Source organism: Salmo salar, chromosome ssa02, assembly GCF_905237065.1.
Source record: "Salmo salar chromosome ssa02, Ssal_v3.1, whole genome shotgun sequence".
NCBI classification, from domain to species: Eukaryota; Metazoa; Chordata; class Actinopteri; order Salmoniformes; family Salmonidae; genus Salmo; species Salmo salar.
The window spans coordinates 46,032,301-46,104,389 of NC_059443.1; the positions used below are offsets into that span (position 1 = coordinate 46,032,301).

The window sequence follows — 72,089 nt, forward strand, 5'->3', positions numbered from 1 at the left end:
GAGAACAGACACAGCATAATGCCTCTCCTCCTGGAAGCCCAGAGGCAACAGCTCTGCTCTGTCTATTGGGTCCTCAGATCAAAGAGAGGAGAGCTAAAGCTGCAAACACTTTTTACATAGGACCTGCCTCCCTGTTCTGAATTTGGTCTCACGGCACAGAGGATATATTCAAAGCACAGAAAGAGGAAAGGTCAAAGGTTAAATGGAGAGGTCAGGGCAGGACATCAGGTAGCCAGAGTGTGTGTAGTTAAAGACATGATAAAGGGTAATAAAAAAAACAACTCTGGTTTGAAACTAAAAACCTCAATGGGACTTGCTCTGGGATAAAGAGCGCCCATAAAGCAGGGGTTGGAACTGGTTTTGGGAACAGAACCAAAAAATGAAAATAACAAGGAACAGAAATGGAACCGGGAACGAAAATGATTCATACTGTTCCGGAACAGAACCGTTATTGTAAAAGCATGGGAACCGGTTAATAACTTTATTTTACGTTCCAGGCATTTTTTTCTAGCCACACACAAAAATGCAGCAAAGCCCAAATGCAAAGCCCGCACTCTGTCACTCAGAAATGTATTCCAGTGTCTGCCTGCAAGCTGAAAATCTTTACCAGTGTGTGTGCGTTTAGGCTACCTGTCCCTTCCCCCTCCGAAGCATAGGCTACTGTACTGACGTTACAAACATGATTCAGAAGATCGGGAGAGAGATTCTTTATTAGTTAGAGAAGAATGTATTAACTTTTCCAATGCTAGTTATTTTATTTCACCTTTATTTAACCAGGTAGGCTAGTTGAGAACAAGTTCTCATTTGCAACTGCGACCTGGCCAAGATAAAGCGTAGCAATTCGACACATACAACAACACAGTTACACATGGAATAAACAAAACATACAGTCAATAATACAGTAGAACAAAAGAAAACAAAAAGTCTATATACAGTGAGTGCAAATGAGGTAAGTTAATGCAATAAATAGGCCATGGTGGCGAAGTAATTACAATATAGCAATTAAACACTGGAATAGTAGATGTGCAGAAGATGAATGTGCAAGTAGAGATACTGGGGTCAAAGGAGCAAGATAAATAAATAAATACAGTATGGGGGTGAGGTAGGTAGATAGATGGGCTATGTACAGGTGCAGTGATCTGTGAGCTGCTCTGACAGCTGTGCTTAAAGCTAGTGAGGGAGATATGAGTCTCCAGCTTCAGAGATTTTTGCAGTTCGTTACAGTCATTGGCAGCAGAGAACTGGAAGGAAAGGCGGCCAAAGGAGGAATAGGCTTTGGGGGTGACCAGTGAGATATACCTGCTGGAGCGCATGCTACGAGTGGGTGCTGCTATGGTGACCAGTGAGCTAAGGCTGGGCTTTACCTAGCAGAGACTTGTAGATAACCTGTAGCCAGTGGGTTTGGCGACGAGTATGAAGCGAGGGCCAACCAATGACAGCGTACAGGTCGCAATGGTGGGTAGTGTATGGGGCTTTGGTGACAAAACGGATGGTACTGTGATAGACTGCATCCAGTTTGTTGAGTAGAGTGTTGGAGGCTATTTTATAGATGAATCACCGAAGTCGAGGATCGGTAGGGTGGTCAGTTTTACGAAGGTGTGTTTGCCAGCATGAGTGAAGGATGCTTTGTTGTGATATAGGAAGCCGATTCTAGATTTAATTTTGGATTGGAGATGCTTAATATGAGTCTGGAAGGAGAGTTTACAGTCTAACCAGACACCCAGGTATTTGTAGTTGTCCACGTATTCTAAGTCAGAGCCGTCCAGAGTAGTGATGCTGGACGGGCGAGCAGGTGCGGGCAGTGATCGATTGAAAAGCATGCATTTAGTTTTACCTGCGTTTAAGAGTAGTTGGAGGCCACGGAAGGAGAGTTGTATGGCATTGAAGCTCGTCTGGAGGTTAGTTAACACAGTGTCCAAAGAGGGGCCAGAAGTATACAGAATGGTGTCGTCTGCGTAGAGGTGGATCAGAGAATCACCAGCAGCAAGAGCAACATCATTGATGTATACAGAGAAGAGAGTCGGCCCGAGAATTTAACCCTGTGGCACACCCATAGAGACTGCCAGAGGTCCGGACAACAGGCCCACCGATTTGACACACTGAACTCTATCAGAGAAGTAGTTGGTAAACCAGGCGAAGCAATCATTTGAGAAACCAAGGCTGTCGAGTCTGCCAATAAGAATGTGGTGATTGACAGAGTCGAAAGCCTTGGCCAGGTCGATGAATACGGCTGCACAGTAATGTCTCTTATCGATGGCGGTTATGATGTCGTTTAGGACCTTGAGCGTGGCTGAGGTGCACCCATGACCAGCTCTGAAACCTGATTGCATAGCGGAGAAGGTACGGTGGGATTCGAAATGGTCGGTAATCTGTTTAACTTGGCTTTCGAAGACCTTAGAAAAACAGGGTAGGATAGATATAGGTCTGTAGCAGTTTGGGTCTAGAGTGTCACCCCTTTTGAAGAGGGGGATGACCGCGGCAGCTTTCCAATCTTTGGGAATCTCAGACGATACAAAAGAGAGGTTGAACAGGCTAGTAATAGGGGTTGCAACAATTTCGTTAGATCATTTTAGAAAGAGAGGGTCCAGATTGTCTAGCCCGGCTGATTTGTATGGGTCCAGATTTTGCCGCTCTTTCAGAACATCATCTATCTGGATTTGGGTGAAGGAGAAATGGTGGGGGCTTTGGCGGGTTGATGTGGAGGGTGCCGGGCAGTTGACCGGGGTAGGGGTAGCCAGGTGGAAAGCATGGCCAGCCGTAGAGAAATGCTCATTGAAATTCTCAATTATAGTGGATTTATCGGTGGTAACAGTGTTTCCTAGCCTCAGAGCAGTGGGCAGCTGGGAGGAGGTGCCCTTATTCTCCATGGACTTTACAGTGTCCCAGAACTTTTTTGAGTTAGTACTACGGGATGCAAATTTCTGTTTGAAAAAGCTAGCCTTAGCTTTTCTAACTGCCTGTGTATATTTCTTACTAACTTCCCTGAAAAGTTGCATATCAGGGGGGCTATTCGATGCTAATGCAGAACGCCACAGGATGTTTTTGTGCTGGTCAAGGGCAGACAGGTCTGGAGTGAACCAAGGACTATATCTATTCCTAGTTCTAATTTTTTTGAGTGTGGCATGCTTATTTAAGATGGTGAAGAAGGCACTTTTAAAGAATAGCCAGGCATCATCTACTGACGGGATGAGGTCAATGTCATTACAGGATACCCCGGCCAGGTCGATTAGAAAGGCCTGCTCGCAGAAGTGTTTTAGGGAGCGTTTGACAGTGATGAGGGGTGGTCGTTTGGTCGCAGACCCATTACGGATGCAGGCAATGATCAGAGATCTTGATTGAAAACAGCAGAGGTGTATTTGGAGGGCGAGTTAGGATGACATCTATGAGGGTGCCCGTGTTTACAGATTTGGGGTTGTACCTGGTAGGTTCATTGATAATTTGTGTGAGATTGAGGGCATCAAGCTTAGATTGTAGGATGGCCGGGGTGTTAAGCATGTCCCAGTTTAGGTCACCTAGTAGCACGAGCTCAGAAGATAGATGGGGGGCAATCAATTCACATATGGTATCGAGGGCACAGTTAAGGATACTATAGGCCTAGTTATCACGTTTCAAGTTGGATTTATTAACTACAAAAAGGTAAGACGTTTTTAATTCTGGTGCCGCTTTGCACACACAAGCTTGTTAGCTCAAAGGAAATTCAAAGTTTCTCCATAGAAGCCGCCCCTCCTAGGTACAGTATAATTCTGTGGACCTAATTCAGATGGTGCATGTCATAACAAGATGCCCAGCGCTTCAAGCCTCCTCAACCCTCTGCAAAATGTCAGTTGCATCTTGCGTCATAGGCTACACGTCAGTCCATCATGCATGTAAACAACTAGCTTGCCTGCTCTACCCACACTGATTGGTGAAGTAATTTCATGTGCTAAATGTAAAAAACTGTTTATTTCACAGGTTAAAAAAAGGAACAGAAAGGAACCAGCAGTTTTCTGGGGGTCAAACCGGTTCAGAACTTATTTTTGCTGGTCGGAACAGTTTTTCTATAAAGTAACATTAACTCAAGTTAGACCCTATTCTTGAATTCAGACTATTTATAAATCCTAATCTGCAATAAATGGGCTATTGGAATAAAATGAGTATGCAATCAGATTTTGGCACTCTTGCTTACACACTATACTGGCACACTGTACAAAACAAATGTTACAAGAATATATTAGACACTACAACAATAATCTAATCCCTAGTCCACAAATCATTTAATACTGGATTGGAATCCATAGCATCTAATTATAAATCAGCGACGGACGGTCAAGCGTTGCGATAGACCAATTGAGCGGTGACCTCTAATTGGGGGGTGGGGGGTGACCAGATGAGTGATCTGGAATCTTTCAACATCTCGGCTCCCTAAGCCGGGAATTCCTCCTGCTGTAGCCTGGCCACTCTGGAGCAGGTCCACATGGAAAGTAGTGCACAGTGGAAACTGGCAGCCAAAAAAGCTTCGCAGTCCGCAACTCTTCCAGATTAGCATTCCTTCCCCCTGACACATGCACCGTGAAGCAGATTATCATCTGAGGCGACAGGGGACGCACTTTAGAGGAGGAGGAGGGGAGGAGAGGAAGGGGGAATACCTCAGTAAAAGAGAGAACAAGAAAGCAAAGAGAAGGGTGAAGTTAAAAATGCCAGTGAGAGAGGAGTGAGGCAGGCTAAGGCTTAAGGGGCAAGTTACAAGTTAGGGTGGCTATGTAATTACGACCCGCTAGTATTGTACTAGCCTCAGAAACAGTGACGGGAGTTGTAGTGGCATATCATACGCCAATTAGTGGTGAAAAGTAGGGTATTGGATAAGGAGTGTTGAGAGGACATAAAGTCTAGTGTAAAAGGGTTGTTAAGGTGAAGGCTGTATCCTCCTTGTTTTGAAATGCAGCGTTTTTAGAGCCGTCGATAAACACTTGTTTCTTCACCTCATTTCACCTAGAGGAGTAGACCGCTCATGGCCTCCTTCATTACCTACATCTATTCCCGCCATTAAATCATAAAACGCCTGGATGGCAATAGGCTACAGCCCGGGCCTCTCACTGGCCAGGGGAAGAGAGGTAGAAAAGGAGAGAAAGTGTGGGGGTGTGGAGGGAGGGAGCGATGGCTAAGGAGGCATACAAGAGAAGGGGAGTGTGCCAGTCGGTGTAGGGGAGAACTGCTGGCCGCTCAACAGTAGCATTCTTTCACACATAGCTGGAAGTAATCAGCGATCAGGGCCAGAGAAAAATTCAGAGCTCAATCTGTTTGCTTTGGCCGCACCTCCCACCCTCTCATCTCTTCTTTCTGTGGCCCTGAGCGCACCCCCATCTTCCACCTCCCCATTCTCTTCTCCCTTTCTCAGCCCCCCATCCCAGCCCCACCAAACCACTAACAATGATCTCAACATTGTTGCCTAATCCGAGTTCACCTGATACTCACGTTTCCATCCTCTCCAGTTAAAGGAGACAGAGAAAGAATAGAAACCTAGAGCTAGAAAAAGGGGGAGAGAGCATGATTGACAAATAAACGTTGCACATGATTTGTTGGGTGATTAGAGAGTGGAGAGAGTATAGTGGGAGCACAGACTTTGATCAGTGCTGAGTTCAACACACGTTGATGAAACAGATGCTGGAGGTGAACGCTTCCTAAATGGTGGATGGTGTCGATGCCAACTTCCAACTGAATTTGAATAGCCTTACTGCTACTGTAAAAACAGCTGCTAACACTGCCAAAGCATTTTGGACATACGGTTTATATGTTGGAATGAAAGCATGCACGGATGTGAAGTAATAAACGTGCATTTTCCTTTGCAGTGAGATACATTTTGGTTTGGTGTTGTGTGTTGTTACATTCTCTAGCTGGTTCAACTTAGCAGCCATCATTTTTCATACCTTATTCATGTCTAAGAAGTTGCTGATTTGTTATAGCCTATATCATGTAAACCACAAATATATAATAAACTCATTAAAGTGATGTTCATTTTAAAGGTTTGTGGTTACAATTTCAAAAATCATAATTCAAAGTATTTTCGAAAGGGTGACTGCTGATGTTGACAGATGTTTAATTTATAACCAGGGATATACAAAAAACGTTAATCATTCCCATAACTTATTATGTTTGGCACCTAAGTATTACTACTGCTTAATCATCATCTTCCTGTGTTTTTACCCTGGCCTGCAGCCCTATACTAGTGAAGGCAGCCCAACATCCGGACTACCTTAAGCACAACGCCGAGAGAGAAGCTGCAGGTAGGAAGAAGGGAAGAATAGCTAACTGCTTCCTCCCAATAACCATCAATGAGGCGATGAACTACTGAGCAAACAGAACAGACCTCCACTCCCTCCATCCCCAACCATGTCCAACACATTTCCCAGCGCAAAACGATAATGGTGTATAAAAAAACAGAGCGAGCAAGAGAAAGATTGACTAAACAATTCCTGTTCTCTCTACAGCAACGGTACTAATCTGACTCTAGTGTTAGTTAGACTATAGAGGTGGAGGCAGAGCATGCTCCCATATCCTATCACAGATAGACAGATGAGGCTGAAGCGTTAAGAGTGGAGACTGTACTAGTGCAGAGGGAGTGGTTATAAGCACACTCAACTATCACACGTTCTCTTTTGAAGGGAACCACACAGCTGTTGAGTACACTAAGCAAGCACAACGGACAATGTCCAAGCAACAACAAAAAAAATGTATTGACACTTATTTATTTTTTAAACAGTATTGTGACCAACAGAGGTTGTGAGGTGGTCCACAGCCCACTCAGCACATTAATATCCTTTTCACATTATAGTACCGACCTGAACCGTGCTGGCTCGATTTTCCAGCTTTGTTCCAGAAACTATGGGCAATGCTTTACCAGGCCAGCTCAATAGTGTGAACGTGTTATTAACGTGTTAATAGCGTGTTGTTAATGTGTCTGTTTAGTGGTGTGGGGCTGACTGGTCACTGCCCACTGGCATCTAGACTGTCCGGGAGCAGCTTGGTGAGGATCCAGGAGCGCAGTAGCTCAATCTCTGGCCGGGAGAGCTGGTGCTGGAGGCCTGGGAACGAGTGGAAGGTGGTCGTCATCCCAGCCTTCTTCAGCACGGCCGTAGTTTCTTCTCCCCACTTATGGAACACCAACTCGTCTCCTGTCCCATGGCCCTGGAATAGCTCTGGGAGGGGGCTCCCCGCCCTTGCCCGCTCCTCCACAGCCTAGCAGGGAGAGAAGAGTCAGTCAAGACACTTCTAGACTGCTTACTAGCACACTCTATAGGCCCAATATCTCTGTCAGAACCAAGTGCAGCCAACTCCTGATAAATGCAAGATCTTGGGACTGACATGGAGCATCTTTGAATTGGGACACTGTATATCAACACATCAATATTTCTCCACCACTATCTGTCAGTCAAAGGACAGTTTAGTAGGTAGCTGTAGTTTTCTGGCGCTCTAATCAATAATTAGAATATTGTCTGGAGTTTATTAGACATTATACCAGTGACAGCCTGCCTTACCTGATATACTACAGAGTCCTTGTTGAGAAAGCTGGACAGAGCAAAGACTCCTGCTACGTCAGGGTGATAACGGCACGCTAGGTGGAGGGCCATAGCTCCGCCCATAGAGAAACCCCCTTTGGACGAGGAACAAGACAAAACAGAACATGTCATTGTACTGGGTCCATTAGGTCTCTTTCTGCAGGTATTCACTGAAAATGTGTATTGAATATTGTATCCAATGTGCTTTTCCCAGGAAAATCTAACTTTTCAACTGTGCATACTGGGAATAATATAAAGGTAGGAACATAATAATAAATATATTCATTTATTATTATGTATGAGTAACAGTAGTTTAAGCCATCCTGGCAGTTTAAGCTGTCCGAAGTGGAAAATACTCTGCCTTTAACTGAGAAAGAAAAGAAAAAACATTAAAATGAAACAGACTCCTTAGTTCCACATCATCAGCTTTTTGCTCCTCAGGAGTCGGCATCCGTTCACGAGCCTGTCCTTAATCTCACACATCTGGGTACATCTGGGAAAGTGTGAAAGTACCCATCATCCTGTCAGAGGGGGAAGGGAAGAATGGAGGTATGGAGGGAAGGGGGAGTTCACACGCTTTGCCCAACAAATAAAACATTTGTCCATTTTTTTCTTTACTTCACCGGCTATAGTCTGAAAAAAAAGGTGTTATCTACAACCTAAAAGGGTTCTTCAGCTGTCCCCATAGGATAACCCTTTGTAGAAGCCTTTTTGGTACTAGATAGAGCCCTTTTTGGTTCTACCTGGAACCAAAAAGGGTTCTCCTATGGGGACAGCTGAAGAACCTTCTTTTCTAAGAGTGTATACTTTGAGACCGTCTTTCTGGTATACTCTCAGTCTCTCATTCCAATCCACGATAACAAACCTCAATCATACATTCACATTCTAATGTCTCCTTTCGTATACCCCTCCGCTGTGCTGTTTGGTACAGTGCTGCTATGTGTTTTCAGTGTGTGTGTGCGTGAGCCTATATGTGTGAAATCATGACTGTGGCGATAGCTTCTCTTTTCTGAGATTTCCCAACGGATCCGTGCTTTTTTAAAGAGTGAAAAACATGAACACAAAAGCCTGCGGCGGCGGCTTTTACTTGAAAAACTTTTTTCCATGGAAAGTTCTGCCGCTTGTCAGTCCGTCAGCCCTGCAAGTGGACTATGGGTACAGACCACTCCGTTTCTCCAGTATGCCGAGTGACTCCAATGGGTATTTATAGTTAATGACAAAATGTTATGATTTAGGAAGATAATATTTCAGCAGTCTCCCAGGAACATGTGTTTTTTGAATCACTTTCTCGAGGGGAGTTCAGGGGCTTTTCTGGCGTTCCACACTGGGCCTTTCACACAAACGCTCAGCTCTTTTTTTTCTACTCACAACTATTTCTGTATATTTATATATTTCAGGGCTTGTAGGTTAACCCGTTTCACAATGTTCCCATCGGTTTCCCCTTTCATGGACGCTATCATTTGTTCTCTTACAGAGACATAAAACTTGCGATGGCCCCCCACATATTTCCTGTGGGAACTCTTACCTAGGTTCTAAAATGGTGTTTATGGCGCTTGATCCGAGCGGTTTTATGTCATTGTTATTTACACGCGAACCTGATAACCAAAATATTTGGGAAAAAGGATTTGCTGAACCCGAGAATCCCTCCAGAAATACTTTACGGTTCATAATTGGCAGCGTATAAAAGAATAAAGAAACCTGATAACTTGCATTCTTCATTTTATATCATGACAGAGGGAGTTGAGAACACCAAGGCCAAGAGAGAGAGAGTGGTGTGTGTGCAGAGAGAAAGAGCAAGATCAAGCAAATGGGCAAGTGGATGGGTGCATAATACACATTCAGGAGGAGGTCATGGAGTTAGGAAGTCATGAGGAAGGTAATGAGTGAAGGAGAGACCATACAGCCAAATCTGACATACAGCCAGGAAAAAGACAGGGAAATAAAACAGACAGCTCTAGTAGCAGCAGAATTAGTGTGTGTGTATGTGTGAGACAGTACCTATGATCATCCTGTGTTTTGGTACTCCTGCCCTGATCTCCTCCTGTATAACCGCTCCCAAGGAGTTGGCCATGGAGTCTATAGACTCCAAGTGCTCCAGACAGTCATGTGAGATCTTGTAGCGGTCAAACCACACATTGGACAGAGCCCCCCGCATGGGTGTGTATGGCCTGAGGGGTCAACAGAAGACAGAACAAGATTCAAAGTTTAGCTATGTAATGAGGAAAGGTTTGGGCAGTGAGGGTCACATGGGAGGATGAGATGAAGATTTACCCCTTTCAACAATATCGTGCAGACCCGAACCGCACTGGCTTGGAAATTATCTATTCACATGGTCCATTCATCTCGGTGCGGTAGTGTGAAAAGGGTATTAGGCTATTTAGCCTATTTAAATTGCTGTTCAGGGTCCATATTCATAAAGCACTGGCGTAGGAATGCTGACCTAGGATATATAATCGTGATCATTATTATCTAAAAGGCAAAACTGATCCTAGATCAAAACTCCAACTCTGAGATATTTTATGAATACATGCCCAGATGTTCTACCTGTCTGGGTTAGTTAAGTTATTTTAAAGACAACAGTTGAAGGGCTTTGTCTGTGTTGAGGGGTTTCAGCAGCTTGACTGTATATGGCATTTAGCGGCAGGTAGCCTAGTGGTTAGAGCATTGGACTAGTAACCGAAAGGTTGCAAGATCGAATCCCCAAGCTGACAAGGTAAAAATCTGACATTCTGCCCACTGTTCCTAGGCCATCATTGAAAATAAGAATTTGTTCTTAACTGACTTGCCTAGTTAAATAAAGGTAAAATAAAATAAATAAATAAAAATACCTGGCTGGAGCTGTGGGATATACCACTCTGATGTGGGGGAAAGCCAGGTCTGGTACCGAAACCTCTTTGACCCATGCTCGCACTCCCTGTCCAGTGTCTCCTGCATGGCAGAAGTGAACAGTTAGCCAATATAACTGACTCACTAGGCTTACAGAGCAGAACCTTGGTTTCACCAACATCCCTTTAACATGTTGCTGACTGTTTTTGGAATAAACTGTATATTGAATAATATTGGTGATGCCACAATTATATTTTTGTTGTTGTTGAGTTGCTCACATTTACTATAATATTTGTTTGAAAATATGATACATTTTTATTTTATTTGACATTTATTTTATCAGGGAGATATCAGATAAATACATAGCCTTCTGTTTTTTTCTCTTGTGATCAAGGCCAAATATTAAGTAATTCCCAATGCTGACCACTCAATTGAATGTATCGCTCTACGTAACTTCTGTTAGCTACATTATTCATTTGCCACAGTAGGCCATAGTATAACTCAGTTACAGTTGCGTGGAAGCCACATAGGTTTGCATAGTTAGACAGTTCAAAAGACAGTCCTGTCTGTCCATCACTGTACAAAAGCTTTCAGTATCTAAATTGAAGGTACTCTGGCAATGCTACAGGCTAGGCTATAGGTCGCTAACCTACCACAACTCCTAGTTATTATGAGGCTAGTTCAGCGCAGTTACCGTTGAAGAAATGTCACTAAACATCGAGAGCATTGTAAAACGTAACCACCTGAGCCGTGTAAGAAGATGACCGACGCAGAGTGTTTCCCCGTCGGAGATACAACACACTTGTGTAGAAGTTTGCTGCTCGGTACGGCAGCCATGACTTCTCTGTGTCGCGCGAGACTACCGAGCAGACAGACAGGCGTCTGTGATTGGATAGACGCAGTTTACAGATGACCAAAACCTAAACTCCTGATAGGTTGCTTCCGACTGCACATTTTGCTCAATCCGGATGACATAAAGATTAGGGAATTTACGATGCATGTACGCATGCTCCAAGGCTGCTATGAAGGCTACGTTTGGTAAATTATTACAATACATTTTCACTTCCCCTTTGTAGGCTAAGCATGTCAGAATTCATGGTCATGGACCAATTTCCCCCTGATGCTATTTAGAGCCAGTAAAGTATGAGTTTACGTAGCCCCACAAAAACTGATGTCAGTGTACTCACAGTACTCTATCATGTGTGCTGTGATTTAATGGAATGGCTGGATCTACAAATCAGTTTAAAACACATTCTAAGGTCTTATCTTTTATAAACATAGGCCTGTTTTACTCTGATTCTGGTCATTTTCACTTGCCTTGGACCACACAAACTGTATCCCAACCCTACCCTCAATAATGTTGCAGAGAGGGATCAGCTTGAAAGTGGGTGGCTATCTTGCTGTGCCAAATACCAAAACTATAAACCCACTCAGGGGTCATTCCCTCCATTTTGTGTAATAGAACAGACCATAAATATTTCATGAACCTTTCACTAACATGTTTTACATGGGAAGCTCCCCTCTTTAGAATAGGCTGTTGATGTGAAACTTGATATTAGGTCTACATGTCTGAGTCATGGTGTCTGTGCCATGTAACATTGTTGTCCTTTTATTCCTTATTTGACAGGGCACAATGGTTGTATGACAAAGGAATGCACAGGTCTTTTTGGAGGTTGATGTGGAATATGGGGTGAAACATGACACATTCACTCAATCATTAACAAACTTTTAAAATATATATATTTTTTTAAATCAGTGAGCACCACAAATTTGTGCTTTAATTGTTTGTATGATCATTTCTTGGTTTAAGTAGCTTCACTACGTAGACAGAGGTGAAATAAATATTCAATACATCTAATGTGGGTTTTGTGTGAGTTTTTCAAAAGAACAAAATGTATTTTACGTTTAATTGAAGCCCATTGTGTGGCCTTGTTATGGATGGCTCATGTTTTGGATGGCACGCTGGAATTAATTCCCTCTGAGTGATTCATGCTGCTGACTGATAAGTAAACTCACTGTTGTCTTTCAACCTGGACTCATGGGTAGATGTAACATAGTAAAGGTAAATCTGGGACACTCCAATAAGCATGATATGTCACGTTTCGTATGGTATGTATTAATTTGTGGATGTCCAGCATCTATTTTGTATGATATGTTACAAATTGCAATTTGTACAATATGTTACTAATTGCAATTTGTACAATATGTTACAAATTTGCAAAAAGTATGATATGTTACAATTTGTTATGGCTAACATTAGCTAGGTGGCTAACGTTTGCTAAACTAGGGGTTAAGGTTGGAGTTAGGTCAAAGGGTTAAGGTTACAGTTAGGGTTAGCTAACATGCTAAGTAGTAACTAGTTGCAAAGTTGCTAATTAGCTAAATTAGCTAAAATAATTAGCTAAAATAAAGTATCTAAAATAAAGTTGTCCATGATGAGATTCGAGCACGCAACCTTTGGGTTGCTAGACATTCACATTATATGCCTACCCATCCACCCTACTTTTGGCTTTGCCTTAAGTAACCTTGTGTTATGTAACCATACCAAACATAACATCACACTAATTTGAGTGTCCTGGATTTATGGTTACTATGTTGCTTCTAGTCTATGAGACCAGGCTGTGTCTTTAACCTGCATTGAGTGCTATGTGACAAGTATCTCACCTCACACTTTATCGTCAGTGTTGTACTCATGCATGCCATTCTTACACTCCAACATGCCCCTGTGCCTACCTTGCCCAGCTCTATCCTCACCTGCTTGTTATTGCCTATGATAGCATCTGGGTGTGCTTGTGTTGGTGTTAAAGTGTGCTACCTTGCTTCCGTGAGATACCCGTTGCAGCAGTGTCATAACAAATTTGTGAGTTTTTGCAGGTTTAAACCAGACAGTGAAAAATATGTTCTGAAGCACTCATACCCCTCCCCCTCACAAACAAGCACTCGCTCATTCAAATTCTAACTCAGGTTAACCTATGCACCCTATAAGTGGCTAAGTCATGTGGCTCATAGTAATAACTAATAGCAATAGCACATACAAGTCCAAAAGAGATTGAACAATCTGTTAAAACACTCTCTCACTCTGTCTGTCTGTCTGTCTGTCTGTCTGTCTGTCTGTCTGTGAGAGAGAGAGAGAGAGAGAGAGAGAGAGAGAGAGAGAGAGAGAGAGAGAGAGAGAGAGAGAGAGAGAGAGAGAGAGAGAGAGAGAAAGAAAGATTTAGAGTGGGGTCAGGTTGTAAGTAAAGCATTGCAGTGGGTTTGGCGCTCTCTCAGGCTCTCAGAGGTTGGTTGTTATAAACAGTAAACAGTAGAGGCTCTGGTGGCCCACCGACAGTAGCTGTGGAAGACGTAAATCAAACTGTGATTCTTTCAGAAGTGCTGTTATAGACTGAGTCAGAACTAAACATGCCACACACACACACACACACACACACACACACACACACACACACACACACACAGGTTTCTCAGGGAAAGAAATAGCTGATCTGTCTTCATTTAGAGACCCAAAACCCCAGAGCTTTACGCCAGATGCTGTCCTCTCCTAACTATATATATATATATATATTTTAAAGTGAAATAAAAATGGGAGACGTTAAGCTGTAGAGGACAATCCTTGCTTCTGTTAATTCCTGCTTCTGGTTTTATCATATTGGAAAGTTTGACTGGGGAGTTAGAGCACTTTGATCGCAGCAATTTTTCACCCTGCTGTTTTTCTTTTGCCTTTCATTTTTCACTTTTTTCTCTCTAAATGTGAGCTCACTGGTGAGCCTGTTGGGGGCTGCCGTGGAAAGGTAGCTTCTTCACATCGATCAGTGCTCCTAAAATAATCACCACTCAGATTGAGGGGAGCGATGAGTTAAACAACTCATCACTCTCCCTACTCAGAGGTCTTTCTGTGATTCAGGTCCATGAGGGCATTTTTATTTATAGAAGGAACTTAGTTAGCAAAAGGAAAAATGCCAGCAATGGAAACTTGTTCTCCCCTTTCCAGTTAGGCAGGCTAAAGAGGATTGGTTTGATCTTACATAGTACACTCATAACTCAAAGGGACTCAACATGGACTCACAACACAGCAGTCACATATGAATCATACTTTAGTCCACTTTGACATGATAGGAATGACATCACTGGACTCCCAGCTCTGGAACTATACATATCTACAGTATGGCCTTGTCTCATCTAGATATCAGTGTTTTATTACTGTAGTACTGCACAGGATTCCATACACAACCACCTGTATGGGCTCTGCCAAGGCTTCTGAACTGTGTGCAGTAACAATTTATTTATGCCTATGTGATCTGTGCCCTGGATGTACTACAGGTTAGTGTCCTCTTGGCAGAGGCTCCAGGTCTCTGTATGATCAGGACCTGTCCTCACTCCCTGTATAGTGCCGTTGCCGCTGACTCTATTGACCTGCGTGTCCTGCCTCAACCCACAATACAGTGTGCTGCCTTGGCTGCTCTCTCACCACGTTTTATGGCCTCACTTCAAAGGTCCCTGCTGCAGCCCTGCCAGAGAGCGCCACATAACTCAGCCAACATAAAAGTATGGCCGACCATAAATTTTTACAGAGAAAAACCTAAGTAAACACAATGGGCTCCTAACAAGCAAACTAATGGAGAAACAATGTCACCGCCTCTGCCCATGTTCATTTGGAACCAGCCAAGTCAGCTGTTGACGGTTTCGCTTTTATCTGTAAATGTATTTTCATTATGTACCCAATCCATAATTCCTCCTACCTACAGCGGTGCAGAGGTATTGGGTTTTCAGGAATGTGCACGGGAGGCCAAGGAATTTTTTGGCGATGTGATTTTATTTTCAGGGTTCACTTTGATGTGGATGGATGTATTCTCCATTCTCTCCCTTAACGAGAAAACCAGAAGCATACATGCCAGCACAAAGGTCAACTGGGAAAAGTGTACTCTTATGGAGAAGTTTTGGTTTACACAACCATTTTGATGTGATAGTTGTATCTAAGTTTAAGAGCAGGGTTTGGAAGTAATAATCTTTATGCTCTCCTTACCTTTTTATCAGAGCTATGAATATCCACTCTCTCTATCCTCTCTCAGATACCACTGCATCCATAGCTCCACATCATCAACCCCATTGGCCCTGCCATATTACTGTAGCCTCCCTTCTCTAACAGTGTTCCCTCTATGAAAGTCTGCTGTCAGTGCAGGAAAAACTTGGGGTAGAGAATTTGCCTCTAATTGCTGGTCCAGGGAATGTTTGCTTCATTAGCTAATAGTGGTTGAGGTCAGATGTGGGCTAGGGAAAGCTGATCCTAGACCAGCGCTCAGGGCCAGGGGCAACGTCTCCCCAGAGTATTGGGGAAGCACCTGCTCTCCCCGGGCCTATGATTTAACCATAACACAGAGCTTCTGTAGCTCTGACTTCAGAAAGGTTTCCATTACACAGGAAAAGGGGAAGCAGTGTTTTCTGAGCTGTGAGCGGTCACAGTTTGCGCTCATGCCAACTTCCAACTGTATTTTTGGAAAATAAAGGGCGAAGTGAGAGCATCGCCACAGCATTTTGCACAGCACAGGCTCCTCTCTGGGTTGATTTTGGATGGGGGAGGCCCTCTGGAATGGATCTTCCCTCTTTGTTTTGAAGGACCTGTCATGGAGAATGACTGGGAAGCAAAAATGTTGAGAGGCATGAAATGGAGAGAGAAATTCAGAGAGAAAGTGATGCAACACACAGTTCTGTATGACTCATTTGAACCCCCCCCCCCAACAAATTAGAATGACCTTTGTAATATTTTGGATGTGTCTGAGACCATATTGAATTTAATATTTCAAACAGATAAGACCCGACCGAGTCATTGGAATTACTGTCGTTTATCTGACTGGCTTAGGGAGATAGGGAGAGATGCAGGAGGAAATGTGAAATCCGACTCCTGATCTAATTTCCCCCTTTCCCCTCTACCCCACCCCAAACATTCTGTTCCCACATCATTAGATTCTGATGTCCCATCCCAGGGGCTCTAAGTGCCACATCCCGGCCCTTCCTCTCACCTTGCTTTGAAATCAGACACGGGAAGAAAATATTTAGTTATTTGTTATTCTCCCCCCCCCCCCCCAAAAAAAAAAAAAATTTGATCAAAATAAATGTCATGGTGGTGTTATGCAAATGTACCACACCCACCTGCTTAACAGGGTAGCCTTACTTTTTGTGCCTCTGTCTTGAGATACTCAACCCTGGCTAAACTCAATGCACAAGCTACTGTTCGACTGTTTATGTCTCTTTAAAAAGTCATAGTCTATCTAAAGCCCTGTTGGCACCATGGTCCATGCCCCCTTGAGACACTGACCTTGTGTGTGTCTTTGAAGTAGCGCCATGGTAGAGTGCTTGAAACCTCAGGTACAATGGCCATGAGCCTCCGCTGGGTCACTTTGACTATCGCTTTCATTCCGTGTCAGCTCACCTGCCACTGGCAATTTCAAAAATGACACTGTAGGGCTATTGCTAACCAATGTCCACTCTAGCATCCCCTCCCAGCTTCTATTCCTGTCACCACCGAGCAGCAGATGATGCTGGGAATCTGCCAGACGGAATATAAAAAGGGCCAGACGATGATGGTGCCCCCTCCAACAGGAATGACTTGATTTCAAAGAGAGAGAAGGATGAGAGAGAGAGAGAGAGAGAGAGAGAGAGAGAGAGAGAGAGAGAGAGAGAGAGAGAGAGAGAGAGAGAGAGAGAGAGAGAGAGAGAGAGAGAGAGAGAAAGAGAGAGAGAGAAAGATAGGTGGTATGGGGGCCAAGGTGCAATGGGGATCATCAACTTGGAGTCTTGAGTTACGGGCTCACATGCAACACTGAATGGGTTTCACTGACAGGTGGCAGGGATTTCCCCAGAGACAGAGGCAGAATTCCAAACATTTGGGCCTGAAGAACACAAGAAGTGGCCGTGGTGGAGAGAGAATAGTTGGGCGACCAGGTTTTAAGGTGAATGGTCATAAATCTCACTTATCAACACAGCAGTTACATATGAGGTCCTTGGAGACAGCCCCCCCCACACACTCTAAACCACCTGATCTGATTTTAGCTGTGTAGCCTGGGACTGGGTTTGGCACGTTCCCCGACAGTGGAAAGTTCAAGGGTGAAGGGTCAGAGGTCTTGCTAGTGATAGGGTGGATATTAGTGAGTAGAGGGAGGTGAGTGCGGCTTTGTCTGTCTCTCATACTTTATTTGAACTTTCTCTACTTAGATGCAGTCAGAAACCCAAGTTTTATTATGTTTGTTATAAAGAAATGCCAGGAAATACTGTTATGTTCAACATACAGTTGAAGTTGGAAGTTTACATACACCTTAGCCAAATACATTTAAACTCAGTTTTTCACAATTTCTGACATTTAATCCTAGTATCAATTCCGTCTTAGGGCAGTTAGGATCACCACTTTATTTTAAGAATGTGAAATGTCAGAATAATAGTAGAGATAATGATTTATTTCAGCTTTTATTTCTTTCATCAAATTCCCAGTGGGTCAGAAGTTTACATACACTCAATTAGTATTTGGTAGCACTGCCTTTAAATTGTTTAACTTGGGTCAAACGTGTCGGGTAGCCTTCCACAAGCTTCCCACAATGAGTTGGGTGAATTTTGGCCCGTTCCTCCTGACAGAGCTGGTGTAACTGAGTCAGGTTTGTAGGCCTCCTTGCTCGAACATGCTTTTTCAGTTCTGCCCACACATTTTCTATGGGATTGAGGTCAGGGCTTTGTGATGGCCACTCCAATACATTGACTTTGTTGTCCTTAAGCCATTTTGCCACAACTTTGGAAGTATGCTTGAGGCCATTTGGAAGACCCATTTGCGACCAAGCTTTATCTTCCTGACTGATGTCTTGAGATGTTGCTTCAATATATCCACATAATTTTTCATTCCTCATGATGCCATCTATTTTGTGAAGTGCACCAGTCCCTCCTGCAGCAAAGCACCCACACAACATGATGCTGCCACCTCCTCGCTTCACGGTTGGGATGGTGTTCTTTGGCTTGCAAGCTTCCCCCTTTTTCCTCCAAACATAACGATGGTCATTATGGCCAAAAAGTTATATTTTTGTTTCATCAGACCAGAGGGCATTTCTCCAAAAAGTACGATCTTTGTCCCCATGTGCAGTTGCAAACCGTAGTCTGGCTTTTTTAATGGCGGTTTTGGAGCAGTGGCTTCTTCCTTGCTGAGCGTCCGTTCAGGTTATGTTGATATAGGACTCGTTTTACTGTGGATATAGATACTTTTGTACCTGTTTCCTCCAGAATCTTCACAAGGGCCTTTGCTGTTGTTCTGGGATTGATTTGCACTTTTCGCACCAAAGTATGTTCATCTCTAGGAGACAGAACGCGTCTCCTTCCTGAGCGGTATGACAGCTGCGTGGTCCTATGGTGTTTATACTTGCGTACTATTGTTTGTACAGATGAACGTGGTGCCTTCAGGCGTTTGGAAATTGCTCCCAAAGATGAACCAGACTTGTGGAGGAGTACCGTTTTTTTTTCTGAGGTCTTGGCTGATTTATTTTGATTTTCCCATGATGTCAAGCAAAGAGGCACTGAGTTTGAAGGTAGGCCTTGAATTACATCAAATGATGTCAATTAGCCTATCAGAAGTTTCTAAAGCCATGACATCATTTTCTGGAATTTTCCAAGTGTCACGTCCTGACCAGTATAAGGGTTATTTGTTATTGTAGTTTGGTCAGGATGTGGCAGAGGGTATTTGTTTTATGTGGTTCGGGGTGGTGGTTTATTTAGTAGGGCGTTTGATTTATTATTTCCGGGTTTTTGGGTAATGTTCTATGTTTGTATTTCTATGTGGTCTCTAGTCGTTTGTATGTCTATGTTTAGGTTGATGGGGGGGAACAGGACGAGTCGTTTGGTTTGGTTTGGTGTTGTGGGAGATTGTTTCTTGTTTTGCGTGTGAGCCTGACAAGACTGTTTTGTTGATCGTTCGTTCGTTCATTCGTTCGTTCTTCTTTTGTTATTTTGGTGTTTTCTTGGTTAAAATAAAATACAAGATGAGCATCCACATTCCTGCTGCGTTTTGGTCCTCCATTCCCGACGACAACCGTTACAGAATCTCCCACCACAAATGGACCAAGCAGCGGAGTAAGGAGCAAGGGGAATTCAATATGGACTGGTGGGAGAAATGGACGTGGGAGCAGATTCTGGCCGGAGAGGGCCCATGGAGGAAGTCTAGTGAGGACCGGGAACGCTACCGGGGAACACGACTGGCGTTTAAGCCCGAGAGGCAGCCCCAATAATTTTTTTTGGGGGGGCACATGGGTAGTTTGGCTGGGCGAGGAGTAAGCCCCAGGCCAAATCCCTGTACCTTTTCTGGGCAACCAGTGAATGGACAGGTCCCGTGCTTCGGGGTAATGGGTACTGTGGCGAGGCCAAGTATTTTTAGGCCGGTACGCGCAATACCAGCGCCCCGCATTTGCCAGGGGGAAGTGGGCATCCAGCCAGTAAGAGCGATGCTAGTTCTGCGCTCGAGACCGCCAGTACGCCTCTACGGTCCAGTACGTCAGCCCTGTCCGACTCGTCCTGTTCCCGCTCCCCGCACTAGCCCTGAGGTGCGTGTTCCCAGGCTGATACCTCCAGTACCAGCACCACGCATCAGGCTTCCAGTGCGTCAACCCAGTCCGACTCGTCCTGTTCCCGCTCCCCGCACTAGCCCGGAGGTGCGTGTTCCCAGGCTGATACCTCCAGTACCAGCACCACGCAACAGGCTTCCAGTGTGTCAGCCCAGTCCGACTCGTCCTGTTCCCGCTCCCCGCACTAGCCCTGAGGTGCGTGTCCCCAGAGTGGCACATCCAGTACCAGCACCACGCATCAGGCTTCCAGTGCATCAGCCCAGCCTCGAGAGTTCGGCAATAGTGTGCAGTCCAGAGTATCCGGCAACAGTATGCAGTCCAGAGTATCCGGCAACAGTATGCAGTCAAGAGTATCCGGCAACAGTGTGCAGTCCAGAGTATCCGGCAACGGTGTGCAGTCCAGAGTATCCGGCAACGGTGTGCAGTCCAGAGTATCCGGCAAGGGTGTGCAGTCCAGAGTATCCGGCACCAGTGTGCAGTCCAGAGTATCCGGCACCAGTGTGCAGTCCAGAGTATCCGGCACCAGTGTGCAGTCCAGAGTATCCGGCACCAGTGTGCAGTCCAGAGTATCCGGCAACAGTGTGTAGTCCAGAATCCGGCAGCAGTGTGCGCCGACCGCAACAGTGTCTAGTCCGGAACCGAGGGAGTCTGCCTGCGACCCGGAACCGAGGGAGTCTGCCTGCGACCCGGAACCGAGGGAGTCTGCCTGCGACCCGGAACCGAGGGAGCCTGCCTGCGACCCGGAACCGAGGGAGCCTGCCTGCGACCCGGAACCGAGGGAGCCTGCCTGCGACCCGGAACCGAGGGGTCTGCCTGTGACCCAGAACCGGGTGAGTCTGCCTATGACCCGGAACCAAGGGAGTCTATCAGCAACCCGGAACTGAGTAAGTCTATTGACGATCCGGAACTAAATATGAGTAACTGTGGTTCAAATGAGTCTGCCTACAGTGTGGAACGGAAGAGGTCTGCCTACGATCTGGAACGAGGGGAGTCTGCCTACGGCCCGAAACTGATCAAGTCTGTCTGCATTCTGGAGGACAGTAGGCCGGAGCCAGAACCACCTCCTGTATAGGTGGGTTGGGGAGGGGAGGTGTAGCACAAGTGCCGTCGGTGACGGCAGCCACCCTCCCTTCCCTCCCTTTAGTTTAGGGGGAATTTTTTGTTGTTGTTTAAAAAAATATATATATATATTTATGAGGTGCATCCAGGGTCTGCACCTTTAGGGGGGGGTACTGTCACGTCCTGACCAGTATAAGGATTATTTGTTATTGTAGTTTGGTCATGACGTGGCAGAGGGTATTTGTTTTATGTGGTTCGGGGTGGTGGTTTATTTAGTAGGGCGTTTGATTTATTATTTCCGGGTTTTTGGGTAATGTTCTATGTTTGTATTTCTATGTGGTCTCTGGTCATTTGTATGTCTATGTTTAGGTTGATGGGGGGTTGGACTTTCAATTGGAGGCAGGTGCTTTCTCGTTGCGTCTGATTGAGAGTCCTATATATGGGTAATTGTTTGGTTTGGTGTTGTGGGAGATTTGTTGTGGGAGATTGTTTCTTGTTTTGCGTGTGAGCCTGACAAGACTGTTTTTGTTGATCGTTCGTTCTTCTTTTGTTATTTGGGTGTTTTCTTGGTTAAAATACAAGATGAGCATCCACATTCCTGCTGCGTTTTGGTCCTCCATTCCCGACGACAACCGTTACACCAAGCTGTTTAAAGGCACAGTCAACTTGGTGTATGTAAACTTCTGACCCCCTGGAATTGTGATACAGTGAAATAATATGTCTGTAAACAATTGTTGGAAAAATTACTTGTGTCATGCACAAAGTAGATGTCCTAACCTACTTGCCAAAACTATAGTTTGTTAACAAGAAATTTGTGGAGTGGTTGAAAAATGACTTCAACTGTATCTTTTCATGTATGTGTATCCCCTGGTGATGTAAGGACTATGTTTAATAATGATTTGCAACACTTGCGAGTAACAGCTGCCGAATATTATAAACACAATTAAAGTTATGTTAGCTACTATAGCAACTACCCGTGCCATAGCAACCTGGAAGAATCCCACAAATGTAATTTGGGTGTGTTTCAGAGTGGAGAATTTCAGAAGTTCATGGTAAACATGTGCTATGTAACAGTTTCGTGTGTGTGTGTGTGTGTGGGTGTTTGTGTGTGTACACGTTTTACTATACTTGTGAGTGCCAGAAGTCCTCACAAGAATATTAAACCAACTTGTAAAAGGCTATTTTAGGCTTAGGGGTTAGGATTAGGGGTTAGTGGTTAGGTGTTGGGTTAGGAGTTAGGGTTAGTGGTGAGGGTTAGGGGTGAAGGTTAGGGTAAGGTTTCAGGTTAGGATTAAGGTTGGGTTAGGGGTTAGGGAAAATAGGATTTTTAATGGGAATCAATTGTTGGTCTCCAAAAAGTGAAGGTTACAGCGGGTAATGTTACAGGTTGAGGTGATAATAACGGTAAAGGTTGGAATGTTATTGCTGAGAATGTCACAGGAGTCAGGAGCTTGGGGGAGGAAATGTGATGGTTGTAAATGTAGCAAAACAGGTGACAACAGCAGTTACAAGTGAGAATCAATTAGTCATAATTGTTTGGTGGATATACAAGTTGTATAGTCAAAGATATTCTAGTTGTTTAGCAAAATATATTATAGTTGTATAGTCAAAAAGGTTTTAGTTGGATAGTTAAATAAGTCTTTTGTCATCAAAATAATGGAAACACCAATATAAAGTGACTTAATAGGGTGTTGGGCCACCACGAGCCAGAACAGCAGCTTCAATGCATCTTGGCATAGATTCTACAAGTGTCTGGAACCTTATTGAAGGAATGCGAGACCATTCTTCCACAAGAAATACCATCATTTGGTGTTTTGTTGATGGTGATGGAAAACACTATCTCAGGAGCAGCTCCAGAATCTTCCAGAAGTATTCATTTGGCTTTAGATCTGGTATGTGAGACAGCCATGGCATATGGTTTACATTGTTTTCATGCTCTACAAACCATTGTTTAGTAAAATATGTTATAGTTGTATAATTATAGATGTTATACAGTTTCACACACTCACACACACACACATACACATTTACATGGGACAGTGACAAATGGTGACTCTCCAATACTGTCACATGACCAGGAAGCGGCGATACAGTGCTTGTGCGTTTTATACTTTTTGAAATACTTATGCGTGTTTAGTGCTGTTCCATACCGTGTTGGCTGGATTTTGCCTTCTCCTGGAGCTAACGTTAGCAGGCTACCCTAGGCTAGCTCGGTTACCTAGCTCTCACCAGAAAAGCTTATTTTATGTTGCGGTTGGCTCTTGTAGCCGGGACTGCTGTTTCTGACCCAAGTATAAGGATGTTGGATTCCTCTGATTTGGACAGAGAGTGTGATATGTTCACCGTAGTTAAAGAGTGTACTGACCTTTTACACTTGTAAATAGTGTAAGCAACTTGTTGCCTCAAAATACCAGATCATTGAACTACTAGAGGAGAACAGGATCCTAAAAGAACGTCTTGCTCTGGCTAAGGAAACTCCAAAACTCGCTGTTTTTGATGTGACAATTGTAAATGACCGAGGAGATAATCCAGGGTACTCTACGAGATTGGGCTCCTCTGCAGTAGCCACTGAAGATCCTACCTTGGACCACGTTTGTTCCCATAATAACACATTGTTTTCTGGATCTGGTCCTGCGTTACTGAGCCGGCCATCCCCTGGATCAGCCCCTATAGCACGTCCCACAGGCTCACAGTAACCCCCTCGTCATCCTCCATTGGTGGTTGCTATAGGGAGCGCCATAGTTAGGGATGTGGTGGTCATGAAAGTTAGGACCTACTGCTTCCCTGGAGCCCCTGTTCGGGACATAGATCACCAGGTCCCTGGAGCGATGGAGATGCACCCGAATGCTCACAGTAGTCATTCATGTTGATACAAACGTCATCCATCTTCCCAAATCGGCGCAATTAAAAGATGACTTCAGAGGGCCCATAGGCAGGCTAAAGGAGACAGGCAAGTGGGTTCTCATTTCCGGTTCTCTACCAACAATAGAATGCTTTAGTCATCTCCTCTCGCTACACTACTGGCTGAAATCCTACTGTTCCTCAATGAATTTGGAGTACATTGAAAATGTTTACCACTTTTGGGAGAGGCGCCAGTTTTACAAGAGGGATGGCTTGCATCCAAATATGAAAGAGGCAAAAGTTGTCTGGGGTATGCTATTGCCCCCACAGCTAACCAGGCTCTGTCAGAGTTTCAATCTGTCTCTATTTCCCTGCAGAAAGCCTTTGTTGAACTGAAATTAGTACTTAATGCAGGTAAAACCAAGTATGTTATTTTCCAAATCACTTAAAATGTATCTGATAATCTTTGCATACGTACTTTTGATGGTCTGGATTGACAAAAAACAATCTTTCAAAAACCATATTGATCAGTTAGTTAATTAAGAAATTAAGAATTAAAATAGGCTTCTTCCATAGGAACAGGTCCTGTCTTTTGCAGCAAAAAGCAGCAAAAAAATATTTCAGTGAGCATTCAATCCGGTTATTGACTATGGCAATATTTCAGCCACACACCCGTTGTTGGCAGGTGTATAAAATTGAGCACACAGCCATGCAATCTCCATAGACAAACATTGGCAGTAGAAGGGCCTTATTGAAGAGCTCAGCGAATTTCAGTGTGGCACCGTCATAGGATGCCACCTTTCCAACAAGTCAATTCGCCAAATTTCTACCCTACTAGAGCTGCCCCGGTCTACTGTAAGTGCTGTTATTGTGAAGTGGAAATGTCACAATAACACTTCAGCCGCGAAGTAATAGTCCACACAAGCTCATTGAATGCGACCGCCGGGTGCTGAAGCACGTAATGCATAAATATAGTCTGTTCTCAGTTGCAACACTTACTACCGAGTTCCAAACTGCCTCTGGAAGCAACGTCTGCACAATAACTGTTTGTCGGGAGCTTCATGAAATGGGCTTCCATGGCCGAGCAGCCACACACAAGCCTAAGCTCGTCACCATTGGACCCTGGAGCAATGGAAATGCGTTCTCTGGAGTGTTGAATCTGGAGTGTTGAGTCATGCTTCAACATCTGGCAGTCCGATGGAAAAGTCTCAGTTTGGCGGATGCCAGGAGAACGCTACCTTCCCGAATGTATAGTGCCAACTGTAAAATTTGGTGGAGTAGGAATAATGGTCTGGGACTGTTTTTCATTATTCGGGCAAGGCCCCTTAAGTTCCAGTGAAGGGAAATCTTAACGCTACAGCATACAATGACATTCTAGACAATTCTGCACTTCCAACTTTGTTGCAACAATTTGGGGAAAGCCCTTTCCTGGTTCAGCATTATAATGCCCACATGCACAAAGTGAGGTCTATACAGAAATGGTTTGTCAAGATCGGTGTGGAAGAAAAAAGAAATAAGCAAACACGTTTGGTGTTCGCCAAAAGGCATGTGGGAGACTCCCTAAACATATGGAGGAAGGTACTCTGGTCAGATGAGACTAGAATTGAGCTTTTTGGCCATCAAGGAAAACGCTATATCTGGCTCAAACCCAACACCTCTCACCCCGAGAACATCACCATTTTCATCGGCAGGGACTGGGAAACTGGTCAGAATTGAAGGAATGATGGATGGTGCTAAATACAGGGAAATTCTTGAGGGAAACCTGTTTCAGTCTTCCAGAGATTTGAGACTGGGACGGAGGTTCACCTTCCAGCAGGACAATGACCCTAAGTATACTGCTAAAGCAACACTCGAGTGGTTTAAGGGGAAACATTTAAATGTCTTGGAATGGCTTAGTCACAGCCCAGACCGTAATCCAATTGAGAATCTGTGGTATGACTTAAAGATTGATGTACACCAGCGGAACCCATCCAACTTGAAGGAGCTGGAGCAGTTTTGCCTTGAAGAATTGGCAAAAATTCCAGTGGCTAGATGTGCCAAGCTTATAGAGACATACCCCAAGAGACTTGCAGCTGTAGTTGCTGCAAAGGTGGCTCTACAAAGTATTGACTTTTTTTTTGGGGGGGGGGGGGGGGTACAAACCCCCCCAAAATGATACAAACCCCCCCAAAATCTATTTTAATTCCAGGTTGTAAGGCAATAAAATAGAAAAAATGCCAAGGGGGGTGAATACTTTCGCAAGCCTATGTAGTGGAAAGCCTTCCCAGAAGAGTGGAGGCTGTTATAGCAGAAAAGGGGGGACCAACTCCAAATTAATGACCATGATTTTGAAATGAGATGAGACTGTCGTCTCAGCTTGACTCCCTGCTTAAATAAAGGTTAAATAAATACTAAAATAGTCAAATATGTTAGTTGTATAGTCAAAGATGTTATAGTTGTATAGTAAAAAAAATCTTGTAGTACAGAAAGACCCCACAACTATTGTACTGTCTATTGCAGGAACTGGAAACCTGATGCAGATCTTGACTAAATCATTGGGTTGGAAATCTCAAAGAGATTTTAATGATTTATGGTGCTACTCTCTGGCTGACAAACAACACCATGCTTTTGCTTCTTCTTATATGATATAAACATGATTTGGCCCAGTAAGACAAACATTATGCTAGTAATTAAGAATCCTGTGTGAACAAGGCCCTGCCTTGGACTTCAGCTCGGTTATTTTCCATCTTTTCAGGAATCGCACAAAGTGTAAAAGATATTCTGGCTGTGTGGAAAATGTGTGCGCTATAAGTGAAGGAACAGACACGGGTCCCATTCCAGAGGCATATAACATGATCCTCAGGAGGTGGGCTAAGGGGGTCTGGGGTGAAGGTGGAGGTGGGTTCAAGGGGGTCCCCACGCAATGTCGACAATATGATGCATATACAGTACAGTACAGTACCATACATACATACCATACATACAGTTGTAGCCTATGTGATGGTCTGCTATTGACTGATTTCTTGTGTTGTTTGTCACTATGTCCTACAGTCTCACAGTGTTCCTGTATTTGGAAGTGTTTGTGTTAGGGAAAGGCAAAGTGTGTGTTGTTCTGTACACCCTGTAACCTGTACCCCCGCACATTGACTCGGTACCGGTACCCCCTGTATATAGCCTCATTATTGTTATTTTATAGTGTTACTTTACTTTAGTTTATTTAGCAAATATTTCCTTAACTCTATTTTCTTAAAACTGCATTGTTGGTTAAGGGCTTGTAAGTAAGAATTTCACGGTAAGGTTGTATTCTGAGCATGTGACAAATACAATTTGATTTGATATATGCCATTTAGCAGACGCTTTTGTCCAAATTCACTTACAGTCATGCGTGCATACTGTACATTTTACATATGGCTGCTCCCGGAAATCGAACCCATTATCCTGGTGTTGGTCTACCGACTGAGCTACAGAGGACCTCACTGAGCTACAGAGGACCACTGTGCATGTGTCTCTGCACAGTGCAGTATGGGAGTGGGAGAGCAGGTGAGATTATATTCAGTTAATTACATTACATCCATATGTGTGTGGGAACTAAGTGACCTTGTGGTTTCTAAGGATAAACTCCATATCGTTGTCTCTCACCTGCACTACCCAGGTGCTCTGAGTCTTTATTGCTGTAAGATGACCCTAAGTCAGAGTCCTGGGATGATTTATCCCTCAGATCTCTTATGGGAACAGGAATAAAGGTGGCTTGGAATCCCAGGTGGGAAACCAATGGCACAAACCTCTGACACAAACAGCAGAACAGAACTCCTTCTCTCATTTCCTCATACACCTGTTATGAGTGTACTCAATACTTTTTAAAATTAATTAATTAGTTTGGTATAATGTGTGTTTATGAGACGTGTGTGTAGAACTGTATCCACTCTACCAGACCAGATTAAATTTCCATGTTATACACTGAGTGTACAACACATTAGGAATACCTTCCTAATATTGAGTTGGGGCGTGTACTCTACAATCTGTCCAAAGCGTTCCACAGGGATGCTGGCCCATGTTGACTCTAATGCTTCCCACAGTTGTGTCAAGTTGGCTGGATGTCCTTGGGTGGTGTACCATTCTTGAAACACACAGGAAATTGATGAGCGTGAAAAACCCAGCAGGGCTGCAGTTCTTTACACATTCAAAACTGGCACCTACAAGCATACCCTGTTCAAAGGCAATGAAATCTTTTGTCTTGCCCATTCACCCTTTGAATGGCACACACACAATCCATGCCTCAATTGTCTCAAGGCTTAAAAATCCATCATTAACCAGTCTCCACCTATTCATCTACACTGATTGAAATAAATTTAACAATAAATTTTAACTGGATTCATCTAGTCAAGCTATGTCAAGGAAAGAGCAGATGTGCCTAATGTTTTGTATGTTCAATGTTCTAGGTTCCAGGTTCCAGTTCCAGCTTCTATGTTCTACACTCTTTCAAAAAATTATTCCAAAAGGGTTCTTTGGCTGTCCCCATGGGATAATCCTTTGAAGAACCCTTTTGGGTTCCAGGTAGAACCCTATGTGGGTTCTACAGGGTTCTACAGTTCCAGGTTCTAGGTTCCAGATCAACCAGCTATGACACAGCTGCCATCGTACACAGCTGCCATGGTCTTATTATTGAGCAAGGCTCCCTTAGAGAGAATTGTTGTTTGATTACAGTATGATGTAAGACAACACGGGGCACTGATGTCTAGTTATTTCTACATCCCACTTGGTTAAATGTACACAACCGTTCAAAAGTTTGGGGTCACTTAGAAAAGTCCTTGTTTTTGAAAGAAAACCAAAACATTTTGTCCATTAAAATAACATAAAATTGATCAGAAATAAAGTGTAGACATTGTTAATGTTGTAAATGACTATTGTAACTGGAAATGGCTGATTTTTAATGGAATATCTACATGAGTGTACAGAGGCCCGTTATCAGCAACCATCACTCCTGTGTTCCAATGGCACGTTGTGCTAGCTAATCCTAGTTTATCATTTTAAAAGGCTAATTGATCATTAGAAAACCCTTTTGCAATTATGTTAGCACAGCTGCAAATGGTTTTCCTGATTAAAGAAGCAATAAAACTGTCCTTCTTTAGACTAGTTGAGTATCTGGAGCATCAGCATTTGTGGGTTCTATTACAGGCTCAAAATGGTCAGAATCAAAAAACTTTCTTCTGAAACTCATTAGTCTATTCTTGTTCTGAGTAATGAAAGCTATTCCATGCGAGAAATTGCCAAGAAACTGAAGATCTCATACAACGCTGTGTACTACTCCCTTCACAGAACAGCGCAAACTGGCTCAAACCAGAATAGAAAGAGGAGTGGGAGGCCCCGGTGCACAACTGAGCAAGAGGACAAGTACATTAGAGTGTCTAGTTTGAGAAACAGACGCCTCACATGTCATCAACTGGCAGCTTCATTAACTAGTACCTGCAAAACACCAGTCTCAACGTCAACAGTGAAGAGGCGACGCGTGGATGCTGGCCTAGGCAGAGTTGCAAAGAAAAAGCCATATCTCAGACTGGCCATTAAAAAGAAAAGATTAAGATGGGCAAAAGAACACAGACACTGGACAGAGGAAGATTGGAAAAAAGTGTTATGGACAGACAAATCTAAGTTTGAGGTGTTCGGATCACAAAGAAGAACATTAGTGAGATGCAGAAAAAAATGAAAAGATTCTGGAGGAGGCAATGTGATGGTCTGGGGGTGCTTTAGTGGTGGTAAAGTGAGAGATTTGTACAGGGTAAAAGGGATCTTGAAGAAGGAAGGCTATCACTCCATTTTGCAACGCCATGCTATACCCTGTGGACGGCGCTTAAAACCTCTTGACATTACCGTAGGATAGGGGGCGCTAAAGCGCATTTTGGAAAAAATTCGTGCCCATTTTCAATGGCCTACTAATAAAACTCAGAAGCTAGGATATGCATATAATTAATACCTGTGGATAGAAAACACCCTAAAGTTTCTAAAACTGTTTGAATGGTGTCTGTGAGTATAACAGAACTCATATGGCAGTCAAAACCCCGAGACCGATTGAAACAGGAAGTGGAATTCTGAATTGTGGACTCAACTTCACGTCGTTGCCTATTATTCACACCGTGAGCTATCGTTCATTGAGCACTTCCTATTGCTTCCACAAGATGTCGCCAGTCTTTACAAAGTGTTTTGAGCCTTCTACTGTCGAAACTCAGTGAATGAGACGCGTTGGAAATTGGTCACAGGGGGAGGGTCATCACCATTATGACGCCGGCGGCCCTGTCTACCCCCACCTTTGGAAATGTTTTGAAACACAATACAATCGTCCCCCTCGAATCTTATTGGCTCTCTTGTTGAAACAGGCCCTGAAGATTTATGTTATACAACGTTTGACATGTTTGAACGAACCTAAATGGGAAAAAAATGTTTTATTTCGAAACGGCTGTCCCGCGACCGGCAGAGCATTTGGATACAGCATTCAGACGCGCTAACAACAGCAAGCTAATGGAACATAAAGGATGGACTTTTTCGACCGAAAATACATCTGTTGTGGACCTGGGATTCCTGGAAGTGCTTTCTGATGAAGACAACTAAAGGTAAGCGATTATTGACAATATTATACAAGATTAGATGTGATATGCGATTGTTCCAAGATGGCGCCGAGCTCGGTTTACTAGCTAATTTTCTGAGTATCGCATCCCCTTTTATCGCTAAGTGTGATTACCCAGTAAAGTTATTTTTAAATCTGGTATGACAGGTGCTTTCAAGAGATATTCATCTATAAATCTTAGAATGACAATATTACATTTTAAAAATGTTTTCGAATAGTAATTCAGTAAATTGTAGCACTGTTTCCCTGGATGCATTTGACGGGAAAATAGTTAGTCAACGTCAGACGCCGATGTAAAATGCTGTTTTCATATATAAATATGAACTTTATTGAACAAAAGAATGCATGCATTGTGTAACATGATGTCCTAGGTGTGTCATCTGATGAAGTTTGTAAAAGGTTAGTGCTGCATTTAGCTGTTTTTTGGTTATTTGTGATGCATGTGGTTGGTCGGAAAATGGCTATGTTGCTGCTTTTACGATGGACTCCTCTAACATAATCTAATGATTTGCTTTTCCTGTAAAACCTTTTTGAAATCGGACGACGTGGGTCGATTCAGGAGAGGTGTATCTATAAAACGATATGAGACAGTCCTATATTTGAAAAAAATATATATTAAATTTCGTTATGCTAATGTCGCTAGGAGTTTTCCCTGGATTTTGATCCCGCAGACGGGACGGGACGCTGGAGAGGTTAATTGGAGCCAATTTCCTCCTACAACAGGACAATGACCCAAAGCACAGCTCCAAACTATGCAAGAACTACACTGCTCAAAAAAATAAAGGGAACACTAAAATAACACATCCTAGATCTGAATGAATGAAATAATCTTATTAAATACTTTTTTCTTTACATAGTTGAATGTGCTGACAACAAAATCACCCAAAAATAATCAATGGAAATCCAATTTATCAAACCACACTACAGGCTGATCCAACGTTGATGTAATGTCCTTAAAACAAGTCAAAATGAGGCTCAGTAGTGTGTGTGGCCTCCACGTGCCTGTATGACCTCCCTACCACGCCTGGGCATGCTCCTGATGAGGTGGCGGATGGTCTCCTGAGGGATCTCCTCCCAGACCTGGACTAAAGCATCCGCCAACTCCTGGACAGTCTGTGGTGCAACGTGACGTTGGTGGATGGAGCGAGACATGATGTCCCAGATGTGCTCAATTGGATTCAGGTCTGGGGAACGGGCGGGCCAGTCCATAGCATCAATGCCTTCCTCTTGCAGGAACTGCTGACACACTCCAGCTACATGAGGTCTAGCATTGTCTTGCATTAGGAGGAACCCAGGGCCAACCGCACCAGCATATGGTCTCACAAGGGGTCTGAGGATCTCATCTCGGTACCTAATGGCAGTCAGGCTACCTCTGGCGAGCACATGGAGGGCTGTGCGGCCCCCCAAAGAAATGCCACCCCACACCATGACTGACCCACCGCCAAACCGGTCATGCTGGAGGATGTTGCAGGCAGCAGAACGTTCTCCACGGCATCTCCAGACTCTGTCACATCTGTCACATGTGCTCAGTGTGAACCTGCTTTCATCTGTGAAGAGCACTTGGCGCCAGTTGCAAATTTGCCAATCTTGATGTTCTCTGGCAAATGCCAAATGTCCTGCACGGTGTTGGGCTGTAAGCACAACCCCCACCTGTGGACGTCGGGCCTTCATACCACCCTCATGGAGTCTGTTTCTGACCGTTTGAGCAGACACATGCACATTTGTGGCCTGCTGGAGGTCATTTTGCAGGGCTCTGGCAGTGCTCCTCCTGCTCCTCCTTGCACAAAGGCGGAGGTAGCGGTCCTGCTGCTGGGTTGTTGCCCTCCTACGGCCTCCTCCACGTCTCCTGATGTACTGGCCTGTCTCCTGGTAGCGCCTCCATGCTCTGGACACTACGCTGACAGACGCAGCAAACCTTCTTGCCACAGCTCGCATTGATGTGCCATCCTGGATGAGCTGCACTACCTGAGCCACTTGTGTGGGTTGTAGACTCCGTCTCATGCTACCACTAGAGTGAAAGCACCGCCAGCATTCAAAAGTGACCAAAACATCAGCCAGGAAGCATAGGAACTGAGAAGTGGTCTGTGGTCACCACCTGCAGAACCACTCCTTTATTGGGGGTGTCTTGCTAATTGCCTATAATTTCCACCTGTCGTCTATTCCATTTGCACAACAGCATGTGAAATTTATTGTCAATCAGTGTTGCTTCCTAAGTGGACAGTTTGATTTCACAGAAGTGTGATTGACTTGGAGTTACATTGTGTTGTTTAAGTGTTCCCTTTATTTTTTTGAGCAGTGTATTTAGGGAAGAAGCAGTCAGCTGGTATTCTGTCTATAATGGAGTGGCCAGCACAGTCACCGGATCTCAACCCTATTGAGCTGTTGTGGGAGTAGCTTGACCGTATGGTACGTAAGAAGTGCCCATCAATCCAATTTGTGGGAGGTGCTTCAGGATGAATGGGGTGAAATCTTTTCAGATTATCTCAACAAATTGACAACTAGAATGCCAAAGGTCTGCAAGGCTGTAATTGCTGCAAATGGAAGATTCTTTGACGAAAGCAAAGTTTGAAGGACACAATTATTATTTCAATTAAATATAATTATTTATAACCTTGTGAATGTCTTGACTATATTTCCTATTCATTTTGCAACTCATTTCATGTATGGTTTCATGGAAAACAAGGACATTTCTAAGTAACCCCAAACTTTTGAACAGTAGTGTATATATATTAATTAAGCTCACTCTGCCTTCACTTGTGGCATCACTCTCTATGTGCTCCCAGTAGGACACAGATGGCTTTAACCCCCTTCAACCTTGCTGTCCACAGGCTCTCTTATATGACCCCCAAAATCTGGGAAGGGCAACATACTGTATCTCTTTCTCAATCTGACCTTTCACCCATGGCATATTTCATGGCCTGAAATCTTTCCCAATTTCCTATTATTACTGTATGTCAACCCCCCAGCTCCAGGATTGCAGAAAGAATGAGCTACTCTGGCCAGCAAATCACAGGGATGTTGGATTGTTTGTTATGAGGTTGTGAAAAGGCTCCCCTAAGTATATTGTGGAAACACACAACATTATAATTTCCAATGCTGCTTAAAGGGCGAGAGTACAGTCTCCACAAAGGAAAAACACACATTTTACAAACACAGCTAGGGGCTTAGCTAATTTAGCAAAGTGGGTTAGCAAGGCTGCAAGACAAGTCATATTCCAATGTACTTTATTACAGAGACGAAGTGGGTTACCCCAGCTATAAAATGTTGCATGTCACCCATCCACGGTGGCTCTGTTTATTTCTCCTAGCATTTAAACAGTAGAGAAGGGCCCCTGGTGGGAGCTACGCTCAGGTAAGCAGGACCCACTTAATCTTGTTTTTCTCCCTCCAGGGAGTACAGAGAACAATGCTCTATTATCCCCTGTCATAAAAGAAATAGAAGAAGCTCACAGAGATGGGAACCTGGGTTATTATGACAACCAGGGCTATGGTGGCTCTGGCATGCTAATAATAAAATGCTGGTTGATGCAACAGGGGAGAGAGAGAGACAGATCATGAAACAAGAGCTATGGGTTTGGCCGTCTTGTTCTTTTGCCTCTGCTGCACGTACTGGTACATTATCTGTAATCAGGCCTTCCATCTGGGAGCTCATTGTGAAAGTTCCCTGGCACCTCTCTGCTCAAAAGACCCTCTGTGCCCAAATAACTCCCTCCCCCTGCCCACACCACAGCTATTTACTGTACTCTACATCAGTGGCAGTCAGTGCCGTTAAAGATGAGGGAGGACAATATTTTTTATGAGCATGGCCTTATTTCTGTTACAGCATATTGGATGACTGTCATTCCTATTCCATTCACCCAGAAGAGTTCCATAGCCAGTCAGCTAACATAGCATCCCTCTCTATTTGAGCTGAGTGTTTAAGTAGGCTAAACGAGCTAGTTGCATTTGCTAGCTAAGTAATTGAAAGTGAAAAAAGTTAGAGCTCTCTCTCTCCCATCTCCTTCACTTTTGAAGAAATTAATTTGTTCAAAACTGTTCAATTATTGTCTTTCCCTCTCTTTGAGTCAACTACTCACCAGATGTTATGCACTGCACTGCAGTGCTAGCTAGCTAGCTGTAGCTTATGCTTCCAGTACTATATCAATTATCTGATCCTTTGATTGGGTGGACAGCATGTCAGTTCATGCTGCAAGGGGTGTGAGAACCACGAGCCTCCTAGGTTTAGTATTGAAGTCAATGTACCCAGAGGAAGATGGAAACTAGCTGTCCTCCAGCTACACCATGGTGCTACCCTACAGAGTGCTACTGTAGACTTTCATTGCCAACAGTGTGTTTTAATTAATTATTTGGTGACGTGAATATATTTAGTATAGTTTTATCTAAAAAGGATACGTTTTTTAATGTTTCACAATTCAAAAAATTCTGAAATTCAATGAGGAGGATGGTCCTCCCCTTCCTCCACTGCTTTACACCACATACATACATACATACATACATACATACATACATACATACATACATACATACATACATACATACATACATACATACATACACACACACACACACATTTTCTGTACACACTGTACGCACACACAAAAGACAAATACCTATAACATTGACTTCCTGGTCTGGGTTTCAGTAGGCGAGAGAGAAAATGGTACCACAGTCCTAAAACAACAAACAAACCCTTTGGCTGAAGCGAGAGGGGAAAATGTTTACCTCGAGACCAACAGATTTAGGAACTATGACCCTAGTAGTGCTTGACATGAATACATGGAAGAAAATGATGTTATGACATATTGACACCTTGACAGCCATGATTGAGTGTGTGATGTTTTCTGGTGGTATGTTATACTGATGAAGTGTTGATGTTCTTGTTTGCTGATATTTTGGTGGTCTTGCTGAAGTCATAACAGTGAATAGCTAAATGTCTGAATCAAGCATTATTGTGAGTAGCTGGAGTCTAACTCTACTTGAACAACTCTTCTACCTGTGAAAATATATATATATATTTTTCTTATAAATCAAAGTCATTTCATTAATTTCAACATCTGTTAATGTGATATAATGGATGTGTTGAGAAAGCGTTAAACGGTGGGACATTAAAAAGTAATTAGTTATGTACAGTAAGTGCAAGCTGGTGTAATCTATGTCTTGTTAACAACCTGGAAAATTCATGAAAAGCAACATTTAAATTCTGTAATAGGAGGGTGTGTGGACACACTGACGTTACTGTCTCTTAGCCTACTGACTTTCTTTCTGCTCGTTGGGAAATCGATAGGGTCAATAAATCACAAACCTCTACTACCCTGTCAAAACCGCCTCAGAGCCACCACCAACAAAAATAAACATGTTATTTTCAAATAAACTGAATTAGCGGTTATTAAAAAAGTTCCTTTCACACTAATGATCAGTTTAATGATTTATGGCTAACCGGAATGAGCTCTGCCAAGCAGGCTGTTGGGATGCTCTAATGATTTCTTCTCCTCGTTTGTTCTCTCTTTTTTCCTGGAGCGATTGCCTCAGCCTCAGGTCTGATCTATGCTGAGAGGAATGAAAAGAAAACTCTGAGCGTGTGTGTGTGTGTGTGTGTGTGTGTGTGAGAGAGAGAGAGGGGGGAATGGGTCGGGTCACAATTAGGGCTGTTGCCACACCGGCAGTTATGAGTCATGACCACAGTAAAATTCCACGTGACCATTGAGTCACTGTAATCTCCTTTTATGCTGAAAGTACCCAACTCGCTAACGAACATCAAGTTGCTAATGGCCTGGTACTCAGGGCACTATTGTCCCTCTAACCACTCAATGCAAATACAATAGAAAATCACATCAAACACATCAAAACAGTATTGTGCTTTTAAAACTCACCTCACATTTGATGGATCAATTTGAAGAAAGAAGTTCAACAACAGGTTGAAACTGAGTGTAAAACATGGTTGTTGTGGATGTTGTTTCAAAGCTGAACACAACGAAATGGACAACGATGAGGTGATGATTAATTCAAAACACCCGTAAGCATATTAGACCTTATGCATATGCACATAGGGATATATATGAGCCCAACCCCAAATGTTTAAATTTTGTAATTTTTTTTATATATATTTTTTTATTATAAAATTTTTTTTACCCCCTTTTTCTCCCCAAATTTGTGATATTCAACTGACAGTTACAAACTTGTCCCATCGCTGCAACTCCTTATGGACTTGGGAGAGGTGAAGGTCGAGAGCCATGAGTCCTCCAAAACACGACCCCGCCAAGCCGCACTGCTTCTTGACACACTGCTCGCTTAACCCGGAAGCCAGCCGCACCAATGTGTCGGAGGAAACACCGTAAGCTGGTGACCGAAGTCAGCGTGCATGCACCCGGCCCGCCACAAGGAGTAGCTAGACTGCGATGGGACAAGGACATCCCTGCTGGCCAAACCCTCCCCTAACCCGGATGATGTTGGGCCAATTGTGTGCCGCCTCATGGGTCTCCCGGTTGTGAAAAAAAAGACGTTATTAAAATAATGATTGTGCTGTTATACAATACATAGCCTACTTCATATTATGCAAGGCAAAAATAAACATAAACAAAACTAATTTAAGGCTGACACATTACCTTTAGCTACAGAAGATGGCAGTAGATGGCGCCGGAGAAGAAGGCAGACATTTTACAGTCGATTGTGTTTTTTTGTTCATTTATTTGCAACTTACTTTTTTACTTATTTTGTACATAATGTTGCCGCTACCATCTCTTATGACCGAAAATAACTTCTAGACATCAGGACTGCAATTACTCACCAAGGACTAACAGAATTCTTTTTTCCCTTTCAAAACTCTGACGAGCCCAACGCGAAGGAAATACTGCTTCCTCGAGAACAAGCCCTGATCCCTGTGATCTGCATGAAGAGGAGGCGGAGAAAGAGGGGCCGAAGGGCGGCCTGTCTTCTGAGAATTCGTAGGCGATCGAATAAACCCCCACTTCCCTCCATTCTGCCAGCAAACGTGCAATCCTTGGAGAATAAAATCGACGAGTTATGCGGAAGATTAAACTACCAACCGGACATTAAAAACTGTAACATCTTATGCTTCACGTAGTCGTGGCTGAACGACGACAGTATCAACATACAGCTGGCTGGTTATACTATGTACCGGCAGGATAGAACAGTGGTGTCTGGTAAGACAAGAGGCGGTGGACTAAGCTCCCTCACGACGCCAGGACAGCGGAGTCAATCACCACTTTCCGGAGACACCTGAAACCCCACCTCTTTAAGGAATACCTGGGATAGGATAAAGTAATACTTCTACCCCCCCCAAAAAAAATATATATATAGATGTATTATTGTAAAGCGGTTGTTCCACTGGATATCATAAGGTGAATGCACCAATTTGTAAGTCGCTCTGGATAAGAGCGTCTGCTAAATGACGTAAATGTAAATGTATGTATTTTTGTAAATAACAGCTGGTGCACGATATCTAAGGAAGTCTCGAGCTATTGCTCACCTGAGGTAGAGTATCTCATGATAAGCTGTAGACCACACTATCTGCCGAGAGAGTTTTCATTTGTATTCTTCGTAGCTGTTTACATACCACCACAGTCAGCAGCTGGCACTAAGACAGCATTGAATGAGCTGTATTCCGCCATAAGCAAACAAGAAAACGCTCACCCAGAGCCGGCGCTCCTAGTAGCCGGGGACTTTAATGCAGGGAAACTTAAACTTAAATTTCTATCAGCATGCTAAATGTGCAACCAGAGGAAAAATAACTCTGGACCACCTATACTCTACACACAGAGAGGCATACAAAGCTCTCCCTCGCCCTCCATTTGGCAAATCTGACCATAATTCTATCCTCCTGATTCCTGCTAACAAGCAATAATTAAAGCAGGAAGAACCAGTGACTAGATCAATAAAAAATTGGTCAGATGAAGCAGATCCTAAGCTACAGGACTGTTTTGCTAGCACAGACTGGAATATGTTTCGGGATTCCTCCGATGGCATTAAGGAGTACACCACATCAGTCATTGGCTTCAACAATAAGTGCATCGATGACGTCATCCCCACAGTGGCCGTACGTACATACCCCAACCAGAAGCCATGAATTACAGACAGCATCCGAACTGAGCTAAAGGCTAGAGCTGCCGCTTTCAAGGAGCGGGACTCTAACCCGAAAGCTTATAAGAAATCCTGCGATGCCCTCGGACAAACCATCAAACAGGCAAAGCGTCAATACAGGACTAAGATCAAATCTTACTACACCGGCTCTGACGCTAGTCGGATGTGGCAGGGCTTGCAAACCATTACAGACTACAAAGGGAAGCACCGCCGAGAGCTGCCCAGTGACACGAGCCTACCAGACGAGCTAAACGAATTCTATGCTCGCTACGAGGCAAATAATGCTGAAACATGCATGAGAGCACCAGCTGTTCCGGAAGACTGTGTGATCACGCTTTCCACAGCCGATATGAGTAAGACCTTTAAACAGGTCAACATTCACAAGGCCGCAGGGCCTGACGGATTACCAGGTCGTGCACTGTGAGCATGCGCTGACCAACTGGCAAGTGTCTTCACTGACATTTTCAACCTCTCCACGGCCGAGTCTGTAATACCAACATGTTTTAAGTAGACCACCATAGTGCCTGTGCCTAAGAACACTAAGGTAACCTGCCTAAATGACTACCGACCCGTAGCACTCATGTCTGTAGCCATGAAGTGCTTTGAAAGGCTTGTCATGGCTCACATCAACACCATCATCCCAGAAACCCTAGACCCACTCCAATTTGTATACCGCCCCAACAGATCAACAGATGATGCAATCTCTATTGCACTCCACACTGCCCTTTCCCACCTGGACAAAAGGAACACCTATGTGAGAATGCTATTCATTGACTACAGCTCAGCGTTCAACACCATATTGCCCTCAAAGCTCATCAATAAGCCTAGGACCCTGGAACTAAACACCTCCCTCTGCAACTGGATCCTGGACTTCCTGACGGTCCTCCCCCACGTGGTAAGGGTAGGTAACAACACATCCGCCATGCTGATCCTCAACACATGGGCCCCTCAGGGGTGCGTGCTCAGTCAGGTTGAGAGCAGGTTGAGAGCTTCAAGTTCCTTGGTGTCCACATCACCAACAAACTAACATGGTCCAAGCACACTAAGACAGTCGTGAAGAGGGCACGACAAAACCTATTCCCCCTCAGGAGACTGAAAAGATTTGGCATGGGTCCTCAGGTCCTCAAAAGGTTCTATAGCAGCACCATCGAGAGCATCCTGACTGGTTGCATCACTGCCTGGTATGGCAACTGCTCGGCCTCCGACCGCAAAGCACTACAGAGGGTAGTGCGTATGGGGCCAAGCTTCCTGTCACCCAGGACCTCTATACCAGGCGGTGTCAGAGGAATGCCCTAAAAATTGTCAAAGACTTCAGCCACCCTAGTCATAGACTGTTCTCTCTGCTACCGCACGGCAAGCGGTACCGGAGCGCCAAATCTAAGTCCAAGAGGCTTCTAATCAGCTTCTACCGCCAAGCCATAAGACTCCTGAACATCTAGTCAAATGGCTACCCAGACTATTTGCATTGCCCCCCCCCCTTTACCACCACTGCTACTCTATGTTGTCATCTATGCATAGTCACTTTAATAACTCTACCTACATGTACATAGTACCTCAACTAACCGGTGCCCCGCACATTGTATCGGTACCCCCCTGTATATAGTCTCGCTATTGTTATTTTACTGCTGCTCTTTAATTACTTGTTACTTTTATCTCTTATTCTTATCCATATTTTTTTTAAACTGCATTGTTGGTTAGGGGCTCGCAAGTAAGCATTTCACTGTAAGGTCTACCTACACCTGTTGTATTTGGGGCATGTGACAAATAAAATTTGATTGGATTTGAATATCTCACCACCATCCGTTTCCAGCTCCTTCCCTCTCCTTCATTCCTTTCTCGAGCTTGCAAAGAGTTGGCTATCAACAGTTTAATGTAATATGCTTCGTTGAGAAAACATGCTACACTCAATGTAATATATTTAATGAACAGATATATTATAGGTGATTATATTCAATAAATAGATTTCACATGTCTTTTTTCCCCTGACCATGTTCCTGCCCATTTGATAATGGGCCATTCTAAATCGCAAACAATTGACACATTAGTAAAGACAAGATTAAATTGAGAATAGGGTGAAAATATGATCACTTGATGAGAAAACAATGTGTGCAGCCTGAGACAAGGAACAGAGCTCATTTTTTTTGCCGACTTTCTAAAATCAGCGGTAGCCTAGTCTCATCATGCAGCCCATGTGTTTTCATTTCTAAGACATTATAAGGTTTGTCATTCACAACTTAAGTTGACAAATAACTCTAAATATAGCATATAGGACCTGTTTCAAATGGTCACTTTTACTCTCAACATAGTCACTTCATATGACACTTGTCCCCGGAATGGGAAAAATATGATTTATTTAATTTCTATGTTTAATTATATTGTTCTTACTATAAAATCATATAATATAAAATAATGGCATGGGACATATAAGTATATCTGCTAAATGAACAAGCGGACAGCCTGTGGAATGGCGCATAGCCAGATAACATACAGTATGCCAACTCATATTCCGTTCTTCTGAAATAAATTTGCTTCATATCAATGTTTCTTTAGACCTGCCTAAAATAAATAATGGATTTATTATGATGGTGTATATTAAATTGGTTTATTTGACATTTTTAAATATAGATATTCCAAAGGCTCGCATCAGCGGCTTGTATGCATAGAGGCTTGGAGTTGGTAAACCTGTTTATGTTAATTAACGGTCAATTACCGTGAGACCGGCAGACTTTTGCATGACAATAACCAGCTGACAAAATGTCATGATTGCCACAATGCTAACTTTACATCATGATCTGTTTTTTGTCTTTGCTCAGAAATCAGCGGGAAGAAAATCTTGGCGATGCAATGTTTCTCAGCAGCTCTTTCTTACCAGAATCCCAGAATGAAGACAACCGATATGATGATGATAATGTGTGTGTGTGTATTTGTGTGTGCGTACATGCATGTGTGTGTGTGTGTGTGTGTGGTGGTTGGGCTCACAGTGTTATCTTCAAATCATGGTCTGTTTTCACTCCCCTCTCTTCTTAATTCTGACCAGAAAGTGAGGGAAAGGATAATCTCGGTGATGCAATATATTTCTTACCAGAATCCCAGGAGCAATGACCAAGAGGATGAATAACAGGTTGACTACACCGGGCACGCGCTTGGGTCCGCATGCGCCATCGTGTGCATGTTGATTTTGTCCATCCACACTAGATGCAATCAGGACACGCAGGTTGAAATATCAAAAAGATCCCTGAACCAACTATAATTATTTGGGGACAGGTCAAAATACAAATGAAACATTCATGGACATTTAGCTAGCTAGTTAGCTAGCTTTCTGTTGCTAGCTAATTTGTCCTGGGATATAAACATTGGGTTGTTATTTTACCTGAAATGTACAAGGTCCTTTTTTTGCTGGATTTTTGTAGAATTTTGCGACATTTTGAGTCACACAAGATCATGTGTTTTCTACTCCGACTATTAATCCACAGGTAAAATGGGAAACCAAGTTTGTTTCTAGTAATCTCTCCTCGTTCAGTCTTTTTCTTCTGTGGACTTTATATTGCGGTTGGCAACCAACTTTAAGGTGCATTACTGCCACCAACTGGACTGGAGTGAGGACCTCGTTCATCTTTCAATCACCCACGTGGGTAAATGCTCCTAAAAACCAATGAGGAGATGGGAGAGGCAGGACTTGCAGCACGTCAAGCATCTAAAATTGAACTAAGTTCTATTTTAGCGCCTGGCTACGCAGACACTCGTTCACGCGTGAGCAGTTTGGATAAAATGATTGAATAACATGTATGTGTACATTTATTTTGTAACGCAACGTGGCCGGTGTGGTCAGCATGTAACAACATCCATAGAAAGGTATTAGTGTGTATGTATTTCAATGTATGTATGTATTATAATATGTGTGTGGTTTTGGGTTTGTAATATGAGTAATTGTTTTATGTCTATAGCATGTGTGTATACTGAGTGTACAAAACATTAAGAACACCTGCTCTTTCCATGACAGATTGACCAGGTGAATCCAGGTGAAAGCTTAATCCCTTGTTGATGTCACTTGTTAAATCCACTTCAATCAGTGTAGATGAAGAGGAGGAGACAGGTTAAATAAGGACTTTTAAGCCTTGAGACAATTGGGATATGGATTGTGTATGTGTGCCATTTTAGAGGGTGAATAAGCAAGACAAAAGATTTAAACGGGGTATGGTAGTAGGTAAGCTGTGCTGCCCTGTTCTGAGCCAATTGCAATTTTCCTAAGTCCTTTTTTGTGGCACCTGACCACATGACTGAACAGTAGTCAAGGTGGGACAGAACTAGGGCCTGTAGGACCTGCCTTGTTGATAGTGTTGTTAAGAAGGCAGTGCATCGCTTTATTATAGACATACTTCTCCCCATCTTAGCTACTACTGCATCATCATTGGAGTCAACATGGGCCAGCATCCCTGTGGAACTTTTTTGACACATTGTAGAGTCCATGCCCCAACGAATTGAAGCTGTTCTGAGGGTAAAGGGAGAGTGTGGGGGTTTGCGTGTGTTCGTTTATAAATGCGTTGCCCTGTGCCTGGTGAGTGAATGTGTTTGTGTTTACGAGTGGTTTTATGTAGCTGTGTGTGTACATTGGGGACAGGGGTATCTACTCTCTGTAGGTTTAACACACAGAAACAGACCTGTGCTGTGTATGGACTCCCAGGCTACAGCCCCCATTCACTGGGGGAGGGGGGCATAGGAGACCCTGGACTCTGGTCCCCCTCTCCCCTCTCTCCCGTGAAAGGCGCTGTACACATCTGATGACTGACTGTGTGTGTTGTGCTGCATTGAGGAACAAGGTTGCACTGTGCTTTGGCCTGCTGTGTGATGTAATATCTGTGTATATGTTTGGAAGGTATAAAGGGCTTGATTGGAGCTCACACAGGAGGCACCGTGTATGAAATGAATGGAGGCTAAAAATGAGGGACATGCCCCCATGGCTGCCGGTGATGATCATGATGAGGGCAACCCTTGTTTGTGCACGTATGAGTCAACGGCAGTTTTCTGTCATGTGCACGAGACTCTGTCAAACAATTTGACAACTGCCTCAGAGCGAAATGGCACATCATACCCACCACAGTCAGCACAGTGCCAAACATGTTATTGCTCTGCTCTTTGTCTGTACTCTGCTATGCCAGAGGATAGTCTGCTTGCCAGCGATGATATGATAGCCCATTCGTTTTTGTTTCGTGGTCTACATTCTGATTGTGGTAGGCAGACATGACGTTGGCCACGTTTATGGGGAACCATTAACATTTGGGCTTCCAAGAGTGGACGTGCACAAAGATGGTGCTTCTACAGTTTGACATCAGTTAGCATTATGACCCTGTCAACATTCCTTCTCACACTTACCACAATGACTCTAACCTTCCGTCAGCCAAAACAAACCCTAAAGTTGAGTGTAAATGTTGTTGTCACTTGAAAGGTAATGTTGCCATCATGAGGGCTTTATTTCTATCCTGACAGTGTTTAGGAGATAAAAGATAAGTATTGGAGAGTTAATGAGTCATGGAGATGGGTGGGTGACGTGTGTGTGTGTGTGTGTGTGTGTGTGTGTGTGTGTGTGTGTGTGTGTGTGTGTGTGTGTGTGTGTGTGTGTGTGTGTGTGTGTGTGTGTGTGTGTGTGTGTGTGTGTGAGAGAGAGTTTCCACAGTTTGTTTAGGGCCTCCCATGTGTCGCAGCGGTCTAAGGCACTGCATCGCAGTGCTAGAAGCGTCACTACAGACCCTGGTTCGATTCCAGGCTGTATGACAACCGGCAGTAATTGGGAGTCCTATAGGGCGGCACACAATTGGCCCAGCATCGTCTGGGGTTTGGCCGGGGTAGGTCGTCATTGTAAATAAGAATTTGTTCTTAACTGACTTGCTTAGTTAAATAAAAACTTTTTTTTAAAGAGCTTAGCTGGATGGAAAACAGGTGTAAGTACAGCCTCGTGATCTGTCTCCAGAATCAGATAAGTCTCAGGATCACGTCCCAGCTTGAGGCTGCACATATATTCTTTCACATTTAAATGCCCCACCCAGTGAAATCAAAAGCCCATCTTTTAAAACATGCGTGTCCTGTTGCAAACCCACAAATCATTACAGAGACTCATTTTAAATTATTATTTTCAACCTAGAGGATTCCAGAGGTATGGCATCAGAGGTGTCCTGTTATACAGCTAGGCACCTAGCAATTTTAGGAAGTTGGCTTTAACTAGCCCAGACAGATTCCCAATCTCTCAACCTCATAACTAGGTACCGACAAGCCATGTCAGGCTATCAATCAAGTTAGAATAGCTAGCTTGTCTATCTATACTCTTAGAGAAAAGGGTTCCAAAAGAGTTCTTCAGGTGCCCCCATAGGAGAAACCTTTTTGGGTCCACGTAGAACCATTTTCAGTTCCAAAAAGTGCTGTACCTGGAACCAAAAAGGGTTCTTCAAAGGGTTCTCCTATGGGGACAGGCAAAGAACCCTTTTAGGTTCTAGATAGAAAAAAAGGTCCTAAGAGTTCATCTTAGCTGGCATGCCTGCTGGCAAGGTTGGTAGAGTTTTTAGAAAAGCAAGCAATAACTACATTTATCCTACTGAATAAGACTCTCATTCCTTTCAATCTTTTACCCAGAATTTAGCAGAGATCCATATGCAGAAAAATTTTGCTGAAAAATATAGATATTTTTTTTACATGGAATTAAGTATAATGATTATGGCTCTAGATTTCCAGAAAAGGCGGTTTCAGGTGAAAAATGCTAAATTCTCCAACTTAATTACAGAGGGGGGCCCTCCCTTCGGACCACCCACATTCATCCTTGCGTACTTTGTGCCCCCTCAGATTTTTGGGGTGCATGACACCCCTGTGTGTCATGTAGGAGTGTGTTAGACTTGCCGTCCCCTCCCCTGCTCACTCCTTCTCACCCCCTTCTCTCCCCTTCCATGCACCCTCACCTCCGCGCCTCTTGGCACCCTCTCATGCGTCTCATCGCATCACGCCTATGGTCACAAATAAAAACCGTTGGCTTCCAAAGCTACCCAATTCTGTTCTCCCCTGAGGGGAACCTAATCCTTTTCTGTGTAATGAAGGGTTTTACACTAATCTGCTGTGAAAAGGGCTGAGCAGACAATCATATAGACAACGAAGGGGCCTCAGGCTCCTATCTGTCCACTAAGCTCACACTAAGAGAGCTGCTCACTAAGAAAGGGCCAAAGAGGCAGAAAGAGAACAGGGAAAGAAAGAGACCCAGCTGTGACTGCTCCGAGGCGTTGGATCAGATGGTACACGCCCAGGAGTAAGGAAGGTGTAAACAGGTGACAGGCAGGTAATCGAGGGCACACCTAACTCAGAAGAGGTGCAACACCTGTATGGAAATACAGAAGTTGTACAGGGAGGGGCCTTACAGACAGACAGACAGACAGCCGTGGAGGTCCACAGAAAAGGAGTTACCACCCATTTGAAAAGCCATGCTGGCACTTTGGTAATCCCCTACTTATAAATAGGCAAATTAAAATGGCCACCCCAATTCAGGCTGTGGTTGATACATGCAATAGGGCAGAAAAATGGCTGCTGTGCATCTCCTACATGTGGGTAATACACTTACATGGTGCATATTGATGAGGATCCTTCTAGCCACTAATAAAGCCCTTATAAACATATAACGTGGTGGCTCATTTCGATGTGGTACAGCATAAGGAAATGAATGGACGCAATCAACTGAATGTGGGAAATGTCTCTACAATCCAGCCTGGAAGTTTTCTTTTCATTATTGGTGGGAAATGTAGGCCGAATATGGCAGGAAATGGAAAGTGCCGAAGTGTGGAAGACAGGCCACATTAACAGATTGCAGAGGAAGTGCAGCACAGTTATCGTGGATGGACGCATTTCAAACGCTCTGGGAAAGTTACTTGACTGAGTTAACAAACTTGGAAACTATGGCTGTTGTGGCCAGGCTTTTCATGTTTGGTTAGATTTCATGATCTTCTCGACATTAAATTCATCACAGTTAAAACGAAAAGAATAAGAAAGAGAGAGAGAGAAACAAGTAGTCAGTTTTTCCATTCTGTCATTATATTGACCTCAGCTCTAGTGAACTAGGGGCATGTAATGTAGAGAGAGAAGTAGTACAGATTGGCAGTGGGGGATTACAGTAAAGATGTCTGCTGGCTTTAGCCAGCACAGGACGATGTCTGCTGTTCACCAAAGTGTCCTCTGGTTCATTTGACCACTGGCTCTTCAGCGTACTGACCCCGCTGTGCATTTGCAAAGGATGATGGGAGACCAAGAATGGCAGGAATTCAAACTCAACTCTCCTCTAAATGTACATTTAGAAACCTGGAACTGACAGCATTTAACTTCTTTTCAGATATGAAACAAACAGACTATCATAATATTAGTAAAAAATATCAAAATCCCAGTTTATGCTTCAAAACCAACTTTATAAGAATGTCAATACAATCAAACTACCAACGGCAATGATCACAAGTCAGTCATAATGTGGCTAATAGGCCTCCTAGCGCAGATGTATCAAACACAAGGCCCACGGGCCGAATAGGACACAGAAGCGAGTATAAATGAGTCAACAGTTGAGTCTTCCACTTTTTGAAATTACAGCCTGAATTCACATTGGTGAATTCAACTTCAATTGCGCTGCTTTCATGTGTCCCGTTTTCAGCGTGCAGTGGAGGGAAAGTCATAGTCCACATGCCACAGTCCTAGCTAGGCTAAGAAAATGTTGCGGTCTGGCATCCGTTTTTAAAGCTTGACAAGGAAAGAACCTGCAACAAAACACCATACAAAGGAGAATCATGAGCCTATTACAGCAACATTTGAGCAGTAGCCTAGGCTGGCTACTCAACTACAATACATATATATATATATTTAGCATTCTTATCAACACCACACTTTGGGAACTCGGCCTACCCCCGCTCCTGGAGTCACTCTCTCTCTCTCTCTCTCCCCCGTCTCTTTCTGCACACAACAGTGAAAGACCTAAATACTCTCCTTTTTCTGACCTCCATTTCCCCTCCTCCCTCCATCTCCTGTCCCACACTTTTCTGGAGTGCTCTCCACACTGCATGCCTCTAATGCTTGCTCCATGGGGTTTATATGGCCTTATTAGAATTTATATCTAACAAGTGTTTCCCTGCGCTATGATTAATCTCCTGCCTCACACTGGCTCCGGAGACTAATGCTGCTGGAATGGCCTGGGGATCTCCACTCTCCATTGCTGGGGGGGGGGGTATCAAAGCAGCCAAGGCTGTTCCCCTTCCCAGGAAAATAGCAGACAAATAACAGTAATAAGTCTGTAATGTTATTTAGTCATTCTTTAAGTCCGACAATGTTCCCAGAATGACACGGCCATATTTTCCACACCACACCGCCGCACAGCAGTAGCACACCACCACAACAAGTGAGATAGTAGTCCTCCAGACAGTGAAGATGCTTGTGTGTGTGTGTGTGTGTGTGTGTGTGTGTGTGTGTGTGTGTGTGTGTGTGTGTGTGTGTGTGTGTGTGTGTGTGTGTTTATTTCAAAATAGAGAGCGAGGGTGTAGTGGGGTATTATTTCATATATGTGATATTATACAATATATTCTTCACATGCGAACTGTGATAAGACTATGCAAGTAGCCTATTAAAATGTTTAGCTGACTCCATTTAACATTATAGTAAAACCATGTGCAATCAAGTATTGTGCTTTTAGAGGTCTGAGAGCTATGAACATATCAGATAACTCAACTCCATAATCCCTGCTTCATACACAGGCTGGTAAATATTACCCAGCTGTCAGATCAACTCCAACCTGAGATGAGTTTCTGTCTCTCTCTCTCTCTCTCTCTCTCTCTCTCTCTCTCTCTCTCTCTCTCTCTCTCTCTCTCTCTCTCTCCCTTGCTCTCACACTCTCTCTCTCTCTCCCACTCACACAAACAAGTACCAGTATCCAAGCAAGATACAGTACTCACTTATGCAGTAATTTTCATTGGCAAAAAAACATTTCTGGCACTCATGTTTGGACTAATTTCCTGAACTTGCAGGAACACCTTGCACCCAGGCAGGGTGCTCTCTATCTGGGAGGTGTATTGGGTGACGGCTTGGGGCCTGTATACTCCTGGAGCGTGTTGGGTTCATGTGGTAGCAGGTGCCTGCTACTGGGCTAGAGAGAGGCGACTTCCTCCGATGTGGAGATGAGCTATACTTCACACGCTACCTTGCCGGATTGTCTTTCTGTACAGACGGATGGTGTAGACGGTGTGGAGACGCCTCTGTCACGTGCCCTTCCCACTCCTCTCCTCTTCTTTCTTTCCCCTCTCTCTCTGGGCTGCACCAGAATGTACCTGTCTGTCTGTCTCTCTGAGTGCTTGTCTGTCTGTCTCTCTGCCTGTCTGCCAGATAAACAACACTGGTGAAGGTATACTCACACAGGCCTTTGTCTCTCCCTCCCTCCCCTCTTTCTCTCTCTCTCTCTCTCTCTCTCTGTCTCTGTCTCTGTCTCTGTCTCTGTCCCTCTCCCTCGCTGATAAAGGGGAGGAAAGGCCGTGGCTGCTGCTGGGCCAGGAAGCTATTGTGGTTCGCTGAGGGAAACTCTTGTACTTCAGACAGGAAACTTTTGTTAATATAACAGCTTTTATTAGCTTTTTAGGGTGCGTAGAGTGCATGGTGTTGTGCTCCGTTGACCCTGGGCAGTCCTTTTGTAGCACAAGCCTAATGAGGACACAGGATAAAATGGGCATTGTGGGAACTGGAGAGAAAAGAACTTGGGAGAGCGGAGTACCTCCTCTACCACTCAATATTCTGTAAATAGAGGGTTGGAGGGTCACTGCAATGTGTCAGTCAAATGTTGCCTGCCTGATTGGCACAGTCACCAAGTCTTGGGCCCAGTGACGGTTCTATGCACAGCTACATAACTTAACTGGGTGAGCTGACCTGGCCAGAGGGCAGTGTGTGTGTGTGTATGCATATACAGTATGTGTGTATATGTGTGTGGGTGCTAGAGAGAGAGAGGGAGAAAGAGAGAGAGTGTGTGTGAGAGAGAGAGAGAGGGTCTGTGTAGTTGAACCCCAGTCACAACAGTCAGTATGTCCCCAGGCTAACTGTCTGCGCCATGACTCGCACACTTCCTTGTCTGTGGTGTTCTCTTGGCTCGCCATGAAAGGAATGGACACTTACCCCCCTTTCTCCTCCCACGCACCCCTTTCTGCCCCTCTCTCCCTTCTCCGACTGGGAGACAATGTGCTAGAGAAGTTATGGCACCTAACGCCAACTTAAAGAGCACACATACTACAGATTCTTCCTCTGTAGATCTTCTCTCTCTCTCTCTCCACCCCGTCTTCATACCTGCTAGATTATTGTCTTCTGTATGAATGCTGCAGATTTTTCACATTCTTTCCCACTGTTTTCATAACACTCCAGAAAGGGAGCCTGCCTGGAACTATGCATCTGTTGGAGTTAAAGAGCAACTCCACCACTTTTCAATCTCAGTTTCATTATCTCCAGCACAATACCAGTGTCAACATATAAATTCAGCAAAAAAAGAAACGTCCTCTCACTGTCAACTGTATTTATTTTCAGCATACTTAACATGTGTAAAAATGTGTATGAACATAACAAGATTCAACAAATGAGACATAAACTGAACAAGTTCCACAGACATGTGACTAACAGAAATTGACTAATGTGTCCCTGAACATTTACATTTACATTTTAGTCACAAAGGGGGGGTGGTTCAAAATCAAAAGTAACAGTCAGTATCTGGTGTGGCCACCAGCTGCATTAAGTACTGCAGTGCATCTCCTCCTCATGGACTGCACCAGATTTGCCAGTTCTTGCTGTGAGATGTTACCCCACTCTTCCACCAAGACACCTGCAAGTTCCCGGACATTTCTGGGGGGAATGGCCCTAGCCCTCACCCTCCGATCCAATAGGTCCCAGGCGTGTTCAATGGGATTGAGATCTGGGCTCTTCGCTGGCCATGGCAGAACACTGACATTCCTGTCTTGCAGGAAATCACGTACAAAACGAGCAGTATGGCTGGTAGCATTGTCATGCTGGAGGGTCATATAAGGATGAGCCTGCAGGAAGTGTACCACATGAGTGAGGAGGATGTCTTCCCTGTAACGCACAGCGCTGAGATGGCCTGCAATGACAACAAGCTCAGTCCGATGATGCTGTGACACACCGCCCCAGACTATGACGGACCCTCCCCCTCCAAATCGATTCCACTCCAGAGTACAGGCCTCGGTGTAATGCTCATTCCTTCGACGATAAACTCGAATCCGACCACCACCCCTGGTGAGACAAAACCGCAACTCATCAGAGAAGAGCACTTTTTGCCAGTCTTGTCTGTTCCAGCGACGGTGGGTTTGTGCCCATAGGCGACGTTGTTGCCGGTGATGTCTGGTGAGGACCTGCCTTACAACAGGCCTACAAGCCCTCAGTCCAGCCTCTCTCAGCCTATTGCGGACAGTCTGAGCACTGATGGAGGGATTGTGCATTCCTGGTGTAACTCGGGCAGTTGTTGTTGCCATCCTGTACCTGTCCCGCAGGTGTGATGTTTGGATGTACCGATCCTGTGCAGGTGTTGTTACACGTGGTCTGCCACTGCGAGGACGATCAGCTGTCCGTCCTGTCTACCTGTAGCGCTGTCTTAGGCGTCTCACAGTACGGACATTGCAATTTATTGCCCTGGCCACATCTGCAGTCCTCATGCCTCCTTGCAACATGCCTAAGGCACATTCACGCAGATGCACAGGGACCCTGGCATCTTTCTTTTGGTGTTTTCAGAGTCAGTAAAAAGGCCTCTTTAGTGTCCTAAGTTTACATAACTGTGACCTTAATTGCCTACCGTCTGTAAGCTGTTAGTGTCTTAACAACCGTTCCACAAGTGCATGTTCATTAATTGTTTATGGTTCATTAAGCATGGGAATCAGTGTTTAAACCCTTTACAATGAATGAAGTTATTTGGATTTTTACGAATTATCTTTGAAAGACAGGGTCCTGAAAAAGGGACGTTTTCTATTTTTGCTGAGTTTAGTACGTGAAAACGGCGCATTTCTAAGTTTTGTAGAAAAATATATACATTTAAAAAGTTCTACCCAATGACATCAAAAGTTATAACAGTGATTTTCAAACACCAGATTCACGGTGATGTGAAGAGAAAGAAAATACCCTCCCTTGAGCTAGAAACTCATTGTAGGTTTTGAAAATCACAGTTTTTGACCTTTAATCCTACCCTGTGAAGTCACAGAGAATGTTTAAAAAAATCTTTTTAACCACAGATCATAGAAACGCACAATTTTCACATATGTAGACACTGGTTTGGTCCTGGAGATGATGAATATGAATTTGAAAAGTGGTGGAATTACCCTTTAAGGAGTTAATCACTAGCTCCCTGTGTGTATATGTGTGTGTGTGTGTGTTAGTATTGCTGTTTGTTCAGCTACACCCACCCGCAATTGCTAATAACCCATCCGCAACTGCTCAACTATATGTGATAAAGTGAAAATATGAGGCCCGCACCTAACCCTAACCCACAAATATAGAAAATGCAATGTACAGTCAGAGATGGTGGAACGATTTTTTGACAGGCCTTTTTAGATAGGCCTATGTTTCTGCTTACAATTTCTGTCATTTTGGTATGCTTTTGGCCAACTTGTCTATAATTGGATACATGCAGGTTCTCTTCTTTAATTACTTGTTGCCGGAGAAGACTAAATAAACCCCTGCTCACCAGAATTACGTCATAAATCGACATAATGCATTCTTCAATCTAGTTCATCGCTAATTCTCTCGTGCAGCAAATACTTTAGGGACCATGGAGAAAATGCAATAACTCCCCCCAAAAAATGTGAAGGGATTTTCTGTGTCAAATTTTCAAATGACATCAGTTTGACCGGTTTTGAGGAAATTAAAAGCTGTTGAAATGACCCAACATATTTTTGATAAGATTTTAGTTTGGCTTGGATGTATATTTTATGTGTTTGAAATACTATCAGCTTTTATGATGCTGATAAAGATAGCACCTTTAAAGACGCTCCCTAACCTGCATTCATTCTGTCACTCCTGTTCTAGATCCAAAATGTACATTTGGTGTATCATTTTACAGCAATAAATATTATATTAGGCTATGCGAGAGGTTATAGACTTACAGTTAGAGTCCAGATTTCAGTTAGGCTACTATTCCATTAACCCAACTGAACAGTACTGTTACAGTTCCCCTGACGTGTCATTTTGAAGTACCCGTCTTGTGACTGTCAAATTTGTATATCGCCTCAATAATATCATCCTCTTTTACCACTTCACCAAATCTTTCCCAAACATTAGAATACTGTTCTGCCCCTCCCTTCTATTTATCTCCATTTTACAGCTTTTCTCTTATTGAATTAAACTCCGATATTGTCCTTTTTGCCTCAGTGGAAGTTCTCAAAAGCATTTGGCAATTGGCATGTATTTGGCGTGCTACAGTTAGGCCCTAAAGTTTAGACTTGAAAATAATTTGAATGCATTGTTTTCCCTTTATTCAAACCCGCCCACCACCCACCCGCTCTTAATCCACACAATATTTTATGACCCAAATGAGTCACACCCCTCTTGTTGGTGGAGAGAAAATGTTGCCAGTTTTAAAGCTTATTTCCTGCAATTCTACACATTTTGTCATGGGGTGCAGAGAAAATCTTGCAGTTTTAAAGTACATTTTCTTTAAATTCTATACATTTTGCCATGTCTGTTTATTCATGTGGCATTTTGAGTGACTCAAACATTACAACAAAATTTATGGGCTAAAAAACCTAGCTAAAAAACCTTAGCTGACATGGGCTAGTTGATCTGGACATTTCTGACAAGTTATAAATAGCACTCCAAGGTATGCAATGACTGACATGACAAGAGGAAAACTGATGATGCAGTATCCAATTTTGAAATGTCACCTTGTGCATTCTACTACTACAACTTTCAAGAGTAAGTTGAAAGCTGGACCGAGTTCCATATACAGTACCAGTCAATGCCTACTCATTCAAGGGTTTTTCTTTATATTTACTATATTCTACCTTGTAGAACAATAGATGGTTTTTGCACCTGCACTTGAAGAAACTTTCAAAGTTCTTGAAATTTTCCGGATTGACTGACCTTCCGGTCTTAAAGTCTTAAAGTAATGATGGACTGTTGTTTCTCTTTGCTTATTTAAGTTGACCTTTCAATAATATGGACTAGGTCTTTTACCAAACATGGCTTCTTCTGTATACCAACCCTGCCTTGTCAAAACACAACTGATTAGTTCAAACGGATTAAGAAGGAAAGAAATTCCACAAATTAACTTTTAACAAGACACACTTGTTAATTGAAATGCATTCCAGGTGACTATCTCATGAAGCTGGTTGAGAGAATGCCAAGAGTGTGCAAAGTTGTCATCAAGGCAAAGGATAGCTACTTTGAAGAATCTAAAATCTAAAATCTATTTTCATTTGTTTAAAAGAGGTTTAACACTTTTTTGGTTACTACATGATTCCATATTTGTTAGTTCATATTTTTGATGTGTTCACTATTATTCTACAATGTAGAAAATAGTAAAAAATAAAGAACAACCCTTGAATGAGTAGGTGTTCTAAACTTTTAACTGGTAATATATACTGCTCAAAAAAATAAAGGGAACACTTAAACAACACATCCTAGATCTGAATGAAATAAATAATCTTATTAAATACTTTTTTCTTTACATAGTTGAATGTGCTGACAACAAAATCACACAAAAATAATCAATGGAAATCCAATTTATCAACCCATGGAGGTCTGGATTTCGAGTCACACTCAAAATTAATGTGGAAAACCACACTATAGGCTGATCCAACTTTGATGTAATGTCCTTAAAACAAGTCAAAATGAGGCTCAGTAGTGTGTGTGGCCTCCACGTGCCTGTATGACCTCCCTACAACGCCTGGGCATGCTCCTGATGAGGTGGCGGATGGTCTCCTGAGGAATCTCCTCCCAGACCTGGACTAAAGCATCTGCCAACTCCTGGACAGTCTGTGGTGCAACGTGGCATTGGTGGATGGAGAGAGACATGATGTCCCAGATGTGCTCAATTGGATTCAGGTCTGGGGAACGGGCGGGCCAGTCCATAGCATCAATGCCTTTCTCTTGCAGGAACTGCTGACACACTCCAGCCACATGAGGTCTAGCATTGTCTTGCATTAGGAGGAACCCAGGGCCAACCGCACCAGCATATGGTCCCACAAGGGGTCTGAGGATCTCATCTCGGTACCTAATGGCAGTCAGGCTACCTCTGGCGAGCACATGGAGGGCTGTGCGGCCCCCCAAAGAAATGTCAGCCCACACCATGACTGACCCAACGCCAAACCGGTCATGCTGGAGGATGTTGCAGGCAGCAGAACGTTCTCCACGGCGTCTCCAGACTTTGTCACGTCTGTCACGTGCTCAGTGTGAACCTGCTTTCATCTGTGAAGAGCACAGGGCGCCAGTGGCGAATTTGCCAATCTTGATGTTCTCTGGCAAATGCCAAACGTCCTGCACGGTGTTGGGCTGTAAGCACAACCCCCACCTGTGGACGTCGGGCCCTCATACCACCCTCATGAAGTCTGTTTCTGACCGTTTGAGCAGACACATGTACATTTGTGGCCTGCTGGAGGTCATTTTGCAGGGCTCTGGCAGTGCTTCTCCTGCTCCTCCTTGCACAAAGGCAGAGGTAGCGGTCCTGCTGCTGGCTTGTTGCCCTCCTACGGCCTCCTCCACGTCTCCTGATGTACTGGCCTGTCTCCTGGTAGCGCCTCCATGCTCTGGACACTACGCTGACAGACACAGCAAACCTTCTTGCCACAGCTCGCATTGATGTGCCATCCTGGATGAGCTGCACTACCTCAGCCACTTGTGTGGGTTGTTGACTCCGTCTCATGCTACCACTAGAGTGAAAGCACCGCCTGCATTCAAAAGTGACCAAAACATCAGCCAGGAATCATAGGAACTGAGAAGTGGTCTGTGGTCCCCACCTGCAGAACCACTCCTTTATTGGGGGTGTCTTGCTAATTGCCTATAATTTCCACCTGTTGTCTATTCCATTTGTACAACAGCATGTGAAATGTATTGTCAATCAGTGTTGCTTCCTAAGTGGACAGTTTGATTTCACAGAAGTGTGATTGACTTGGAGTTACATTGTGTTGTTTAAGTGTTCCCTTTATTTTTTTGAGCAGTGTATATACAGTTGAAGTCGGAAGTTTACATACACCTTAGACAAATGCATTTAGACTAAGTTTTTCACAATTCCTGACATTTAATCCTAGTAAAAATTCCCGGTGTTAGGTCAGTTAGGATCACCACTTTATTTTAAGAATGTGAAATGTCAGAATAATAGTAGAGAGAATGATTTATTTCAGCTTTTATTTCTTTCATCACATTCCCAGTGGGTCAGAAGTTTACATACACTCAATTAGTATTTGGTAGCATTGCCTTTGAATTGTTTAATTGGGTCAAACGTTTCGGGTAGCCTTCCACAAGCTTACCACAATAAGTTTGGTGAATTTTGGCTCATTCCTCCTGACAGAGCTGGTGTAACTGAGTCAGGTTTGTAGGCCTCCATGCTCACACACACTTTTTCAGTTCTGCCCACACATTTTCTATGGGATTTAGGTCAGGGCTTTGTGATGGCCACTCCAATACCTTGACTTTGTTGTCCTTAAGCCATTTTGCCACAACTTTGGATGTATGTTTGGGGTCATTGACCATTTGGAAGACCCATTTGCGACCAAGCTTTAACATCCTGACTGATGTCTTGGATGTTGCTTCAATATATCCACGTAATTTTTCTTCCTCATGATGCCATCTATTTTGTGAAGTGCAACAGTCCCTCCTGCAGCAAAGCACCCCCACAATATGATGCTGCCACCCCCGTGCTTTACGGTTGGGATGGTGTTCTTCGTCTTGCAAGCCTCCCCCTTTTTCCTTCAAACATAACGATGGTCATTATGGTCAAACAGTTCTATTTTTGTTTCATCAGACCATAGTACATTTCTCCAAAAAGTACGATCTTTGTCCCCATGTGCAGTTGCAAACCGTAGGCTGTCTTTTTTATGGTGGTTTTGGAGTAGTGGCTTCTTCCTTGCTGAGCGGCCTTTCAGGAGATGTCGATATAGGACTCGTTTTACTGTGGATATAGATATTTCTGTACCTGTTTCCTCCAGCATCTCCACAAGGTCCTTTGCTGTTGTTCTGGGATTGATTTGCACTTTTCATCTCTAGGAGACACAACGCGTCTCCTTCCTGAGCGGTATGACGGCTGCGTGGTCCCATGGTGTTTATACCTGTGTACTATTGTTTGTACAGATGAACGTGGTACCTTCAGGCATTCGGAAATTGCTCCCAAGGGTGAACCAGACTTGTGGAGGTCTACAATTTTTTGTGGGCTGATTTCTTTAGATTTTCCCGTGATGTCAAGCAAAGGGGCACTGAGTTTGACTCAAATTATGTCAATTAGGCTATCAGAAGCTTCTAAAGCCATGACATCCTTTTCTGGAATTTTCCAAGCTGTTTTATGGCCCAGTCAACTTAGTGTATGTAAACTTCTGACCCACTGGAATTGTGATACGATGAGTTATAATTGAAATAATCTGTCTGTAAACAATTGTTGGAAAAATTACTTGTGCCATGCACAAAGTAGATGTCCTATCTGACTTGCCAAAACTATAGTTAACAAGAAATTTGTGGAGTGGTTGAAAAACAAGTTTTAATGACTCCAACCTAAGTGTATGTAAACTTCTGACTTCAACTGTATATATATATATATACTGCTCAAAAAAATAAAGGGAACACTTAAACAACACAATGTAACTCCAAGTCAATCACACTTTTGTGAAATCAAACTGTCCACTTAAGAAGCAACACTGATTGACAATACATTTAACATGCTGTTGTGCAAATGGAATAGACAACAGGTGGAAATTATAGGCAATTAGCAAGACACCCCCAATAAAGGAGTGGTTCTGCAGGTGGGGACCACAGACCACTTCTCAGTTCCTATGATTCCTGGCTGATGTTTTGGTCACTTTTGAATGCTGGCGGTGCTTTCACTCTAGTGGTAGCATGAGACGGAGTCTACAACCCACACAAGTGGCTCAGGTAGTGCAGCTCATCCAGGATGGCACATCAATGCGAGCTGTGGCAAGAAGGTTTGCTGTGTCTGTCAGCGTAGTGTCCAGAGCATGGAGGCGCTACCAGGAGACAGGCCAGTACATCAGGAGACGTGGAGGAGGCCGTAGGAGGGCAACAACCCAGCCGCAGGACCGCTACCTCCGCCTTTGTGCAAGGAGGAGCAGGAGAAGCACTGCCAGAGCCCTGCAAAATGACCTCCAGCAGGCCACAAATGTGCATGTGTCTGCTCAAACGGTCAGAAACAGACTCCATGAGGGTGGTATGAGGGCCCGATGTCCACAGGTGGGGGTTGTGCTTACAGCCCAACACCGTGCAGGACGTTTGGCATTTGCCAGAGAACACCAAGATTGGCAAATTCGCCACTGGCACCCTGTGCTCTTCACAGATGAAAGCAGGTTCACACTGAGCACGTGACAGACGTGACAGAGTCTGAAGACGCCGTGGAGAACGTTCTGCTGCCTGCCACATTCTCCAGCATGACCGGTTTGGCGGTGGGTCAGTCATGGTGTGGGGTGGCATTTCTTTGGGGGGCCGCACAGCCCTCCATGTGCTCGCCAGAGGTAGCCTGACTGCCATTAGGTACCGAGATGAGATCTTCAGACCCCTTGTGAGACCATATGCTGGTGCGGTTGGCCCTGGGTTCCTCCTAATGCAAGACAATGCTAGACCTCATGTGGCTGGAGTGTGTCAGCAGTTCCTGCAAGAGGAAGGCATTGATGCTATGGACTGGCCTGCCCGTTCCCCAGACCTGAATCCAATTGAGCACATCTGGGACATCATGTCTCGCTCCATCCACCAACGCCACGTTGCACCACAGACTGTCCAGGAGTTGGCGGATGCTTTAGTCCAGGTCTGGGAGGAGATCCCTCAGGAGACCATCCGCCACCTCATCAGGAGCATACCCAGGCGTTGTAGGGAGGTCATACAGGCACGTGGAGGCCACACACACTACTGAGCCTCATTTTGACTTGTTTTAAGGACATTACATCAAAGTTGGATCAGCCTGTAGTGTGGTTTTCCACTTTAATTTTGAGTGTGACTCCAAATCCAGACCTCCATAGGTTGATAAATTGGATTTCCATTGATTATTTTTGGGTGATTTTGTTGTCAGCACATTCAACTATGTAAAGAAAAAAGTATTTAATAAGATTATTTCTTTCATTCAGATCTAGGATGTGTTGTTTAAGTGTTCCCTTTATTTTTTTGAGCAGTATATATAACCCATATATATATTATGAGGGGGTGGACCCCCGTGCCCACCTTGCCGACTCCACAGTTTGGGAACCACTGTTCTGTAGGACACTGCTTGTGAGAAGGAGAGCATATTTGTGTGTGCGTGCATATTTGAGAGAGCATGTGGTATATATTGGCAGGGAATGAAATGATTACAACTCTACCCTAAGATTCACTTCCGAGCAGTTTATCAAGTTGTGACATTGGGAAAACAATAACAACAACAAACAGAATAAGATAAAAAGCTTTTCCCCCAACAAGCGAGATAAGAGAGAAAGAGCGGGGGGAGGGAGAGAGAGAGATTGAAAGGGATTCCGTTCCGCTGCAGGCCAAGCTGGGTCACCATCGTCCCAGGGCCTGTGAAGTGACATCATAGTAGACTCAAACCCACGCTAGAGGGGACCTCAGGTCACACGCACACCAAAGAATGTGAGGATGGGAGCCTGCTGTGTGTGTGTGTGTGTGTGTGTGTGTGTGTGTGTGTGTGTGTGTGTGTGTGTGTGTGTGTGTGTGTGTGTGTGTGTGTGTGTGTGTGTGTGTGTGTGTGTGTGTGTGTGTGAGAGTGAAAGTATGAGTGCATGTGTGTGCGTACATGTTTGTATGTATGTGAGAGAGAGAAAGAGTGCAAGTGTGATAGAGCTTGATAAACGACAGCTCCCTGCCTCTGTCTGTGTTTAGCAAGGCCTGTGCATCGTCTCCTGCAGAGCAGACAGATTAACCTCTGACCTCTACTTCCTGCTAACAGAGAAACACTTCCTCCACTGACCTTGACAATGGGACAAGAGGATGACTGGGGCTGGGGGGGACAGCTGCCTTGGCCCGGGATGGGGAGAGGGGCACTTGGACATAGAGACACAGGGAGAGACACTGGGGAGACCAAAAAATGTAAAACATGTTTTATTGTTTGGGCTCCCGAGTGGCGCAGCGGTCTAAGGCAATGCTTCTCAGTTCTAGAGGTGTCACTACAGACCCTGGTTTGATTCTGAGCTGTATCACAACTGGCCGTGGTTGGGAGTCGCATAGGGCGGTGCACAATTGGCCCAGTGTCATCCGGGTTTGGCCAGGGTAGGTCGTCATTGTAAATAATAGTTCTTTCTAAACTGACTTGCCTAGTTAAATGGGTGAAATAAATTGTCACACACAGGTGCAGTGAAATGTGTGGTTTTACAGGGTCAGCCATAGTAGTACCTCACCCCTGGAGCAAATTATGGTTAAGTGTCTTGCCCAAGCGCACACTGACAGATTTTTCACCTTGTCGGCTCGGGTATTCGAACCAACAACCTTTCGGTTACTGGCCCAAACACACACACACACACACACACACACACTCACTCACTCACTCACTGAGAGACACCCCAGGGATGGGAGGACCAGTAGGGAAGCGTTCCCATGCTGCTCTGACTCAAACATCTTGACTGATCCCAGGCAGGGCCACACTACAGTCAGCCTTCATACAAGAAGGAGAGAGCTTCTTGCTGACAGTGAAGCAGACATTCACCAGCAGGTCTGCACAAACACACACCCACACATGGTGTCTATCACACGCTATCCCATACTACTCCTGTTCTCCTCTCCCACACAGACAATACACACATACAGTGTCTACTGACAAATATTTTAAACCGCTTTATGCTTTGTTTATATTGTTGAATCACGGCCTATCTTTAAGATAACACAGCAACTTGGGAGTAGATCCATTTGCAGCTAAGTGCCCCCTCCCCACCCAAGTGGAAGCCGAACATTGTGAAGCACCCCGGACCCTGGACTCCCACCCCCTTCCCAGGATGCACTTCTCCAGCCAGGTCGTTGGGTTTATCCTCCGTTGGTCTCGTCACACTGATGGACAGGGACAGTTGGGTTTCCTGGCTCCGAATCAAGGCCGGGACTCGGTCTGGGAGACAACGCTCTATTCAATAAGGGGGACCATTCCACAAGGGAGAACGCAGCGTTGGGTTATTCAATACACTGCTGTCTCACATGCCCTACCCAAACAACTCTGTCGAAAGAGAGGGAGGGGGGGTGAGAGAGAGACACACACTCATGCAGGTTGACATTTATTGTCATGTGTCTTGTCCTGGAGGCAGAACTGTGCGATTTCCCCTTAGATAGGCCAGGCAAAGTCAAAATTGGCTATATTGTAAAAAAATCTGAAAACAAAAATGTACTTTTTGGTCTTAATTTAAGGTTAGGGTTAGCAGTGTGGTAAGTTTAGGGTTAAGGGTTAGGTTTAAAATCAGATTTTATGACTTTGTGGCTGCTCCAACTAGTTACCACTCTGCAGAGCTGCCTCCAGAACAAGATTCATGACGAAAAACACTAACCTGCCAATTGCACGCACACACACACACAAACTCTGGATTACGGAACTAAGGACTTCATGGACAAAAACATTGTCAGTCATCTGTGTCCAGTGTTTCTGCAAACTAAAAAGACCATTATGAACGAGAGCTGAAGCTTAGTTTTGATTTATGCGATCAAGATAGAGTACCGTGACCCTGATGCTTCAAACAGCAAACATCAGCTTTAGAAGGACTAAAACTGTAATTGGGTTCTCAGAGAGAAAAAGGGGACTCTCAGAATGATGAACTATGCCAGATCCTCCATTTGCTTTTGTAAGCCATAGTTTATCCACATAATGATGTTATCAGATCCTCTGGGGGGAAAGGGGAGAGCTAGCTGGCTAAATTGCCTGAGACACTGTCCTCAGTGTACTGTGACCTGCAACACAACCTCTGTGACTGTCATTGGCCTGCTAAGCCAGTCAACCAACCAGGATTTGACAGATATTGAAGATAGACGAAAAGGTCTATTCAATACATAATATTTCTATATATTTAGGATAATAAAAATAATTTAACTTCTAAGCCACAAATCCCCAGGAAATAAATTGCCTCTGAGATTGAATGTGCATAGTATAGTACATCCCAGCTTGACGACCTCCTATCTTGACTAACCCTATGTCAGGTTTTACAATATATACAGTTGAAGTCAGAAGTTTACATACACCTTACCCAAATACATTTAAACTCAGTATTTCACAATTCCTGACATTTAATCGTAGTAAAAATTCCCTGTGTTAGGTCAGTTAGGATCACCACTTTATTTTAAGAATGTGAAATGTCAGAATAATAGTAGAGAGAATTATTTATTTCAGCTTTTATTTCTTTCATCACATTCCCAGTGGGTCAGAAGTTTACATACACTCAATTAGTATTTGGTAGCATTGCCTTTGAATTGTTTAACTTGGGTCAAACGTTTCAGGTAGAATCCCACAAGCTTCCCACAATAAGTTTGGTGAATTTTGGCCCATTCCTCCTGACAGAGGTGGTGTAATTGAGTCAGGTTTGTAGGCCTCCTTGCTCGCACACGCTTTTTCAGTTCTGCCCAAAATGTTTCTATGGGATTGAAGTCAGGGCTTTGTGATGGCCACTCCAATACCTTGACTTTGTTGTCCTTAAGCCATTTTGCCACAACTTTGGAAGTATGCTTGGGGTTATTTTCCATTTGCAAGACCCATTTGCGACCAAGCTTTAACTTCCTGACTGATGTCTTGAGATGCTTCAATATATCCACATAATTTTTCTTTCTCATGATGCCATCTATTTTGTGAAGAGCACCAGTCCCTCCTTCAGCAAAGCACCCCCACAACATGATGATGCCATCCCCCGTGCTTCACGGTAGGGATGGTGTTCTTCGGCTTGCAAGCCTCCCCATTTTTCCTCCAAACATAACGATGGTCATTATGGCCAAACAGTTCTATTCTTGTTTCATCAGACCAGAGGACATTTCTCCAAAAAGTACGATCTTTGTCCCCATGTGCAGTTGCAAACCGTAGTCTGGCTTTTTTATGGCGGTTTTGGAGCAGTGGCTTCTTCCTTGCTGAGCGGCCTTTCAGGTTATGTCGATATAGGACTCGTTTTACTGTGGATATAGATACTTTTGTACCTGTTTCCTCCAGCATCTTCACAAGGTCCTTTGCTGTTGTTCTGGGATTGATTTGCACTTTTCGCACCAAAGTACGTTCATCTCTAGGAGACAGAACGCGTCTCCTTCCTGAGCGGTATGACGGCTGCGTGGTCCCATGGTGTTTATACTTGTGTACTATTGTTTGCACAGATGAACGTGGTACCTTCAGGCATTTGGAAATTGCTCCCAAGGATGAACCATACTTGTGGAGGTCTACAAATTTTTTCTGAGGTCTTGGCTGATTTCTTTAGATTTTCCCATGATGTCAAGCAAAGAGGCGCTGAGTATGAAGGTAGGCCTTGAAGTACATCCACAGGTATACCTCCAATTGACTCAAATTATGTCAATTAGGCTATCAGAAGCTTCTAAAGCCATGACATCCTTTTCTGTAATTTTCAAAGCTGTTTTATGGCACAATCAACTTAGTGTATGTACACTTCTGACCCACTGGAATTGTGATACAGTGAATTATAAGTGAAATAATCTGTCTGTAAACAATTGTTGGAAAAATGACTTGTGTCATGCACAAAGTAGATGTCCTAACCGACTTGCCAAAACTGTAGTTTGTTAACAAGACAAACGATGTATAGAATCAATCTTTAGGATGTTTAAATAAATCTGCTATAAAGTTTCAACCGGAGAAATCCTTTGTCTTCAGAAATGCAATGGAACTGAGCTACCTCTCACGTGAGCACGCATGGCTGAGGCTCATGCTCTGCTGGCAGTCCTCTCACTCAATGAGCTCTTATTCTCCCCCACTTCACAGTAGAAGCCTCAAACAAGGTTCTAAAGACTGTTGACTTCTAGTGGAAGCCCTAGGAAGTGCAAAATGACCCCACAGACACTGTAGTTTGGATAGGCAATCACTTGAAAAACTACAAACCACTTCCTGGTTGGATTTTTTCTCAGGTTTTTGCCTGCCATATGAGTTCTGTTATACTCACAGACATCATTCAAACAGTTTTAGAAACTTCAGAGTGTTTTCTATCCCAATCTACTAATAATATGCATATCTTAGGTTCTGGGAGTGAGTAGCAGGCAGTTTACTCTGGGCGTGTCAGTCATCCAAGCTACTCAATACTGCCACCATCCATAAGAAGTTAAATATCTGAAGGTTAGGGTAGCCTAGTGGTTAGAGCGTTGGGCTAGTAACCCAAAGGATGCAAGTTCAAATCCCCGAGCTGACAAGGTACAAATCTGTCGTTCTGCCCCTGAACAAGGCAGTTAACCCACTGTTCCTACGCTGTCATTGAAAATAAGAATTTGTTCTTAACTGACTTGCCTAGTTAAATAAAGGTAAAATAAAAAGGTTAACAGGAAGGTATGGAGGAAGTTTATGCAAGAGGGCTTTATAGACAAAAAGTATTCAACACATACTGTTGCTACAGTATGGGCCCCACTCTATCAAATGCTGGGTTATGCCCCCAGTCATAATATATTGGCTTCAGACATACACTGTCACATGAAAGGCATCCCTCCCTGAGAGATGTGGAGCTGGGGTGGAGGGGATTTCCTCAGACATCAAGCCGCCCTATAGACTCTAACATATGGGACAGGCCTGACCTTGTCTTTGACCCCAGTCCATGTCGAGGGGTCAGACATCAACCCCCCTCCCCATTATAAGCACCACAGAAAGTTCAGCCCTGACCATGTTTTTGACCCTCCATTTATACTTCATAGATAGGACTTACCATGGGAGAGAGGGGGCCCCGGGGACATGAGACCGACTGGGAGATCCGAGGGAACACGAGGCGTGAGAAATGATGCATGGTCCTGCTATTCCTCAAGCAGGGCCAGTGACAGCTCGATTACGGGCGGCAATACAAACCATTAAGTGCTATTAATCTTACAGGCTGGCGACAAGTCATTATGGGCCATTCATCTCGCTGGGCAGGGGTGTGAGTCATTATGTGTCATTACTCTCCTCTCCGCTGGGAGCTGGGTTAGGGGGGCAGGCAGGACGGGGCAAGTGGGGGTGAGGGCTCCGCCTATTGGACCCCAAGCTGAGCGGGCAGGCCTACCAGGTCAGCAGGTTGGCACTGGTGCTGAAATATGTATGGAGAACTCATGAACAACAGCCAAGCCAAAGAAGCCCTTTTTGGGGGTAATTGTTTCCTTACATGGTCAATGTGTCACAGGGGTTAATCGGACCACTGTGGCTCCCCGTTCAGTCTTAGTCCCAGTCTCTCTAGACTCTCTTTCTGCTCTTTCTCTCTCTCTCTCTGTTTTTTTTTCTCTGACTCTCTCTTTCTCTCTCCACTCTCTCTCTCTCTCTACCATATGTGCTATTGTAACATTCTTCGTCGTCTGATAATGAGAAATCATCGTCGGAGAAAGTGGACCAATACGCAGCAGGGTTATGTGTACTCATCTTCTTTTTATTATGGAACAAGACGGAGAACCAAAATATAACACGTACACAACGAAAACACGACTATTCACATGCTGGTAAAGCACAAGGCTATACACAAAAGAATCTCCCACAAAGTACTCAACAAACACATACCTATATATAGGACTCTCAATCAGAGGCAACTAGAAAACACCTGCCTCCAATTGAGAGTCCAACCCCAATTAACAAAACATAGAAACACAAAAGACTAGACAGAACATAGAAATACACTAACATAGGACAGTGCCCAAAACCCCCCGGAATACATAAATCAAATACCATACTAAACAAACCACCACCCCGAACCACATAAAACAAATACCCTCTGCCACGTCCTGACCAAACTACAATAACAAATAACCCCTATTACTGGTCAGGACGTGACAGCTATAACTTTCAATCACCCATTTTTTCCCCCAATGTGCACTCAGAGGAAGGTTTAGGGCCATGTCAATGTACATAAAGCCAAGGCATTAAACTGACTATGTGGCAAAGTGGGGTGGTGACCTCAATGAAACCGTAATGCTATTTCATGGTTGCGGGGTGGGAGTTGAGGGAACTCACTCGACCTCACACCTGGACAAGAACCCTCTATATAAGGCCTTATGGTGGAAATATAGTGGACCTCTCCACCCCTTGCCTTCCCCTAAGCGTGTCGCCCGTCCCCCCAGCCCATAAAAGTATGGGAAAGTCCCAGCGCTGCTATGTGTCTGTGTAAAACATAATACTGTCTGCAGGACTATGCCTGAGTCCTGACTGAGTCCTCCGCCACTACAGCGACAGATGTTTTATTTAGAATCCAAAAACACTGGCTAGGTAATTTGCTTAAAGGAGGGGAAACAGAGCAGAGAGTGCTGTTGCGGTGTGACGACCATGCCAGAGCACGTGAGGGACAGAGAGAGCGAGAGACCAGCCTTGTAGAGTTTCCACTCCTCAGCTCTGTCATGATATTTCCTCTCTCCAACATCAGCTCTTTCTCACATTCCTGTTTTTCACTGTCTCTCTTTCTCTCTCTCACAAACACTGTTAATCTCTGTCACAATCTCCTTCCTATCGCTTTACTCTATGTCTATCTAGCCTTGTCTCTGTCAAGCACTCTAATTCTCTCTATTTCTCCCTTTCTCATCCGTTTCTTTCCCTCTTTCATTGTCTGACTGACTGTTGGCTATATGACCAGGTGGTGTTCCCTTCTGTCTTCTCCCTCCACCCTCTTTTTCTCCCCTCCTCCTTCCGTCTCAACAGGGGATGCAGGTTGACCCTGCTCGTTTAAGTGTGCCTAATTGGGGGGGGGGTCTAGGAAAATGGGCAAGTCACTCACACACAATCACCAACACATATACTGTAACTCACTAACACACATACCTGCACTATGCGCTATTGAGACGTTTCAAAGGGAAAAACATGGTAGTTATTCATTTACTAGTGAGTAATACCACAGTGAGTGTCATATACTGTAAATGTGTGTGTGCATGCGTATGTGCGTGCATGCTCGTGTGTGTGTGTGTCATATTGTTCTAAGCAGAACTCTGGTCTAGTGCGCTGTAGTAGGGAAGAGTTAAACCCCACACTGGTTGCTGTGGACGTCTTGGCAGCCTCCCGATAATGACAATCCCAGATCGCTATTATCAGAGGTAATATGGATGCCCAGTGCAGCCTTCTCCTCTACACCCCACTCCTCCCCATACACCTCTCCCTTCTCTGTCGCCAATGGGAATCCAGATCACTTTCAACAGCTATCCACGTTTAATTATTATTGTTTATTATGGTAAATGGGATTTTACACTCACCGCTCTAATATTACATGGGGGTCACTCAATCAATATGGAATAGCTGTTACTCAATCCGCATGTTCTCATCCCCGACCTCCACAAACACCGACGTGCACACAGAGACGTACACACACACGAGCAATCACACACCCACACACGCACATACGCACACGCACACACACCCACACATTCAACATGCATGCACACACACATGCGCATACACACATAGCCCTGGGCTACGCTTCTCTGCGTGGCCCGCCCAAACACACACCAGTTGTTTCCCTTACACACTCACCCTGGGAGAGAACGTGGAGCTAAAGTCTTCAGCAGACCCAGGTTCTCAACCCAACTCAACAACAGGCTGGAATCCACAACAACAAATCACTCCAACAATGAATGCAGCCGTCTACAGGGTCTACTCTGTGAGTATTTGGATGTGGGTGTTATGTAAGTGTGTGCCCATTTTATACAGGTATAAATGTAAACGAATGAAGATGGTGAGGGAGTGATTGAGTGACTGAATGACTGACTGACTAAATGTGTGACTGTGTTCTAACATACTGTATAATGTGTGTGTGTGTGTGGGGGGGTGTTCAGTAGCTTGGTTTGGAGCTTTGTCTGGCGAGAGAAAGGCAGGCAGAGTGTGTGTGTGTGCGTGCGTTCGTGCAGGCCGGCGCTGGAGGGATTGAATGTCCGGGGCTTCAGGGGTCCCTTCCTGCCTCTCTCTATCGTGATATCTCCAAGACGCTAGTCAAACTCAAGGGGAAGGGAGACGGAGGGGGAAAAAACACTTTGTACTTGGATTCTGTGTGATACTTCAATCTGCCTCCTTTTGTGCCTCTTTCTGTCTGCTCACTAAGAGAGTTGCTAATCCGGAGCTCAAAGGAGAGCTGGCTTTTCCTGTGTAATTACAGACGCAACACAACACTCTGTCTGCCAGGCAATTACAGCTGCCACACGGGAGAGATGGAGGGAGAGGGAGAGAGAGAAAGTAAGGGGTAAAGGGGAAAAAGAGGTTGAAACGGAGTAATATTGAGTTCAGTCAAATTGCTATCAAAGGAATGTCTTGGCCACACACACACACATGAACCCACACGCACGTAAGCGCACGCACACGCACACACACACGCACAATATCATTTTGGGGACTTAAAATGGATTGCCATTCAAAATCCTATTTTCCCTAACCTCTAACCCTAACCCTAACCCTCACCTTAATCCTAACCCTAACCTTAACCATAACCCTAACCTTAAATGGAAATTTCATTGCTGCTCTTTCACTGTATATGTCTATTAATATGCTATTAACATATATGTGTCATATAAATCGAGAATTTCCTCCCTACATGCAAATACGAGCATTTCTGCATCTCACTGATAGAAGTGGGCCATCTACATTTCCTGGCTGTAAGCAAACCACAATATTCAGAATTCATAGGGATTTCAGGATGTAGTTCTGACCCTGTTAAGGTGGATCCAGTTGAGAATGGGTATCAAAAGGTAGCTAGCTAATGATACTCCCTAGACTAGCCATTCATTCACAGCATGTCAGCTTGCAAATAACTATTTATTTTTGTGCCGAAAACAACTGTGTGTGGTGCTCAGTACTTGGATGTGCAAACTGCAAGCAAGCACAGGCTGTTGGGGTAACATTTCATTGGTTATCTTACTAAGAAGTCAAGCAGAGGTAACGTAGCTAACTTAGCTAGCTAGCTAATTAGATAGCTAACTCTATTTGTTTATCTAAACCAAAATCTAGCTAGCTTTCATAATATGCTGGGTAGACATTCCAAAGCAAATCACTGTAATTAGCCAGCTGCTATCTGGCGATGTAATTTGTAACTTTGCAAGCTAACATTAGCTATGTTCGGTTACGTTAGCTACAGACTACCAGAAAATATCTTAACCGTTAGCTAGCTAACTAACTACCGCAGAGGCTAACGTGACTGGCCTATGTGTTCTATTCACAGAGTCCGATTCCATCAACATCTGCAGCGGCATAAACATCGAGCTCAGCACCAGGAACCTTTGCTAAATCTTTCCATGACTCCATGATGAGCAAATAAATACACTGGAGCTAGGCATAAACATGGTCTGTGTCTTGCTGTCATAGTTGGTGTGTTTATAAGTAGGCTATAACTTCTAATGTAGTTTTTCTGTATTATGGAGGCTTAGTTAATTGTTTATGCAAAGCTTGAAGTCTAAATTTGAGGAAATCTGAGTTATAAGTAAGGAGGGATTGGTGTGGGTGACTGACTGATATCTGTTGGGGGTGGGTTTTATTTGTGAAGGTTAATATGCATGATCTATTGACATGAAGGGGATGGGTGGATATAGTACCTTGTTTGAGTTTGTATTGATGGGGACAAAGTTGTAAAATGTTGGCTAAACACTGACTAGTATATGTCCTACAGACTAATCCTACTGCTGCTGCACTTATGAAAATATTGCAGTCAGAGTGCAGTATAACTGCAATTACAGTGCAGTGTAACTGCAGTTATTAGGGTGATGATGACCTTGACACCAGATTTAGTAGTACAGATCCTGTAGACCCATTGGATGAAAGCTTTCAGCCGGGAACACGTTCAAGCTCAACATCATCTGACTCGGATGAGGAAGACTGTACATAGCAGGCAAGAGCCAAAGTGTATAGTCAGAGAGTCCAAGGTCAGCTGCTATTGCCCAACACAAAATGAGGCTCACACTGCCTGGAAGACTGAGCCAACACAATATCCATATTCAGTTAGACTGATATTGTAGTTTAATATATAATGCCTAGTATACTCACAATAGCATTGTGGTATAGATATTGCTAGCTAATGTACATACAGTGCCTTCGGAAAGTATTCAGACCCCTTGACTTTTTCCACATTTTGTTAAATTACAGCATTAATCTAAAATTGATTATATTATTTTTTTCCTCATCAATCTACACACATTACCCCATAACGAAAAGCAAAAACAGGTTTTTAGAAATGTTTGCTAATATATAAAATAAAATAAACTTAAATATAACATTTACATAAGTATTCAGACACTTTACTCAGTACTTTGTTGAAGCACCTTTGGCAGCGATTACAGCCTTGAGTATTCTTGGGTATAACACTACAAGCTTGGCACACCTGTATTTCGGGAGTTTCATCTCTGCAGATCCTCTCAAGCTCAGTCAGATTGGACGGGGAGTGTTGCTACACAGCTATTTTCAGGTCTCTCCAGAGATGTTCGATCAGGTTCAAGTCCGGGCTCTGGTTGGGCCACTCAAGGACATTCAGAGACTTATCCCAAAGCCACTTCTACATTGTCTTGGATGTGTGCTTAGGGTAGTTGTCCTGTTGGAAGACGCATAGAGGGTGCATAAAGGATCTCTCTGTACTTTGCTCCATTCATCTTTCCCTCGATCCTGACTAGTCTCCCAGTCCCTGCCGCTGAAAAACATCCCCACAACATGATGCTGCCACCATCATGCTTCACCGTAGGGATGGTGCCAAGTTTCCTCCAGACGTGACGCTTGGCATTCAGGCCAAAGAGTTCAATCTTGTTTTCATCAGACCAGAGAATCTTGTTTCTCATGGTCTGAGAGTCTTTAGGTGCCTTTTGGCAAACTCCAAGCGGGCTGTCATGTGCCTTTTACTGAGGAGTGGCTTCTGTCTGGCCACTCTACCATAAAGGCCTGATGGTGGAGTGCTGCAGAGATGGTTGTCCTTCTGGAAGGTTCTCCCATCTCCACAGAGGAACTCTAGAGTTCTGTCAGAGTGACCTTCGGGTTCTTGGTTACCTCCCTGACCAAGGCCCTTCTCCTCCGATTGCTCAGTTTGGCTGGATGGCCAGCTCTAGGAAGAGTCTTGGTGGTTCCTAACTTCCATTTAAGAATGATGGAGGCCGCTATGTTCTTGGAGACCATCAATGCTGCAGAAAAGTTTTGGTGCCCCAGATCTGTGCCTCGACACAATCCTGTCTCGTAGCTCTATGGACAATTCCTTCTTGGTTTTTGCTCTGACATGCACTGTCAACAGTTGGACCTTATATAGACATGTGTGTGCCTTTCCAAATCACGTCCAATCAGTTCAATTTACCACAGGTGGACTCCAATGAAGTTGTAGAAACATCTCAAGGATGATCAATGGAAACAGGATGCACCTGAGCTCAATTTCGAGTCCAATAGCAAAGGGTCTGAATACTTATGTAAATAAGGTATTTCTAAAAACCTGTTTTCGCTTTGTCATTATGGGGTATTGTGTGAAGATTGCTGAGGATTCTTTTGCTTTAATCCATTTTAGAATAAGGCTGTAATGTAACAAATTGTGGAAAAAGTCAAGGGGTCTGAATACTTTCCGAAAGCACTGTATGTATATAATGGAGTTCGATAAAAGGTTTTGTATAATCTTTTTTACAACTGACAAGTGACTAAATGATTCCAGCTACATAAAAAATGATCAAATCAAGTGCGCCAAATACAACGTGTGTAGGACTTTACAGTGAAATGCTTGCTTATGAACCTTTTACCAATGATGCAGAGTTTATAGAATAATAATAATAATAATAATAATAATAATAAAAATGTAATAGTAACTAACCCAAGTGGAATAAAATAAAATACACAAAAAGGGAGCTATATACAGGAAGTACCAGTACCAGATCAATGTGCGGAGGTACGAGGTACTTGAGGTAGATATATACACGAAGGCAGGCAGGTGACTAGGCATCCGGATAGATAATAATACGAGTAAAATAAAGAACAGAGTATCAGCGGCAAATGAAGAGTGTAAAAGTCTGTGAGTGTGATTGTGTGTGTGTATGTTTGTGTTGTGTCGGTATGCATGTGTGTGTTTTGAGTGTGTATACTGTTTGAATGTGTGAGAGATTTGTGTGGGAGTGACAGTGTAGTGTGTGTGTGAGTGAGTGAGTATATGGTGTGTATATAAAGTCTATTGAGTGTGCGTAGGGTCAGTGCAAGATAGAGTCATTGTAGATAGTTTGGGTACCATTAATTGACTATTTAGCAGTCTGGCTATTTATCAGTTTGATGACTTGGGGGTAGAAGCTGTCTCGGAGC

At 43.9% G+C, this 72,089-nt stretch overlaps 1 protein-coding gene across 2 annotated transcripts; it reads right to left on the minus strand.

The window, feature by feature from the left end:
* Positions 1–6,706: 6,706 nt before the first annotated feature.
* Positions 6,707–42,051, minus strand: lyplal1 (lysophospholipase like 1). 2 transcript variants are annotated; one of them, NM_001141252.2, is made up of 5 exons: positions 11,102–11,204; positions 10,361–10,460; positions 9,531–9,700; positions 7,512–7,627; positions 6,710–7,212 (listed from the first exon to the last, which is right to left on the minus strand). In NM_001141252.2, exons 1-5 carry the CDS (start codon positions 11,193–11,195, stop codon positions 6,961–6,963), a joined length of 732 nt encoding a protein of 243 aa, NP_001134724.1. In that variant the 5' UTR covers positions 11,196–11,204; the 3' UTR covers positions 6,710–6,960. The 2 variants fall into 2 exon arrangements, with proteins under 2 accessions (XP_045551916.1, NP_001134724.1); XM_045695960.1 differs by lacking the exons at positions 10,361–10,460; positions 11,102–11,204 and adding an exon at positions 41,910–42,051 and having other exon boundaries at positions 6,707–7,212.
* Positions 42,052–72,089: the final 30,038 nt, after the last annotated feature.

Excerpts from the sequence above, each read along its gene's own strand:
- lyplal1 (NM_001141252.2), bottom strand. The coding sequence starts at position 11,195 with ATGGCTGCCGTACCGAGCAGCAAACTTCTACACAAGTGTGTTGTATCT. Across the intron at positions 9,701-10,360 it reads TATCCCACAGCTCCAGCCAG|GCCATACACACCCATGCGGG; the intron begins GTATTTTTATTT and ends TTGACCCCTCAG. Across the intron at positions 7,628-9,530 it reads AAAACACAGGATGATCATAG|GGGGTTTCTCTATGGGCGGA; the intron begins GTACTGTCTCAC and ends CCTCGTCCAAAG.